The sequence below is a fragment of the Ptychodera flava genome, chromosome 15 (assembly GCF_041260155.1).
Source record: "Ptychodera flava strain L36383 chromosome 15, AS_Pfla_20210202, whole genome shotgun sequence".
NCBI lineage: Eukaryota > Metazoa > Hemichordata > Enteropneusta > Ptychoderidae > Ptychodera > Ptychodera flava.
In genome coordinates, this window is record NC_091942.1 from 16,862,178 (window position 1) to 16,934,266 (window position 72,089).

The 72,089-nt window shown below is 38.0% G+C and overlaps 3 protein-coding genes and 2 long non-coding RNA genes across 5 annotated transcripts; 1 reads left to right on the top strand and 4 right to left on the bottom strand.

Annotated features, from left to right (window-relative positions):
• Positions 1-2,439: 2,439 nt before the first annotated feature.
• LOC139151354 (PHD finger-like domain-containing protein 5A) lies at positions 2,440-7,813 on the bottom strand. Its single transcript, XM_070724062.1, has 3 exons — positions 7,668-7,813; positions 6,699-6,889; positions 2,440-3,915 (listed from the first exon to the last, which is right to left on the bottom strand). Exons 1-3 carry the CDS (start codon positions 7,717-7,719, stop codon positions 3,826-3,828), a joined length of 333 nt encoding a protein of 110 aa, XP_070580163.1. The 5' UTR covers positions 7,720-7,813; the 3' UTR covers positions 2,440-3,825.
• A 6,701-nt stretch (positions 7,814-14,514) lies between these two features.
• On the bottom strand, positions 14,515-27,360 carry LOC139151362 (PHD finger-like domain-containing protein 5A). The gene is made up of 3 exons (XM_070724068.1): positions 27,270-27,360; positions 24,012-24,202; positions 14,515-15,780 (listed from the first exon to the last, which is right to left on the bottom strand). Exons 1-3 carry the CDS (start codon positions 27,319-27,321, stop codon positions 15,691-15,693), a joined length of 333 nt encoding a protein of 110 aa, XP_070580169.1. The 5' UTR covers positions 27,322-27,360; the 3' UTR covers positions 14,515-15,690.
• A 424-nt stretch (positions 27,361-27,784) lies between these two features.
• LOC139152363 (uncharacterized) lies at positions 27,785-45,693 on the top strand. Its single transcript, XR_011556609.1, has 3 exons — positions 27,785-27,984; positions 44,153-44,723; positions 44,909-45,693. It is a non-coding gene; the product is annotated as an uncharacterized lncRNA (long non-coding RNA).
• A 5,848-nt stretch (positions 45,694-51,541) lies between these two features.
• On the bottom strand, positions 51,542-54,957 carry LOC139151355 (uncharacterized). Its single transcript, XR_011556408.1, has 3 exons — positions 54,770-54,957; positions 54,111-54,212; positions 51,542-53,669 (listed from the first exon to the last, which is right to left on the bottom strand). It is a non-coding gene; the product is annotated as an uncharacterized lncRNA (long non-coding RNA).
• Positions 54,958-58,635: 3,678 nt separating this feature from the next.
• On the bottom strand, positions 58,636-59,328 carry LOC139152258 (uncharacterized). Its single transcript, XM_070725400.1, has one exon. The coding sequence runs from the start codon at positions 59,326-59,328 to the stop codon at positions 58,636-58,638; it is 693 nt and encodes a 230-aa protein (XP_070581501.1).
• Positions 59,329-72,089: the final 12,761 nt, after the last annotated feature.

Consider the following 72,089-nt stretch of genomic DNA (forward strand, 5'->3'; position numbering starts at 1 on the left):
TGTGACACATTCAACTTGTATAGTCACTTGCCGATAAGCACATTCTAAAATCAGTTTTCGGCACTTGTACAAAATAAACGTGAGTTGTAGATTTAAAATATGGGAGTCTTTTAATGGTACAGACCCGGTCGAAAATGTTAGGGAATTAAGTAAATAAATCAGGCAAACTTTGCAAATTTATCGATGACATAGCGAGAAAACACAACTGTGTTAAGTTTTTGTACAGGGAAAGGCGCGGAAAATGGAACATGTGCAATATCCTGTATTTCAAAGTTGTGTCTCGCTTACCGTCTGTGGTAACTCTGATCGAAGAACTTTCCCGTGGTAACACTGATTAAATAGCTGACGACGTTTGATGTCGATGCAAGGTTTACTACGATTCATAAACATTAACGTGTGTGACTCGGTTTAATCGAGTCACTTGGTACAAACGATAGAACAAAAATGAAAAAAAAAGATGATGCAAAATGTTGAATGAACATAAGAGATATATGAAAATACTGGCCTTATTGCACTTACCTTCGTTTGGCAGCACTTCATCGGATACTGCTGAGCGTAACGCGTGGAACAAGACCAAAATAACACATACTATAGTTTTCAGTTTTATATCTACACACATGTTGGTAGCATCAGGTCGAGGGTGCACAAGTAAACCAAAACCGCTGTTTTATACTTTTTGTGTTGGTGGATATATGAGCCAATCAACACGTTAATCGTACCGGAGGAATTTGAAAACGAACTGATAGTCAGTCCACTTTGTGAGTCCACGAAGTCTGCACATCAGGGGAGACCTCGTAGGCTCTGAACTGTGCAGTATCTCGGTGGATTGCTCACATGTAATCAATTAGAAGGGATGTCAATGGTCTTATTCTCTTGTATAAGTCGCTTACCCTTTGTCGGCACTTTATATCGTTAAGATCAAATGATGCGTTACTTTGTCGGCAGGGACCCACCCTTACGTATCTTTAGCCTAGAGCCGTAAATCCCGGGGGGAGGGTGGGGGTGTGTGCTGCATGTGCGTTTCCCTGCTGTTCGGTCAGTATGGTCGCGGCACTGTTAGAGCGCCATCACAGCCTAAAGTGTATCATTCGATGTGGCAGTCGTCTTCGCAATTTGTTTTCCAGTCGATTTGTTGTGAACAATTCTGAACGTCTTTTACCTCCATCAGGGCATGTGGATTCCATTTAATCAAACCTATTATCGGATGTTTTCACCAAGGTAACTAAAACCAAGGTGAAACTTCAACGCTATATGACGAGCCAAAAAAAGTCTTTAAATAGGGTTGCAGATTCATGTAGACCAGCAAGCATTGGCATCTGATTTAAAGTTCATTATGCATGTGAATACTTTATTCATTTACCTTTGTGAGGCACTCACCTAGCAGATGGCTGGAGCTAGTTAAGCAATAATCTCATTTCACCAATGTAATATCTTGTAATGGTCAAAATGGTGCACGTAATTGCAAACAAGGTACAATGCAAATTCACTGGCATTGACATGGGGTTTTTTGCTCTGGAGTTACACTTCAGATAACAATGTCCTTTTTAAAAATTATTTAAAGGTAAACTCAAGCCATCTTATGATGGAGAGCTCACTTGTAGTAGTTTCAACTTCTGTAGTTCACAGATGAAATAAACACAGGAAGGACATAGAAAAATTGCAAGGCCTGTACATTGAGACAGAACAGGTTTTTCTGACAACGGTTGGACAAACCTTCAAATCCAAAGCTTTTGTTGCTTGAATACAACTGGACAAGTCCATGGACATTATTTAAAAATTATACTTAATCCTCACACCTTGCATGTTTGCTTTATTAACACATCCAGATCAAATATAGAGGGAACATATGCTTTCTGTTTCTTTCTTGCCAACATATCTGGGTAAGAATGATGAAGGCATTTTGGTATTTGGATAATTCTAGAATCTCAACTTAGAGTTGGATATGTTAGTGTATACATGTATACATCTACATATATACAAACTAATGACACATAAATGACATACTGGCACAGCATACATATACATACATAAGTATGTACATGAATATAAACCGTACATACATACATAGATACATAGATACATGCATATACACATACAATGTACATACGTATATTACATAACTACATACATGCATATATACATACCTACGTACATACATAAGTACGTATATGCATGATACGTATGTATATACATACGTTCGTACATACATACATACATACACATATGTACATGCACATATGTACCGTACATACCAACGTCTAATATAATTATGCAAGTTCAAACTGTCATACTCATACATGCAAGTCATACATTGCACCCTGAGCAACTACAGACCTGTGTGTACTAACTTTCATATCAGTTTGCTCTCAAAAACAAATTATTATTTCCATTTCCCCATCACAAATTTACTCTTTGGCATCACATCAACAACTCTTCTGATGACAGAAAAACACATTGTTTATTTCCCCTTCAAACTACAGTACGTCTTTCAAAAATTATCACTGAACAATATGCAGTAAATACCGTCACTGACAATTTCGCTGTTGAAGTGTTGAAATTACATGTGCACAGAATCCCCTTTATTAATCTCTAACTTCTAAACTTGATGTACTCTGCTTGTGCAAGGGAAAAAACTATTACAAAAATACATGTCCATAATTTGTAATGATAAACAGATCCTGTCCCCATCACCATGCTCAATTTCATCTTTGATAACATATCCCCGCTTCAGTCTTAGCTCAATCTGTTCTATTTTTCTATGAGCTAGAATACCTTTCGACTTTCAAAACATTGGGGGGGGGGGGGGGGGAGAGAGATTCAGGTCAAACAAAATGAGTTCAATTTGCTATGCAATGATTCCAAGTTCAACTACACATGCTCTCTTATGAAAAAATGAAACATTAGCTTTCTAAATGATCCAAGAATACACATCTTTTATTTCCAAATTTTTCTGCTGATGTGCAGTATGCTTGGAAGGTTATATCTGATTGGTCGATTGTCATTATTCACAGCAACTTAGGGAGTCTTTTTGTATTATTTATTATGATGGTAAGATTCAGTCACCGAATTGGATATCAGCTTCTGACATGCTGCACATCAGCCACAATTTTTTGGTGGACCATTGACCTTGCACAGGGAAAACGAGAATTAGGAATGCTCCATTGAGCTGAAAGCATGGTTCCCGGTCACCAGGTGGCCAAGTTGTATAGATACACAAAAGCTTGATTCCACACCCAAGGAAAACTGAATGCATGGTGATTTCAATGGAAAGTCTACAGGAATGACAGCTCAATCCAAAGCTTATAGCATCAGACTTCTGCGTGTGAAATGGTTATTCTTGCCAGCATTGTTTGGCATGGTTCACCACCGATATCCCTTGAATTCAATGCAAAAGTTCATTTTTAAGATGAACATTACATGTTTCTGTGCCAAAAACAAATTACGGTGATAAATGCTTAACATCCAAAGTCCCAGCAATATCACATTGTGTAAATAAAAACATTGTTGGACATACTGGGAGAAGTATGTATGCTAAATCCCTGGGATTGAATATGTCCTTTTTAATCCTTTCCAAACCATGGTTTGGCCAAAACCATTCTTGTCAATGGGGATTGTGGATCTGTACACACACGCACTGGCAGAGCTGACATTTGTTGAGCGCGGCGGCTCCATCATACAAAGAACTGCACACCATCTGCCACTCTATTTGCTTTCTGCCGCAAACACTACAGCATAAAAATTGTAGAGGACTAGAGGAATTGATAAAAAAACGTAAAAATCAGAATGTAAGCTGAAATGTACAACAGGAATTCACAAGCTGTGACATCATCTCTTCTTGAATCCGTACTTCTTCCTCTCATAGAACAGATCTGTTTTTGCACTGCCGAGGTTGACAATCTTTGGGCATCCATCTCTCTGTATTGGAAGTTGAGAAAGGAATACAATTCCATTATTAAAATGCTGAAAAAGTCTTACGATCAGTTCCTCAGCATGTACTGGGTTTTTTAAAGAATGACTGTATCGTCTTGAGACATACGTGCATTATTGTAACCTTCAGGCAGGATTTGAATAATTCAAAGTTCAAAGTTCAGTTTATTTCAGTACAGGGCCTCAGCCCATCGTACATCTTAGTTACAGAATAGACACAAAAGATTTGGACACTGGTGCTATGTAAAAGTGTGCTTTGTGTGAACATGGCAATTCAAATGATGAAGAGCATCAGTTTTACTGATTATGAGAATCTGTCAATGGGAGAAAAGACCATTGCCTGGGTAATAGGAACAAATGAGCATGTGTCATTCATGCTTGAGGCATGGGCAATGCAACGTACACTGTCTTAATGGAGCCACCTGTCTAAAACAGCAGCTTTACCATCGTTTAGAAAAAGTGGCGAAGATCAAATTTGAGACATCAAATTCTTGTGGAGTAAATACTGTATTTGTGAAATCGAATATTTAATTTTTCCCCACGGAGCTAACAAAGGGATTGTTACAACTTTGAAATTTCAAGCAATTTGTTCCTCTAGCACCAGCATTTGTATGGTTATTCCTGATTTTCATCTTTGATTTTAACAGAGAACAAATGGAAATTTCTTTGCGGCAAGTTTTGGGGAAAGTTTTATTCTCAAAAGGAAACTGATTTTGAAAAAAGTCTGCCCAACATCCATGGCTTCTGAAAATCTCAATCTTTCTGTTTGGGAGAAGTAAGCATATAAGCTTCATATGAGGACACAATGAAATGAACTGATGAAGAATGCTTCCTCTTCCAAATTTAGGGCACAATTCAGGGATGTAGAAAAATGTCTTGATTTCTTAACTAATCATTTTCACAGCTGACAAATTTTAGATGATTGCTGATTGTTTTTGCTGGCTGCCAGGTTTTTTCTACATTCCTGTTATGGTACTGCAGGCATTACTGGGATAAGAATTCTATCTCTCATATTTAACTGGGTTGCCCTTGAGATTAAACAGTAGTTAAATGTGTATTAATGTATTCTGGAGCTTTTGCTTTCACTCTGCTAGACAACTACAGTTCATAATATATTTTTATGAGCTGGCACAGTAAAGCCCCAATAGCTGTGAATTTTATGCATTATTTTTAAATTAAATTCATGATTTTATTTTTAAACCAAAGTTGGATTGTTAAATGTGCTAACTGAAGGACATGTAGAAGCATAACTGCTTGCTGATTTGGACCTACCTACACGTTTTAACAGGCTGAAAATTAAAATGATGCCTCAATGGAAAAGTACAAAAAACACAGTATTTCCTGGATATGCACATTGCGATCATCCAACACACAAGCATGATGCCATTTACTTGAATGCCAACATTTTATTGTTGTATTGTTTATTTTCTTTGTCACATGATTAGTTTTTGAAAATGGCAGGAAATCTAAAATGTTAAAATGTTTGAATTTACATGCCACTTTTGAGAATGTTAAACACTTTTTCAGTCTTTAATAGGTCTTATTCAAAGAAAACTCTTGGGAAACTGAGGATATTTTGAGATCGGGTTTTTACACATTTGCAGCTATTGGAGCATTAAACAGTCTTCTATAAGTCCTATTTGTCTTTATATATCATCTTCTCAGCGCAAATTAACAGTTTGAATATATGTAAAATGTATTTCACGTATCTAGATTACGCAAGTTATTTATTGGCAGCCGTTTTATATATTAACTTTTATTACAAATACATTTTGAGATGTCATGGGGTCAAACAAGATTGTGATCAAAATTCAACATGATTAAAAAAAAGCAATGACATATCAGAATAAAAAAAACTTGTATAAACCATCTGCATTACATTGGCACCATATCAGATCAAAGGCAGCTGCACGGCAATTTTACACTATCTACACTTGGCGCACGAGTTATCGGAACACTAAATTAGGTAATTACCCAGCAACTTGGCTGAGTACTTTGCAATTTGACCTGGCATTTACCTAAACAAGAGTCTGTTTTATGGTCTGAAGACTGATAAGATATCCACCACACTCAGCAGGCAGCTCCTCCACTGAGTAAACTGATATGCCTACACTGCAAAAAACATTTTTGACTGGCAGCTGCATGTAGTTGATGGGAGAGTTTTGAAGGGCCGGAAGAAAATGTTGTATAAGTGTAACTGAAACATGATTTGCTGCTGTCATTTTGTGTCCTGTTTTTGTAGATATGCATGTTATTACCAGTTTTTTAATCACAATTACATACATTGAAGAAACACTGACTGTCAGAGCAACCATCCAATCATATGATAAAAACGGACTGTTCCATCAACGTCGGTGGTGGGCTCATGGAAGGTGGTAAATTTGACGAGTTTTGTAACTCTAGATTTACAAGGGATGCTGCGATGTTTCAATTCCAAATAACATACAGAGGCAAAACCTGTCAGGTTCAGGCCCAGGACACAAAATGAGTACAATAGATTGTGTTACATCATAATATTTATTCCCCCTTTTCACAATTTTCCCATGAACTAGATGCCAGTTGAAAATGGGTTGTTCCTGTGTAGGCATATCAGTTTACTTAGTGGGAGCTGCCTGCTGAGTTTAGTGGATATCTTATTAGTCTTCAGACCATAAAACAGACTCTTGTTTAGGTAAATGCCAGGTCAAATTGCAAAGTGCTCAGCTAAGTTGCTGGGTGATTACCTAATTTGGTGTTCCGATAAGTCATGCCCTTACTGTAACAGTACTTACATCTTTTTCCTGTATTGTACATTCTTTACAATAGTAAGCATCTGAAACCCCTGGCCCTCCACATATCACACATCTTCCTTGATATGAGCCATAGTTGCATTCATCACAGATTCTAACCAAGGTGCAAGGGCGTACATAGGAGTCGCATATCACACATTTCCCATCACACTTTTCACAAAGTCTGCCAATAGCTGAATGAGGTAAAAAGGAACGATATGCAATTTATTAATGCTTGATGTTACTGATTGAACAAGAACGTACATGTATTAAAACATGATTATCAGAGGGTACATGTAAAGTCCCTCCAACCCTAGAAGTTCAAGTTAGAGTGTACTATCCATGCTTCATCACAAGGTATAAAAGGTACTGTTACTTTGGTGAAAAACATTGTGTACATTACTATTTTGGAGCATTTGCACTGCAGTACACTGCCAACGACATTTGTTTCAAGTATCAATGTTTCATCCAAGATGGCATCAACATGGGGGATTTTTCCAGTTTATCAGAAAATTTAGAGGGGATTTGACCAGTTTTCATGAGTTCTTGACAATGAAATAACTGATATTTGGCATATTTGACAAACTCTCTGTCTCGGCTGGAATATCAACTCTCAAGATTGAAACACGGAGGAACATTCTGCAATGGCCAACCAATATTTGGATAGAACATAATTGATATACAATACAAAGAGATACACGGGCTCTGGCCTGGGGTCATTGAGAAGTTGGTGCGCTATGGTGCACACTAGTACCATGGAGGTTGAGGTGTACAACGCTACGCACATGGCGTGCATTGGCCATTGATTGGTAAAACAATTGAAACATGAAATGGCGACGCAAACAAATCCTTTACTGCCCTTATACGATTCTAGTCAGCCTCATTTTCATTATCACACTCTAACCTAGGGCTTGGAAGTTAAGGAAGTGTGAGACACAACTTGTACTGCTTAACAATTCTTAAAATACTTACCTACGCCGGGCTGCTTCCGACAAAAGATCAAATCTGGGTGATGCTTGGCCATTTTGAAAAACGTACCCCTCAATGTTAACGCCCTCTATGGTAATAATGAGCAGATACGGGCAAACGCTGAGGGCGTTCCACAGAAGTGGTGGAACTTACAGCAGAGGGTTAGTCTTCGTGTTTGTGGTGCTGTTATCCCATTATTCCTTATGCGAACAAAAAGCAATGTCCATATTTTATCTATGAGTACATTCTTACAGTAAAGTAACGTTGTTATGATCTCAAGGAAACCTCATCATAATGGAAATAAACTCAAACTGATTTCCTTGAAAACCTGAGATTCACTTGGACTATATGCTATCAACAACTGTTTTCTTCTGTTTTTGTCGTAATATGATCCTGAATATGATATTATATGATGTCATTGATAATTGGTCAATCATCGAACTTTCAGCAGCCTCTGCTGTTTCACGGGTCAAGGGCGTTCATTAAATTCTATGATTTGTTGACATAACAGTAGTACATAAGTATTCACGGAAAATGTATTGATAAGCGCTGCGACCATGGACAGAAATATAAAAATTATTGTCGTCCTTTAATTCACTTTTTACGATGGCCTAAATGTGGCAACGTGTGACAAGAATAGGCGTGGCATAGCTTTGTATTTTTTACATTGATTTTGTTATTTTTGTGGAAGTAGTAAAGTCACATTTTCCAGAATCTCGATCGAAATTTTATTGAAAATAAGCTCAACGAGTTGCCTGTGGTGAGCACAGATCAAGGAATAATAGCCCTTCCTACTTCCTCATACAAATGCAGGAGACGATAATGTAATTCTGATGAAAGAGACAACTGATGCTTAAACAAAGGTGTATCAGTCAATGTGGCAGTCGTCTTCGCAATTAGGGGTGGACCATTTGCAAGTCAGTTTGTTGTGAACAATTCTGAACGTCTTTTATCTCCATCAGGGCATGAGGATTCCCTTTTATCCAAGCTATTAAAGGATGTGTTTGCCAAGGTAACTAAAACAAAGGTGGAACTTCAAAGCTATATGACAAGCCAGCAAAAGTCTTTAGGGACCCTTCAGTAATTACAGGGGGAAGTTCCTCACACACTTATACAATAAAATATGACCCTCCCCGTCCTCCTCTTTAAAATGTGACCCTTCCCCTTGTCTGACATTCTAAAACTTGACCCTTCCCCAACCACTGCAGTATTCTCCCCAGGAATAACTGAAACAGTATCAGCTAATTTACATAACAATTGGTTTAAGTGTTATGTAAGTTTGGGACACAGTACGGAGGGGAGGGCTGGTGTTTTTGCAGGGACAGTCGCAATTAAGGCTTTTTATAAAGTATGTATTGTCTTAATGTTTGGTGTAACTACAGTGCTAGACAGATGTCAACTCTAAAAGTGGCTTATCATAATGCATTGCGTATAATTTTTGATCTTAAACAAGATGCGAGTATCAGTCACAATTTTGTTTCAAGAAATATTTTGAATTTTGCTTCATTGCAACGAAAGTTACTATGAACTTTTGCAAAAGATTAACAGAAAGCAAGAATTCTGTAATATACAGTTGTGTTAATTCTGATTTTTACTTTAATTCAACTTTCTGGCAGCATTGTAGGAATGTATTGTATTAGTATTTTCAGTAGTTTTTTTCATTCTTTTATAAAATTTATTTCTCGCTGTAATGTCTACATTTTAATGTTATTCTTAGTATGGGCGATGGCCTGAAATAAAGATGAACATAATAATAATAATAATAATAATAATAATAATAATAATATCGAAGACGGGATCGATAGATCGAGCCGAAAATCGATCTGGCAGACTACCCAGCTAACGAGCGCCTGTGCCCGAAAGTATGTCACTCGAGCGACAGCGCGTTCTCGCGCTGATGTCGTTCCCCGGGTGTCGTACCAAGACACGTCCCTATTTCCGATCGTTTCTTCCACAGAACTGTCATTTAAAGTTCAGATTCAAGTTCGTTTAGTTGTTTTGCTGTTGTGAAAAGTATTTATATTATCGTCGTGCCGTTTTAGAAGATTTTTGAGGACCTAAGGCTGCGTTCAAAAACATGGTGGGGGTGGCTGGAGGAATCGCACCTCAATACCCTCAAACATTTTCAAGTCCCCCCCGTCTATAAGATCGAACATTTTCAAGTCCCCTCCAAATTACCATATAGCCGTATATTTATTAGTAATGCACGTGGAATAAAAATAAACATGTATTGCATAGTTGGACTGCACGCAGATGTTCAACACTTCAGCAGGTTGTAGAGCGATATACACCTAGGGCAATTTCTTAAATTGATCCATTTTAAATGCATGAGTGGACTTTTTGAATTTATCAGTCTAAGCTGACTTGAGTTTATCCAACTCTGGCAAAGTCAATTGCACCAGCTGAAAAGCACACAAAATCATGATGACAATCATGAGAGATTATGAAATTGTGTATTCCTGGCTCCATTTTACCAAATTGTGAAAACTGAGCACAGTGACCTACCGAAAATACATTTTTTTTCAAAAGTACAAGACATACACAACTTAGATGCTACTTATAAATAAATGTTTTACAAAATTGACAATACTGGAAGGTTAAAATATTCCATCAAATTAATGTTTTAATCTCAGAAATTTTGGGTGTAATAATGGCAAATTTGGTAAAAAATAAATGATTCCATTTAGTCACACATTTTTCATTTGAATTAGAGTCTTTACTGTTCAAAGTTTTACTTTTGTGTTATTGTACGATGAGATGTGAAAATTTCATACATTGCATGAACTTGAAATGAATGGTTTTATATAATGATTTTAAGTGATTTTAGAAAATTGACTTTTCATCCTACATTTGTATAAGATCAAGCATTGTGACCCTATTTCTTTCCTTTAATATTTGATTGTTCTGATATGCCAGAATTCAAAAATCCATGGTAACTGTTTATGTGTTGCTCTCTGGCCGGATCTTGTGAACATGTATGTTTCACTGTCAACTGAGTGTCCTATAACCGAAACTCTTCTTAAACTATATCAGAATCAGAGCTATCAATGTCACTGCCAGAATAAAAAAAGGATTCTCAGAGTTTTTGAAATGACGCCCCCTCAGTTACAAACTCACAAGATGTTAATATCCAAATTTCCCCTTCTGACTTGCTATAATTTTGAAATTACCCGTCAAAGGGATTGGACAGAAATTACAGGTGGATTACAATATTTTTGCACAAGCATGTGTGTACAATATTTTGATATTTGAATTTAATTGATGATCAGCTGTTGACAATGTTGATTCACTATACATGGAACGGTCTATGAGAAAACTATGTAATACTTTTTCAATACTAAACTATATCTATGTATTTATAGATATTTGATAAGTGACATAAATGTCCTTAATTGGAATAGGGTTGTTACAACTGGTATGTGGACAAAAAATTTGACTTTAGAATTTAATAAAAAATGTTCATCCACTATACATGGGAGTCTATGATAAATTGTGAATAATTTTTTTTCCTATGAAAAACTTGCTATACTTGTGCACATACATATGTTGAATTATTAACATAATTGTACTTGATTAGAATATGATGGTTAAAGGTGCATATTATCATCATAGTGTATACGAAATCTGATTTTTTTGAATTTCACTGAAAATGTTCATCCACTATACATGGGAGTCTATGAGGAAACTATGAGTAATTTTTTGTCCAATACAAAAATGGGTAAATCTGTGTATTTATGTACTCTCGACAAATGGATATGCCGCAAGAAATTGAATTTTAGAATTTCAACGAAATGTTGATTCACTATAGATGGTAGTCTATGAGGAAACTATGAATAATTTTTTCCAATACAAAACTATCTAAATCTGTGTATTTATAGACATTTGATAATTCATTTTAAGTACTTAGTTAGACTAGGATGGTTAAAGGTTGATATGTGTGCAAGAAATTGGATTTTGGAATTTCACCGAAATGTTGATTCACTATACATTGGAGTCTATGAGAAAACTATGAATAATTTTTTACAATGCTACATTAATTTGTACTTTTATAGGTGTTGACAATTGATATAAATGTACTTGATTCAAATAGGGTATTTGAAAGTTCAGATGTTGACAACAATATTGATATTGGAATTTCACCTAAAAGTATAATTTCACTTTTCATGGTACTAGTAGTCTACAATTTCCCTGACAAAACTTGCTATATCTCTAATATGTAAGTAATAGTAATTGTTCGTTGCCCTAAGTGAGCTCAATGTACAGTACGACAAGTCGCAGAATTGTCAAGGCAAGATGTTCATGTGACAGATAATTATACTTTTGTTCAGATTTACAGTTAAATGACTTCAGAGAATTAGGTCATGCAGCGAATCGTTTTTATCTCCAAGAATATTTCTGAACACTGAAACTGCTTTTTGACGGGACGGATACTTATGAAAATTACGTGACCCCCCCCCCACCCCTCTGAGCTGTTTGAACAATACATGACCCCGCACCCTTTGCAGTTTTCAAATTTTAGGTGACCCCCCTGGATTTTGCCGGCCCATCCCGGCCATAATAATTGAATGCTCCCTTAGGATGGATGGATGCAGTGTCGGTTTACACTTTTGAGCTGCACAGATATCCAAAATGTACAGATACTTTCCCGAAATTTGACATATTTTCTAACAAGAGTAGAACAAAAACCAAGTATTGAAGTTACCCTTGAAATGTTTGATTCGCAAGTTTGCCAAAGTAAGATTATACTTACAGAAATAGTCGCCGTAGTCTTCAGTTCAAAAAATTATGTTCTTCAACACGTTTCTTATGATCGGTGATGTCACATTTTATTATTTTTATAAACATAGATTAATGCACCACATTGTTAATTTCCGATTAATTCAACGATTTCAAACCGTAATTATTTTTTCTGGTCGAATTGAGAGGGTTTTTAGTAGTTCTGTAGAAGAAAATATCGAAAATAGCAGACTATCTTGGCAATGCAATGACGTCTACGCTGTTAGCTACAATAATTGTACAGCCCGCTCCTCGCGCCCCGGGTAAACCTAATTCGGAACGTAATAACGTCAGTTGCAGCGGCATCATGGATTGCCTGTACCTTTGTCATAACTGTAGAATTACACCTGTTATTGCTACAAGCATCGCGGGCTTCATGAAACGTTGCGTTGTTTCTCGGTGTACAGGTCTCGCCGTTATATTCAGTTACGTATAATCTGTTGTTTGCATGTCAACACATTGGCCTGTTTACAACCTCCTGTGCACACTAATCGTGACCGTAATTTACACAGACATAAACATTCGATCCCGCCCGTGAATGTCAAGGTGAACCGGATTAACTTGGTTCGGGTCCCGGTATCAAGTCCCTGGCCTTTAACTGTTCAGATGTTTAATGTAGGATACCACTGCATCTTTGCTGTGAATCTTGTGGATAATGTATACATATTTAAAAGAATCGGCGTATTTCATTGGTAATTTCCTATTCAGGAAATATCAAACAGACAATCAAAGGTTTGGCCATAAAACAGCTTCTGTCAAAAGTGACCCTCCCCTTAAGATGGGTTATAAAAAGCGACCCTCCCCCTTGAACAGCTTTCTAAAAAGTGACCCTCCCCCAATTCCTTCTGCCCACCCCCCTGTAATTACTGAAGGCTCCTTAAATAGGATTGCAGATTCATCTAGACCAGCATGCATTGGCATCTGATTTAAAATTCCTAGTTTATAGTACCTTTGTGAGGTACTCACCTAGCAGATGGCTGGAGCGAGTTGAGCAATAATCTCATTTCACCAATGTAATATCTTGTAATGGTCAAAATGGTGCACGTAATTGCAAACAAGGTACAATGCAAATTCACTGGCATTGACATGGGGTTTTTTGCTCTGGAGTTACACTTCAGATAACAATGTCCTTTTTAAAAAATTATTTAAAGGTAAGTCTCAAGCCATTTCATGATAGAGCTCACTTACAATAGTTGAAACTTCTGTCGTCCAAAGGTGAAATAAACACAGGAAGGACATAGAAAAATTGCAAGGCCTGTACATTGAGACAGAACAGGTTCTGCTGACAACGGTTGGACAGACCGTCAACTCCAAAGCTTTAATTACTTGAATACAGCTGGACAAGTCCATGGACATTATTTCAAAATTATACCCAATCCTTACACCTTCTATGTTTGCTTTAAAGGGAAAGGTTACCAAGCGATTATGTGTTCAGAAATAAGAAATCTAAGAAAAAATGGTGCGAAATCTGTCTTTGTTAATAATTTTTACTTACTGATAGCGCGATGGCACCCATTTGAAAACCTTTAATTATAAGTAGAAGTGACGTCAGAGCCTAGGACTGCACTGACACTTGTGGGGCTTCCTCGGCTGTAGACTATGGGAAAGCCCTATAAGTGTCAGTGCAGTCCTAGGCTCTTACGTCACTTCACCCTATAACCTATGGTTTTCAAATGGGTTATGTTATTATGCAAGTTCAAACTGTCATACTCATACATGCAAGTCATACATTGCAGCCTGAGTAACTACACACCTGTGAGCATTGACTTTCATATCAGTTTGCTCTGAAAAACAAATTATTATTTCCATTTCCCCATCACAAATTTACTCTTTGGCATCATGTCAACAACTCTTCTATCGACAGAAAGCACATTATGTTTATTTCCCCTTCAAACAACAGTACATCTTCAAAAAAGAACCACAACTGAATAATATGCTGTAAATATGATCACTGACAGCTTCAGTGTTGAAATTACAGCAAAAACGGAGTCAGCGTGTACTCTGTTGTGCTGCCCAACAAAATAAACGCAGTCACTGACTTTTTTACATACAAAACACACAGACATGTAGCAAATGTCATGGAATCTTTTTTATTGAAAAGGAGTGCTGGCATTACCAGGACTTACTTTTTTTGAAAGTGTTTATTCATCGTGGATGTGTTAGACAAATATATCCATGTCTTGAACCAATAAAAATGATACAGATTATAAATTTCAATATCATCAATGATTTATCCAACTCAGAAAGTGAACCGAGGATCTTCCATCTTTGGGAAAAACAATTGACGCTTAAACACTAACAGTATCTATGGAAAAACACTACAGATAGTCGCTTGTGTATGCGGGATGGGGGGGGGGGGGCAGAGGAGTCAGTCAAACAGTCGATGACAGTGTGCTCGATGTCATCGGAATTTCATCTGGACGTTTATAATAGACATACGGTGATGAAGGTTGCATCAAATAACAAGGTATATAATACTGGCAATACGATGGCAGCAATCTGTATTGAGCTGCCTGCTGCGGTGTTTGTTAGGTTGATGTTGTCCCAGTTTCGCTGAACCTACCACCTCGATTGACCAGGGACGTTTGTGTAGATGCAGACGCAGGAAACGTGATACTGCGGCGTATAAGCTCTTTCTGTACAGGATTTACCATATCTTTTGTGATATTCTCAACTCATCATGAGGAACTTTTTATTACAATAATAACACAAATTGAATCTTTCGTTTGATTTGTGGGATTGATTGAACAGGCGGTGTGTCTTTGATGACGTTAGTTTGGGTGTTCTGTCTGAAAGAAACGTCAGTGGCTGTGTTTATTTTGTTGCACTGCACAACAGAGAGTCCATGCTTACTTTGTTTTTGCTGTACATGTTCACAGAATCCTCTTTATCCATCCCTAACTTCTAAACTCTGATGTACTCTGCTTGTACATGGGAAAAAACTATTACAAAAATACATGTCCATAATTTGTAATGATAAACAGATCCTGTCCCCATCACCATGCTCAATTTCATCTTTGATAACATCTCCCCACTTTAGTCTTAGCTCAATCTGTGCTATTGTTCTACAAGCTAGAATATCCCCCCCACCCCCACCGAAAGTAAAGTACCAGACTTACATGTACCCTAGTACAAAAATGAAAACTCAGGGCATAGGTAATTTGCATATCTGCATAGCTCATTACATTTTACAAATCTAAAAATCAGAATGTAAGCTGAAATGTACAACAGGAATTCACAAGCTGTGACATCATCTCTTCTTGAATCCGTACTTCTTCCTCTCATAGAACAGATCTGTTTTCGCACTGCCGAGGTTAACAATCTTTGGGCAACCATCTCTCTGTATGGAAAATTGAGAACAGAACGCAATTCCATTATTAAAATGCTGAAAAAGTCTTATGATCAGTTTCTAAGCATGTACTGGGGTTTCTTAAAGAAAGACTGTATCGTCTTGAGACATACTTGCATGAGGGGGGCCCTCTATGGAGTAGTACAGAAATGAAAATTTTCAATAAAAATGGTACGACACCAAACCGCATTGTTTTCAGCCCATTTTCAATAACATCAGTACACTGTATGAGTGGCACTTAGCAATGTCGCTTCGCTTTATTTTCTGAAATGTAAAATCCGCATTGAGTCACTGTCCATATTGATGCACCCCAGTAGGGCTTGACATCAGTCTACGATTCTTTGGTAGAAAAATACCCAAGCACATGATTGTATACAGATAGTTGAAATGGGTCAAAGACAAAATAGGTGAAATGTCAACTTGAAAGACAACTGCATGTACCAGTAAATTAGATCTATCCTGCTGTTGTATAGTCTGGTATGATTTCTGTGTAATTAAAGGGACAAAGTCAGCTATTTTTCATGAATTTTGTTTGATACGAGACACAACTTATATTGTTTGACATGTTGAAAAATACATATATAGTACCCAGACAAATTAAATGAAACCATCACAAGAATGAATAAATGGTGATGACCATTTATTCTTTCTCACCTTGGTTTCATGTATAGTGTCTAAAACCAGGGTCGAGTATATGCATGGTCATCCATTCATTATCTTTCAATAGTGTCTCGTATCAAACAAAATTCATGAAAAATGGTTGACTTTGTCCCTTTAAAAAACATTTATTGAGAATACTGATCTTTAGTGTTCATTTAACGTTAATGTATGTTATCAGAATATCATTTTTGACAGGACATTTATTTAAAAAGACTTTCCATGATGCAAAATAAATGCATTTTGTCCCTTCACACAGCAAAATTTGTCAATTCATTTCATATGTAAACATGACCAAATTTCATTGTCATGTAATTAGGACAATACCATATGCCATGAAAAGTCCTGGTGAGAACACTGTGTTGGGAAGTTACGTTCAATATGCTATAAAACATTTACGGCTGACTTTCTAAATACTACCAATCAATGGTATGATTCAGATAAAAAATCAAGGAATCTCACACTAGCCTACAAAATCTCCGTCTTTCTGTTTGGGAGAAGTAAGCATATAAGCTTCATATGAGGACACAATGAAATGAACTGATGAAGAATGCTTCCTCTTCCAAATTTAGGGCACAATTCAGGGATGCAGAAAATTTTGGTCACGGTGAAAATAAAAGTATAGGTGTTTATAAGTAGTGTGTGAGCACATCAAGTTCGTGAAAAATGTCTTGATTTTTTTAATACACTAATAATATTCAAAGCTGACAAATTTTAGCTGATTGCAGGTTGTTTTTGCTGGCTGCCAGCTTTTTGCTACATCCCTGATATAGTATTACAGTCATTACCGGGATAAGAATTCTATTCTTCCTTCTTAACTGGGTTGCCCTTGAGATTAATCAGTAGTTAAAGGTAGGGGAATCGATCCCATGGATCAAGTTTGTTCTAGCCTGTAAGAGGATTATGAAGGTGTCTTAGCCTTTTGTTTTCCATTGAAATTGTAATCTAGTAGGTAAATTTCCTGCCAAGACAATCTGATGCCTGAACCATGCCTTCAATGTGTATTAATGTATTCTAAGAACTTTTGCTTTCACTCTCCTGGGCAACTACAGTTCACAGTATGTTTCCAGGAGCTTGCACATTAAACAGCGTTCTAGACGTCCCATTTGATTTTGCATTTCATCTTTTCAGCGTGAATTAACAGTGTGTATATTTTTCAAGTATCCAGATTATAGAAGTTATTTATTGGCAGCTGTTAATATATTTACTGAAATTTCTCATGGTTTTTGAGATGTTATGGGATAAAACAAGATTGTACACAAAATTCAGCATGATTAAAGAAATCAACGACATGAATCAGGAAAAAACCTGTATAAACCATAAACCGTACACCATATCAGATCAAAGGCAGCTGTAGGGCAACCGTACACTGTCTTATCACATGAACTGGCCCGAATCGCCACCTGTGTGACGTAGAACAGGATGGATAAGAAATCCGAATTACCCCTGTTCTAGTCATTAACCGGAACCATTTTCATGCATGGTACCGTTCATACAGCTGTAGGGCAACCGTACACTGTCTTATCACATTGGCTGGCCCGAATCTTCACCTGTGTGACGTAGAACAGGATGGATAAGAAATCCGAATTACCCCTGTTGTACGTCATGAACCAGAACTTTTTTCGTGCATGGTACCGTTCATACATGCAGGTCGCGACACGGACAGATTTTTTGTGATCAATGCCGTGCTAGCTCTCACGTTATTTTTACAAAAAGTTGACCCGATAAATCCAGACATGGAAACATAAAAGGCATATTTGTCCAACGAAATTTCGAGTCGCTAAAACTATAGCTTTTCCCGAGAATCGAATGGAGATACCGTCGATCGTTTTATTTTAATGGCTCAGTAACGTCGCGGCTCCAGTCGAGTCGTGTAGGCTCAATGTGGACGTCGTACCTGGCGATCCCGGTTGGCGATAAAACCGAAACCTACACCTCAACGTAAGTTCAACTGAATAAATGAGTACAGTATAATCTTCGGGAAAGCGACATAGGAGGCACAAGCATAAAGTCATTTGACTAACAACGATAAATTTCCTTCATCGCACAAAAATTCCGTAAATTCTCGCTCGGAATCAAACTTGCAGCGCGGCGTAAGGCTGTAGCGAAGACACAAGCTGTCGAGCTGTGTGCAGCGCTGTGGAATCCGATATACTTCGAAAGTTGACTCAGACAACACTCAAAACAGAGTTTCCGTCAAGTAACAAAATTAGGATGTATCCACGGGCGAGATATGTGTCACTGCAAACATCAAAGTCCGTAGGACGAAAACATTGACGACCGAGATCGGGATTGACGAGTTGACACCGGCAGAGACCGGTGACGGCAGTGTTGTGAGCACAAACATGCAATGAGTGTGTCATCGAACAAAACCTTTCGCAGGGGTTAAAATTTCCGCTGGTCCGAGGTCACGGTCTAGCGAAAATCCACATCGGTCTAGTAACTAAAATTTTTCACTAGACCGCGGTCCAGTGCAAGAATACTTTGTTACTACCTTTCCCTGCACTCTATTTCGGTCGTAAACTGCAATCCGATACAAATTTGTCATAAACTCAGCCATATAGTGAGACTCCCGCTTGCTCTGTACGCGTATGCGTAGCACTATACAACATAGCCACGAAATGTTTACATCATCTTCCTGCACAGTGACGTGTACTGATTAGCAGATCTCTCATTAGCGAGATCTCTCATTACACGAGATCTCATGCATACCGATAAACTAATAGGGGGGTGCCCCTAATTAGGTCATTCCATGACAATGAAAGTAAATCAAGTATATGAGTCACCTCGTGTTCAGGATCACACATGTGTTGTTGGATTGATTATGCAACGAACTCTTGATTCAATTTGGGGATCAAACTCAGCCCATCCACCAACAAAGCGGGCCTGTGTAGAGCATGTTGAGCAACCTGATGGTCCTGAAGTGACATTTAGCCAACCTCCTACTAATACAGGAGAAGCTCAAGTGATTTCACCCACATCAAGTTCGTCTGTTGTGAGTGTTGACATTCACAGTGGTAGTGCTGGTGTCGAGGCCATCGAAGCAGACAGTCATACCGAAACTTCTGCAACTTTACCAGCTGGTGATACTTTGTCAAAGGATCAAAAGTATGACAAGTTCAAGCGTAAACGACGTTTTGTGCCTACCTGGACCCAACAATGGCCTTGGGTCAGCTATGACGGAGAAAAATGTTCTGCTCCTACTGTCGGAAATTCCCCAGTATTGCCGATAAAAGTAGTGCCCTTTTTAAAGGGACAGCGAACTTTAAGTGGACCCTCTGAAGTCACATGAGAAAACTGTCGAACATGCTACTGCACTCGCCGGTATTTCCGAGATGTTGGGTTAAAGAACATGACAGATAAGTCATATCAATCAAAATTTCAACCAAATGTATCAGCTACTCCTTTAGGGAAGGCAGTTATGAAACTGAATGATGGACAAAGAGACAGAATGAGAAAACTTTTCCGTACTGCCTATGCCGTGGCAAAGAGTGGCAAACCGTTCTCGGACTTCATGCTTATGTGTCAACTTCAACAAGTAAATGGTTTGCAACTTGGCGAAAACTATCAGAACATACCGAGCCTTAAGGTGTTTTTGGCATCTATCTACGAAAGTCTCAAAAGTGGTATACGCTCAGAGATAATGAATGTTAATTTTGTCAGTATATTGGGTGATGGTTCGACTGATGTAGCGGTTATCGAGCAGGAAGTTGTATTTCTGAGATACGTCAGTCCTGTTGACGGTATGCCCGTATGCAGAGAAATAGACATTACGTCGCTTGAAACTGCCAATGCTCAAGGTATTATGAATGCCATAGAAGCAGGACTTTCACAGGTTGATTTAAGCCTTGATATGTTACGACCAGATAATGATGAAGTCAACCAAGTTTGATAATGGCCAATTTCGATGGAGCATCAGTCAATTTTGGTGAAAAAAATGGAGTGGTGAAACGAATGAAGGACATCTTCCCAACACTAATATCTCTGCAGTGTATTGCACACAAGTTGGAGCTTGCAGCACTGGATGCTAATAAAGTAACACTGAGCGGCCTCAGCAGTTTTGAGGAGACTTTCAAGGGAATATTTTCATTCTACCACTATTCTCCAAAGAGGAGAAGAGAATTGCAGGCAATATCTGACATGCTAGAGCAAAACCTGTGTCATCTAAGTGGAGTAAGGCAGGTACGATGGCTGTCCAGCAAAGAAGAGCTGTGAAGGCTGTTAGGCATAACTATCAAGCTATAGTAACTCACCTTGAAAACACAGCTACTGATGCCAAGGCAACTGCTGATGCTGGAAGCAAAGCTAAAGGATATCACAAAGCTATCACTGCCATCAAATTTGTCAGACTTCTCCACTTCATGCTGGATTACCTACCTTTGCTAGCACAATTATCCAGGGCATTTCAGGAGGAGAAATTACTCATTATGGAAATTCCAGATGCACTTGAACAGACATTGCTGGCCCTAAATGCTTTAAAGTTGTATCCAGGAAAGAATACTCGTGAGTTCCTTGACAAATTTGACATACAGAAGAAGATGTTTGCAGAGGTCAAACTGCACAGTAGCCCAGGAAGGAATGCTGATGACTTGGCAACAAATTTTACTGATTGCATTGTCGACAGCACAATTACTTACCTGAAATCAAGATTCAGTGTGTTACAGGAGAAACCCCTTTCTCTCCTGATGATCTTCAACTTCCAGAAGTGGCCTGTAGATCATCAGCAATTGGCTGCTTATGGCGTTTCTGAACTGATTGAACTACTTGAGACTTACCTGTATCCACATTTCTCAGAAGATGAGAGAAATGAAATTGTGAGCCAATGGCCAGCTCTGAAAGTGTATTGTAAAGTGTGGCGCACTGCAAAACCAGTTGATGTTTACAGTATGTTGCTACAAACAAAACCAACTTCTCTAAATGCAATGATAAAACTCATTGAATTTGTTATGGCTGTATCCCCTAGCACAGCCAGCTGTGAGAGAGCTTTCTCTAAACAAAATGTCATCAAAACACAACTTCGATCTGTCATGACGCAGGAATCTTTGCGTCACCAATTAATGATAATGACAGAAGGCCCTGAACTGAAAGACTTTGATCCTGACAGAAGTATTGCCCATTGGCTTGACAGTAGTTTGCATAGTAGACATATTCAAGGACATAAATTGAAAGTAAAGCCAAATGATGATGATGCTGATATTGATGATGTTTTCTTCAACCATCTGTCAGCCAAGTAGACATTCACATGTAGGCTGACGGTATGTAAATGCAGCCATTCTGGACCACCCGTGTGGTTTTCTGATAAATAAACTCCCTTACAGTACATGTACGTGTAAGCAGTAAAATCATTGACCTACAAATACGAATAAAATTATGTGTGTGTACAAGAATCATATGCGAACTGAAACCTATGCAGGACTAGTGAATTTTTATGCAGGACTAGTAGATTATATTTTTCACTAGTCCTGGTCTAGCAGACTTTGCCCGGAAATTTTAACCCCTGCCTTTCGCGCTCGCCAAGGTCGTAAACTTGAGTGATATTTTGAAAGCCATGGCATCTGTGAGAATAAGAATTACTGTTTAGATTACTTCAAATATCTATTTATAAATATTCTAAATAACTCTGAATACTATGGCTATCCGTCACTAGCATGGTGAAAGCTACGTCCGCCGATGCCTTGGCATCGGTACAGCGCGAGACAATGATTGACACGTTCAGGTGTTTTTCGCAGAGCCGCACAACTTCTCGCCATCGGCTCAAAGTTGTACAGCTCCGCAAAAACACTCGTATACGATGACGTCAAACAGAGAAAAATACCATGGGATTATATATAGTCAAACCTGTCTTAGCGACCACCTGGATAGAGCGGCCACCCGTCTATAACGGCCACTCCATTGCAATCCCGACGTAATTTCAATGTAATTGTACCTGGATAGAGCGGCCACCTGTCTAACGCGGCCAGCGGCCACCCTTTTTGTGTGTCTTTGGTCAGATGACACTGTGTATTACGGCCAGAAATATCTTGACTGCCCACCAAAGTGCCTTGTCGTACTCAAATTTTGAGTCATTTTAGGGAGTTTACATTGAATAGCCCATTGTATATATGCTTGTCCGACTCCACTGTCATTGTGTGTTCAGGACTAGGTGCTAACACGGTCCCTTTTGTGGAGGTACTGTGGTGCTAAGTAGCTGAAGATGAAATTACAAAAGAGGTGTGGGGAATCCGCCCCAGCAGTACCATACAACAGTCTCCAAAAATGCCCCCACTGACTAAAAAGTATACCGACACAATAGTTTTCACCAGTTTAGGTAAATGAAATATCGAAATATTAAATCTTTCAAGTTTAATCATTCTTCGATCGTAGAGGTACACCACGACGATGTTTTGATCAAAAATGCCGGAACTCTGATCGATACCTATCGAAACAGACAACTACCACTTCTACAAAAGACATGTACTTAGCATATTTCTAGAACCTTACGAAGCAAAATTTAAACTATATTTTCGCAAGAACATTCGGCGCGATCTAACTTTCTACAGTCGGCTTATGTGGGATCTACGGTAGCCATTGTTGTTTATTGAAATGTTGTCGGTGATCTTGCTCACCATTGGTTGAAACTGGGGTACCCGCCCTCTCCAACAACATTTCTCTTCAATCCGTAAACAAAGAATATGGCGGTCGGACACGAGTGCCGTGCCCTGCGTGCCATGCACTCCAGAAGCGTACTGCGGGGGATATTACAGAAGCAAAAGTATTTTCAGTCATGTTTTGGAAAGGTCAAACTTGCTTTTCGAAAGCGAGAAGCGACTACCGCGTTGTTTCTTTCTTAGTGAAACGGTGAACGCAGAAGCCGGGTGCGACCAGCGGCAACTGTGTTCAATTGTGCCGTGTTTCAAACTTTCACACATTGTGGTGACGCTATGACGCTTTGTCGGCCTGAGACAAGAGAAGACGCGAGTCGGTCGGTTACCGTCAAAAGTTTTTGGAGGTGATTGACATTTGAGATAAATTCCAATGCAATATTCATGTATGATCGGTCGAATGTTCAAAAACCAACGGATCGATCTTAGCTACCATCGATCTACCATTGCTATGAAAACAACGCAAAGTAGACTAAGGCAGACAAATCTCATTCTCAGTGACTTTTTGACAAATGAATTTTTTGTAGCATTGTGGTTGTCAGCATTGAATTTTCACGTTTTTCTTTTAAACACACTGTGAGGACATTTGTCAAACTACAGTACATTGTGATTTTTTAACACTGCATCTATTTACATTTTTGGTCATTTTCTTCTTTTGCATGACTGTCAAAAAGTTACACAATAATACATTTCTTTTTTTTTGTACTGTATGAATTGTTTGTCTGAAATGCCTGTTAGAGCATTTCATTTTGTAAATCTGTCCCCTGCCAAACATCTTGATAACAAGTCGACAAGCCATATTTACTGATAACGAATAAATTATCCAACCTGTCTATAAAGGCCACCTGTTTATAAAGGCTACTTTAGCAAAGTCCCTTGACTGGCCACTATATACAGGTTTGACTGTATAATAACAGTACTTACATCTTTTTCCTGCATTGTGCATTCTTTACAATAGTATGCATCTGAAACCCCTGGCCCTCCACATATCACACATCTTCCTTGGTATGAGCCATAGTTGCATTCGTCACAGATTCTAACCAAGGTGCAAGGACGTACATAGGAGTCGCATATCACACATTTCCCATCATCCTTTTCACAAAGTCTGCCAATAGCTGAATGAGGTAAAAAGGAAAGATATGCAATTAATGTTTGTTGTATGAAACAGAACTGTACATGTATTCAAAATATGATTGTCAGAGGGTAAATGTAAAGTCCCTCCACCTCTGGAGGTTCAAGTGAGAGTGTACTTCCAATCCAATGCTCTGTAACAAGGTTCCATACATTAAAGCCCCACTAGTTTTATCTTTCAGCATTATATTTTTTATTTTTACTTTCACGCTAAAATACGTTTGTGAGAATGAACTAATTTAGGTGTGTGGATACACTTATTATTAGCTCAGGGGTTTCGTTACCCACTGGGACTGGCAATTTTGAACAAGGTAAAGACTACACTGCGATTAAATGTTTGCCAAAACATTAAAATCGTAGCTCCATGCGGAAAAGCAAAATAGCATCAATGACACTTTCCTCACATTTGGTTACATGTAGCAAGCCAGAATGAGTGTATACATGATATTTAGTAGCTTCTGTGGGCCTTAGCTTGTGATATTCATAGTCAAGTGAATTTGAACAAATTTTGATGCACCGTCCATTGAAGTACGAAATGGTTGGCAACCGGTGATCACACACACTTATACAATACTATGTAGTTAGTTAATTCAATTTAGTTCGGCTGACTGAATCCGAAATTTCAGTGTCTATTACATCGTTACCAGGACTCTCACTAGCTTACGTCAACATTGCGTTGTTTGAACGATCATCCACACTCATCGACGACGCCCGCGGCCCTGCATAGCTGTCCCGAGGGACTCATCAGCCTGATTAACTTTCTTTACCAATGTATTTCAAAATACTTGGCTGATCATTTAGTTTCCTTTTTCTGAAGTTTTCTGGCTTACACATCGTGAAAAGCAGCGTATATGGTATTCAAATAATCATGCTCATCTATGGAACTATGGACAACTTTTCCACTACGTCTCAGTCACATGTCATTTGCATATTACGAACGGTTGTCAATGTTTTCCGAGGTTACCTATCCGAGGTAACCGGATATGCAACCTGTGCTCACTATACTCCGTTGCATGCCAAGCTCGTTCCAGTTCTAACTTGGGATTTTTACCTTTTAGATCAGTTTTACTCAAAATTTCTCACTCTTTTCTGTAATTTGTAATTCTGTTACATGTCTATTTCAAAGATTGGCTTCCATCACAGTGCCTCTACATTCAAATCACCGGCTGCTGTTGTAAGAAAGTAGTCATGAAATTTTCATGTTGAAAGCCGGTGTTGAAAGGCGGGTTCCGTTGGAAATCGCAATGGAATATGCCAAGATTGACTTAGACCAAAAACGATAGCAGAAATTCAGAGATGTACTGAAAGCCATACATCGTTGCTGGTTTATACTATGAGGGAATGAGGGAAATCGGTCCCCGAACTCGGCGATACGTGCGGCCATTCTGTTTCCCAACTACCTACAGTAGGGTTGACAAGATGAGAGGCCCTCCTATCCTTAACAATGGGGCTGACACGAAAACTGAGAGTGAATGCTCAAAATCGAAGGCTTAAAGTGGGGCTCAGGTAGTGATAAGTTGTACAAATTCACCTTAAGTATGCAACAGTTGTGCACATTTATGTCTGTGAACAAGGTAATGGCGACAAAATCTTGAAGTTTACGAACACACTTTGTCAACAAACGTCAGAGGGGACGCCATCTTGGAAGTCGTCTACTCGCACGCGAACGGCCGTAATGAGAGATCGCGTGAACGGAAATAGTTGCATTTCACAGTGAATGTTGTGAAGACTAGGAAATCAAGATGAGTGCAAAAATTTCCCAAAAACGTCTTTTTTCTTCCGAGAGACTGCTGACGAAATTTTTACTTTGAAATGTCTATGACTTTTGGCTTGTTTACCAAGAAGGGAAGGAATGGCCGCGGGCAAATGTACCTTAGATATTTTTCTACTTGTTCTGTGCTCTAAAAGGGCTCAAATATGCAGCGCAAATTAGCGCCCACGGTTTTCCCAAAGCAGGAAGTAACGTTCGCAATAGTGCCGTACCTGAACAATGTGCTTTTTCACCCGTGTGCAGTTGTCATTGACCGGAACACAAAGGTCAGCGTGAGGACAATCTTCCATTTTCTTTCACTGGACTTAAAACCTACACAATATTCTCACAGAAATAATTTGGAAACTATAAATGCACCTTTCACTGGACTCATTATTGTACAGTTAGTCATCTATGAGCCATTTTAACCATATTGGGTCCGATTTTTGGCCACACTGTCTCATTATTCCTCATTACTTACACAATTCTCAGGGAAAGAATTTGGAAATGTAGATTTTCCAGACGCTGCCAAATTGTGATTATGCTAATTAGCCAAATTATTTTTTTAGATTTGGACTTCATACCAACACTTTCAACAGGTGCCATCAATACTTGGCAACAGATTTCAGTTTTAAAAATCGTCCGGTCACCCTACCTACAGTGTATCTCTATTGCATACCACAGCGGCCATCGCCATGTATCGAACCACAAACGACTGTGGTTTAATTGAATACAGTAACTTTTCTAAGGGATTCGAACTCACAACCTATGGCATCCAGTCACCTGGCGAAGACATCACGGTCGAGAAAGGTCAGTCAGCCAGACCACAGCCCCTCAGCCAGTCCACAAACCCTGGTTATGAGCTAGGCTCGAATCGTGTGAACCCTGCACACTTCCGTATATTCAGGCAAGGGTGATAAGCGGAGGCCCTAGGTGTAATGTATGTTTGCCAACAACCAACGTCAACGACGTTGCCTATATTGTGCGCCCACGGCGCAGGACCTCGCTCTTTAAAAGCATGGGTCAGGCGTCGCATCGTCTTGCCAGGAAATTTACTTACTAGATTAAAATTTCGATGAAAAACAAAAGGCTATGACATCTTCATAATCCTCTTACAGACTCGGATCGAGTCCCTTACCAGCTTACCTTTTAAAGGCGACGCAAACAAAATCGTTTATTGCCGCTGTATGGTTCTCATCAGCCTGATTTTCATCATCGCACTGTAACCTAGGGCTTGGAAGTTTAGGAAAGTGTAAGACACAACATGTGCAGTTGAAAGACTTTAAAATAAAAATACTTGCCTACGCCGGGTTGCTTCCGACAAAAGATCAAGTCTGGATGATGCTTTGCCATTTTGAACGACGTGCCCTCATGACGTGACCTCGACGTTGTAACGCCCTCTGTGGTAACAATGAGCAAAAACAGGTAAACGCTGAGGGCGCTGCACAGAACGACTTTCTTTCAAAATTTACAGTTGTAAACACAGCAGAGGGGATAGTATATGTCTATTAGGCAAGAAAGAAAAAATAAATTGTTCATCGGAATCACCGCTTCTACTTTGCCCGATTTGGATTTTCTTGATTTTGGCAAATTCTACTTGAGGTTGTATAAACGGTGTGTAGAAAGAGTGTCTCTCAAAGATAGAACAAAAATACTGAAAAAAACACGTCAAAATTAACCGCTAAATGAACTATATCTCGCCAACAAAGTTAGCACCTCGTCTGAACAACGTTATCAATACTCATAGAAAACAGCGCACATGCGCAATACACTCCCAAGTTTTTTCACCGCGGGATACTTCTCGTTCGGCATAAGTGAGGTGACGAGATTGTGGTACAGGTCTCCTGAGTAACAATTCATGGGTATTGTTTTGAGGTTATTTTGAGGTTGCGTTTTGTTAGTGGTACATGGTAGATATCAAAAGTACAACTGTATATTATCATCAAAGAAAGCACCCAGCCTCGCCAACGGGAGACAACTTAGTCGCTTCAAGTGAGAGCCTTTTCTTAAAACAAGGTGAGTTCGCTCAAATGAAGTTTGCAAGCATAGAAACTGCACCTTTTCATAAGCCTTGCCCTATTGGAGTTCTGATAACCTTTTGCACTTCCCCATTTCGCTTTCTATAAATATATCCCATACATTTCTATTGCTGGTAAGTTGATTTTTAATGTTAGTCAGAGCCTTTTGTTTGATAACGAGTTTAAACTGTACATTCCTGTAAGAGAGTGCATTCATATGGAATTCTTTCAAATCGTCAACAGGTGTCAAAATGGAATTTTCACACTTAAAAATACCATACATCGCAAGCTATTAAGTACTAGTAATTATTATACACCTACTGCCGTAACCTATGGGAGTTTGACCGTCCAATAACTTTCCGTATTTTGTATAGTACGCGGAGTCCCGAATACGGGAGACGCGCGACGCGCAATTTTCAGGGGTTTGTAGCAATTTTATTTCAACAATCGCGCGCGTTCCACTCAAATCGCGCGTGCCGCATCCCTCAAAACTTACCATAGAATTAGTTCATACGGACGATTAATGGAGGAAGGTGTATAATACAAGGGTTATACACAAAATACGGCCCTGTATGGACTCGGGCTCAGTGAGTGACGTATTGGACTCGCCTTCGGCTCGTCCAATACGTCACTCACTGCACAAGCCCTCGTCCATACAGGGCCGTATTTGTGAATAACCCTATATTATTAACTGACAGTAAACTTGCCTTTCACTGTTATTACATTTAGCAGCAGACATAGCTTGTATAAGGGCATACAGGGTAACGTTCTATTTAGTTACAGCAATAGGGATTTTAGTATCATGACTCATGGTATTTCTCATGGTAACATACATTAAAATAATTTATATTTTTGTTCTTTTTTTTCATATTTTGTTCACCTTGGTGATCCGAAATGAATGAGACTTTGGGGTAAAATGTAATGTTTTGGATAAGAAAAGCAAGCTATGTCAAATTTATGTAAAGTTTAGTTCTGTTGCAACTCTAGAGGGAAAATTATTTTTTCAGTCTGCAACTTATGAACGAACATGAAAATTATCTCTGTATGTTACAAAACAAATCCACTTAAATTGTGAACCAGAAAAGACTAGTTAAATTTTAAGAGGTCAATATTGTGTCCCCTTAGTGGCATTCTGGCTCAATTTAACACAGGAGAACTAAGAACAATTTGAACAATACTAGAATTCGAACACTGTATAGTTGTTTCGAACTATGCTATAGACGGATTTTATTCGTCAATGAACTTAGGACTTTTGTTGTTGTTTATTTAATCGGCGCGATTTTAACTTGACGTTTCAACAAGCTTAGGGCTTGCGTTTGAGGGAATATTTGGGTGTTTTAACATCGAAACCTTTAATCTTTTAACATATTTTCCCAGAGGAAAATGCGTAATGACCATGAGTACAAGTTGAACCAATCACAAGAGAGAAAGACGAACAAAAGAATGATCTTTATAAGATTCTATGAAATTAATAACCATTGAATACAGAAGGCAATGTGCGCTGATAAGTAATGCAAAAAAAATGTTTCTCGTCCTTTGGTGGATTAAAAAAATGATACTATCATGCGAATTTCTTTTTTTTTTCCTGTGTTTTGCTTTTTGAAAAAAATGACCCAACCCCTGTTTTGGTGAATTCAAACATGGCCGCTGGAAAGTAAAATTGCTGCCATGAAAAGAAACAAACATAACCTGAGAAACATTTCTGAACATTTATCAAACTGATCCATAACATAAATTCATATGTAGATGTTATGTTCTGCTTGTTCCATTTTCACGTTGACTGTACATTAGTGCAGATACGTATCCTGGCATTGAAACCCCGGACTTCAAAAAAAGTTGCCAAGCGCATGTTTTCACATGACGCGCGTGATGACGGGAAACAAAACACTTTTTTTTCGCCTAAGTATTGAATTCCTCATTTTGAAGGTCAGGAAGCGAGAGCAACCGATCGCGAATTTACAATGTGACCGAAACAAAAGTAAGAAAATGAGAACGAGTTCCTGTTTCGTGACCAAGGTGATAATAAAGTATATATTGCATATAATTCATTGTGGCAGGTGATCTATTATTAAGAGCATAGGGTTGAAGTAGAGCTGTAAAAGGCTGACAGTGTTAAATCAACTTTTATGCGAGGACAAAATCAACGGAAGAAGGGCTGGTCCGTCGGTGGAGATTTGGTGTCATGCAATCGTACGTTGAGGGGATTGCAATTCCATTTATAATATTTACATGGCGCGGCGATCATAATTGTCAGTCACTGAGAAGAGAAGAGTCAATTTTCATTCAAGCATTCAATATAAGGTCGGTATTACCATGTATAATAGTCCATGAAAACCACAAAGATATGCACAAATGGTCAGCATATTTCAAAACTGGACAGGTTATTACTGCTCACTGACTCTCCCTTCGGGGGAGTAGCTGGCGAGAGGAAGCCGGGATACAGAAATAGAGTGGTGGCTCAAAGTCTTCAACGATAACACTGCTGATTTCTTATATATGCCTGTTACATATTGCCAGGTGTCCCTTCTTCCTCGGTACTTGTAAATATACCATGAAAGTAAAATAAAAACTCGTGTCATCCTCTGTAGATGTGAATATTATGCGTGATCAGAGCCTCTCACACTGCTACGTCAATATAATTATCATTTTATGGCTATGTTAATGACTTCTTGATTATTTTCACTTGGCGAAAGGTAACAAGAGCACATGCCAGGACGTGCATCTCGGCTGAAGCTCCCATTTACGTTCAGCCATGATTTAAATAAAAATGCGATGACTAGGACCTTGGCTAAGTCACTGCATGCAACTCTGGAAAATTACTATTTATTTTACTCTGTTCATCCGCCTTTTCTGTTCAAAACTTTCGGCCATGCGTTTTCTTCCTTTATTTATCTACACATTTTTATCAATGACTGTTCTCTATCACTGATATTAACTTTTCTTGCTTATGTACTTCTACACTTCAACCCTTACTACACCGCCATTAACACTACCACAGCTATCATCATTATCTTCATGACTACTACTACTACTACAACAACAACAACTACTACTGTAACATTCTACAGAGCACAATTATTTTCTGTGTAAAATAGAGAAAGGTGCAATTTACAAGTACTTGATAATGGTTCATCATTATGCATGTTTACCAGACAGATTAGACACCATCTGGAGGGATATTTTGAGTATTCCACATTCCATTAAACCAAACTTTGCTTCATGTTATTGTGATCCCATCATAAAGAAAGAAGGGGATTTACAATGGCGCATTATGCACGGAGCCTATCAAACTAGTTCTTTTTTGTTCCGTGCTGGTTTTCGTTCAGATGCAAACTGTTCTCTCTGTAATGACATTGATTCACTTTTACATACTTTCCTTGAGTGTCCAAACATTCAACCGCTTCTAGGTGTTACTTCCACTGTAACGTCTCGTTTAGTTTTACCTGGACAAGCTGTAAACATTGCATGGTTTTTCATTAATCCTCCTGTTAAAAACTCTGTATTTATTCATAGACGTGCAATGTCTCTGTTTGTTTACATTTCTACAATGGCTAAGTTGTGTATACATTTAGCAAGAAGAAATGTGTTTAGGAACCAGGGTCCTGTTGATCCTTTGGACATATTTAAAACCAAGATTTTCTCCAGATTGAGACTTGAATTTGAGTATCATCGTCTTAATGAAAATTTACATTCTTTTAATATTATTTGGGCTTTTGATGATATTCTTTGTGACACTCATGATGGTCAACTCAATTTTCACATTTAAGAATCTTCCCTGTTTTTTGTGCATCGCTAGGTTGTGTCACCTTTTTGAATTAATTTGTGATAGGTTTAAGATATGTCTTTCTTGTTGACATTTACTTTTGTCATTCATGACGTTTTCTGTTCAATGCCGACCATCACTTTGTAGTGATTTTCTTTTATTTGTATCTTATATTTCCTTTGGTTCCTGGCAATGTAAACATTTCATTTTACAGTTTTAGTATGTAGGGACCTGTGTGAAATAAAGATATTTGAAAAACTACTACTACTACTACTACTACTACTACTACTACTACGCATGTGTACACGTCGTGGTAGTGTGCTCTGAGTTTTGCTACAGTTTTGGAGTCCTTCAGTGTTTTCCGGACTTACATCGGTGTTTCATCTGATTTTGCTCCGGTTGTGGACTGCTGCTGTCAAGTTTTTTGTGTGTTTGAACTCTCGATTGAAGAGATTTTTACGGATTCCCTCAGTGGTTTCCGTGTGCTGTTTTCCTAGGCCAAGATGGCCGCGCCATTCATTGACAATGGACGCTTAGCTACGTTTGCCGGCCTCACGAGGAAACATGGTGTGAAGTGTGAATCCATGGAAGGAGTCTCTGTCGAAAAGTATCTACAAGCTATTTCAACGATTACTGGTCCACAGAATATCATCGCTGCTTCCAGAGTTTACGGTTCAGTTATCGTTTATTTCAATTCCGTTACTTGGGTGGAAAACGTGTGTGTCAATGTTTCGAACTGAACGGTTACTCAATTCAAGTTGAACCTGTTGTAAAACAGCGACAAAAGTCATAGTGTCTGGCGTTCCACCTTTTATTCCGAATCATGTTATTGAAACCGAACTTCTTACATTTGGTAAACTTGTCAGTAAAATCAAAACGATTCCTCTCGGATGCAAGAGCGAACATTTAAAGCATGTAAGATCTTTCCGAAGACAAGCTCTGGTACTGATTGATGCTGACTTTCACGGTAATGGGAAGGACCTTTGACTGTAGAGTACGAAGGTAAAAGGTACAGAATTTATCTTTCAACGGAAGAAATGAAATGTTTCAAGTGCGGTCAAAAGGGACATGTTCAGCGTGACTGTCAACAATCACCCCAAAACGAACCATCTGCTACATTGCAAGAAAAGACAATATCACTGTAATTAACAACGGTCAAATTGAAAGAGGTGTCAAAATTCCGACCAACAACGATGATTCTGCTCAACGTCCGATGGAACCAATCTGTGGTGATTCGTCGACTGTCTCCAATCAGGACAAAGTTGTTCAACAACGTGAAAATGAAAACACAACGATGGATGACAATATTGATGGTCACAACGTCGCGGACATTTCTGGTGTAAACGTTATCGATACTCACAATAGCTCGCAACAGCCCAGTGATGACCATGGTAATGAAGAACAAGAAAGTATGGTTTGTAATAACGAAAATGACATTGTTCAACGTGAACCGTCTTCAAAAGTTGATCCAGAAACTGTCTTGAACACTGACGGAACGAACGACAATGGAATTTCAAAGGTAGATGATGTTGTTACTGATGATGAGAGGGTACGAACCCCTCCATCGCCTTTCCCCCTTCTCCGGACCTGTGTTTTACGCAAGCTTCGGAATCCTCAGTTTCTTCTCCGGCTTGCACTCCATCGCTTGTTCTTTCCGGACTTTCTGATTTCGTTCCGGATTCTCAAGACATTGCAGACAAGACCAATGCATCGATGAACATGGATATGTCTGCAGATGTTTCTCAGAGCATCTCATTCTCACCGCTTTCTACTCAAGCATTGCAAGCCAGTCAACAGAAGACAGTTTGAAAGATTCATCGCAAAGAGAGACTGATGACAATGAATCTGTGCTGTCGGACATTTCAGATTCTTCGTTTTTCCATGATCTATCGACTCAATCGATTGCAGATTCTTGGAAAATACAAAGCACTCAAAGAAGTTATTCAGGATTGTTTTGACTTTCATCCAAATTTGAAAGAGCTTGCGAAAATGTTGCTGGGATATCGCTCTTCACAGCCTGTGAACAGCGCAACGAGAGCTCGCATCTACAAACTGGTACGTAAAATCAAGGACTATATCAGAACTACTGGTAGGTCAACTGCGATTGAGTCTTCTCTTTAATTCATTTTCGTTATGTGGAAGCATCTCTCATTCCTGTTTACATGCATGGCTCTGTCCTGTGTAACGCTGAATGTTCGTGGGTGTCGAGACTCGATGAAACGCTTTCAAGTTTTTGATTTTCTCAAGCATACCAACCCGGCTTCTTGTTACCTTTTACAAGAAACTCACAGTATTCCCAGTGACGAAAAAGTATGGCCTTTGATTTGGAGAGGACGTTGCATTTTGTCACATGGTTCAGCAAACAGTGCAGGTGTTGCAATATTGTTTTCGCCCTCCTCTACAATTGATATCATTCGCACATCAGAACCAATTCCTGGACATTTACTGCACGTGCAAGCAAACGTTGATGGCAGCCTAGTCAACATTATTAATGTGTATGGACATACTACCTCCAATGAACGGTTGTGGTGTTTTACCAAGCTGAAAGATTTACTTTCAAGCTCAGATGTTGACAGTGTAATTATCCTTGGTGGAGACTTTAATTGTACTCTGAATGAAGAATTGGACAGAATCAATTGTAAGGAGTCTGACATGTGTGCAGTTCGCTATTTTACTAATTTAATTCACAAGTACAGGCTTGTTGACAGTTGGCGTCACTATCATGGGGACAGCCGTAATTACACCTGGCACAGAAATGACAAAAAGGCTCGTCTTGACAGGATTTACATCAACAAGTGGATGAAATCACGCATCACAGTGGCTTCAATTCATCATTCTGCGCTCACGTTTTCTGATCATTCATTGGTAAAGTTAAGGGTGACACAGAAAGAAGTCAAACACCGCAACCCAATATGGTGTCTCAATACAAGCATCTTGAAGCATGAACTCTATAAAGATATCATTACGCATTTTTGGTTAAACTGGAGACAGCAACAGAATAAATATTGTGATTTGTGGACATGGTGGGAGATTGGAAAATGGAAAATCAAACTTTTAACTCAGCAGTATTGTGCTTCAAACCAGTACAATCTGAAATGGGATAAATTGCGATTGGAAAAGGAAATTCGAGAACTTGAGAAAAGTTTACACGAAGATAAAAGTCTCTTGGATGAATACCAACAAAAGAAAAGTTCTCTGGCTCAGTTGGTAGACCTGGAGAGCAGAGGTGCAGCAGTACGATCTCGTCATCAATTACTTACTCACAGTGATGTTTCGAACAGCTTCTTTTTTGCACTTGAACGAGAAAGGGGAAGGTCAAAGCCAATTATACACATGAAACGTGCTGACGGATCAATAACGGAAAATCCCGATGAAATTCGTGACATTTTTTACAGTTTCTACAAGGATCTTTATTCTGCTGAACATGTTGACGTTGACGCCCAGTCTGCAATTCTCGACAATTTAGTGCAATTGAACGAGGAAGATCGTGATTACCTTGATGGTGAAATTACTCTTGATGAACTTACTTTTGCTGTTAAGCAACTTTCAACTGACCGTACTCCAGGTATGGATGGTTTGCCCAATGAATTTTACAAAACATTCTGGTCTATTATTGGTCAAGACCTTCATAAAGTTTTCATTGAATGTTTCCGTAATGATCAGCTTCCTATTTCTTGTCGGAGAGCAGTGCTAAGTCTTCACCCGAAAGCTGGAGACAACACTTTAGTCAAGAACTGGAGACCCATTAGCTTGTTATGTAGCGACTATAAAATTGTCACGAAAGCTCTCTCAATTCGTTTACGTAATGTTCTTTCAAAAATAATTCATGTTGATCAGTCCTGCTCTATTCCAAATCGTCACATATTTGATAATGTGAATTTATTGCAAGATAGTATTTTCTATGCCAATGATACAAACTCACCTCTGGGTATTGTTGCTCTAGACCAGGAAAAGGCTTTTGACCGTGTCAGTCATGATTACCTTTTTAAAACTTTGTGTTCTTTTGGTTTTGGCCCCCGCTTTATTAATTACATTAAAACTCTCTACACAGATATTCAGTCAGTAATAAAGATAAATAGTTCCATTACCTCTCCAATTTCAATTAATCGTGGGATTCGTCAAGGTTGCTCTCTTTCTGGTCAACTTTATGTGATTGCCTTAGAACCATTTTTAGATAAAATTAGGAATAGCAGTAACATAAGGGGATTGATTATACCAGAAGCTCCTAGTCCTACATGCCTTTCTGCGTATGCCGACGATGTTGAAGCTTTTATTACTCGAGATGAAGATTTTAGTAACTTAAAGTCCACTCTTAAGTTATATGAAAATGCATCTAATGCAAAAGTTAACCTCAAGAAATCTGAAGGTCTCTGGGCTGGTAGTTGGCGTAATCGTACTGACACGCCATTAAATATCAAATGGAACTCAACAGGGTTAAACTGCTCGGTGTGTATGTTGGTAACTCAAATAATTATTGTCAGAGAAATTGGTCTGAATTAGTGAACATCACTGTTAACAAGGTGAAATTTTGGTCGTCTTTTGCACCTGGCATGTCTTACAGAGGTCGTGTTTTAGTCATTAATCAGCTCATTGCATCAAAATTACTTCACAGATTGACTTGTACAACTCCCGATGTTCAAAACTTTTTCTTACCTTCAAACCCTTTTTCTGAGATTTTTCTGGCAAGGACGTCATTGGATTCCTTCAGAAACACTGTATTTACCTCTCATTCAAGGTGGCCAAGGCCTTATTCATCTTAAAACTCGTTGTATTTCTTTACGTCTCAGTTACATTCAAAGTATTTGTATCAGGATGTTCATCATCCGTCGTATTATTTCACAGATTTTATTTTAGAAGAGTTGGTGGTCTGAATTATGACAAACAGTTACTTCTCACGACTGACATTGATTTTGGTAATACTGCTATTCCTGCTTTTCATCGTGATTTATTACATTGTTGGAATTCTGTTGACAAAATTCGTAAAGGAATCCCACTGAGTGTTCCTGACATTCTTAAAGAGCCTCTTTTTCAAAACCCACTCATTATGCATCCCGTTCATAAGTCTCCTTTTACTGTACCAGCCTTTGTCAACGCTCAAGTTACCACTATAGGTGATCTTTTCAATACTGTGGAAAATCGTTGGTTAACTTCTTCAGATTTGTGTGATAGAGTTGCGATTCATTCACAGCGTATTATTTCTATGTCTTTACAATGCGTTTACAAGGCTATTCCTATTCGTTTGAAATCCGTCATTGAAAATCATTTTTGTAACAACAATCCAAACAATGCGCCAGATACTGTGTATTCTTTTCAGCTGCAACATTCTACAGAGCACAATTATTTTCTGTGTAAAATAGAAAAAGGTGCAATTTACAAGTACTTGATAATGGCTCATCATTATGCATGTTTACCAGACAGATTAGACACCATCTGGAGGGACATTTTGAGCATTCCACATTCCATCAAACCAAACTTTGTTTCATGTTATTGTGATCTCATCATAAAGAAAGAAGGGGATTTACAATGGCGCATTATGCACGGAGCCTATCAAACTAGTTCTTTTTTGTTCCGTGCTGGTTTTCGTTCAGATGCAAACTGTTCTCTCTGTAATGACATTGATTCACTTTTACATACTTTCCTTGAGTGTCCAAACATTCAACCGCTTCTAGGTGTCATTTCCACTATAACATCTCGTTTAGTTTTACCTGGGCAAGCTGTAAACATTGCATGGTTTTTCATTAATCCTCCTGTTAAAAACTCTGTATTTATTCATAGACGTGCAATGTCTCTTTTTATTTACCTATCTACAATGGCTAAGTGTGTATACATTTAGCAAGAAGAAATGTGTTTAGAAACCAGGGTCCTGTTGATCCTTTGGACATATTTAAAAGCAAGATTTTCACCAGATTGAGACTTGAATTTGAATATCATCGTCTCAATGAAAATTTACATTCTTTTAATATTACATGGGCTTTTGATGATATTCTTTGTGACACAAATGATGGTCAACTCAATTTTCACATTTAAGATATTTCCCTGCTTTTGTGCATCGCCAGGTTGTGTCATCTTTGAAATATTATGTGATAGGTTTAAGATATGTCTTTCTTGCTGACATTTACTGTTGTCATTCATGACGTGTTCTGTTCAATGCCGACCAGCACTTTATAGTGATTTTCTTTTATTTGTATCTTATATTTCCTTTGGTTCCTTGAAATGTAAAAATTTCTCTTTACAGTTTTAGTATGTAGGGACCTATGTGAAATAAAGATATTTGAAAAACTAAAAAAACTACTACTACTACTACAACAACAACATCAACTACTACTACTACTACTACTACTACTCATGTTATCAATATCATCATAATTTTAAATTATTTATATTTTATTCACCCACTTTTAAAAATTCATCTTCAGTCCATAGAAAGCAATGAAAGACGCTAAAGCTGTACCCACAGGGTATTGCAAACGACATTTCTCTAGAAGTTATGATGAATAAATGTCGTGTATCAAAAATGTTCTACAATACAATTCTTCCCTGTGTCATTTGTGTTTATTATTTATTTATTCACAATAAAGGATTACCCATTTACAAGCACAAATCGGGGAGATGACCCAATAAGGTTGTAATCTTCCGTGGGGTCCTTTAAACAATAACAGCAAAAAATTAAAGTTAAAGTCTATATAAACAGGACTTAAAAAAATACAACTGCGAAAAAAGCAACATAAAAAGTTATTTTTCTACATTTGCCAGGATAAAAGTTTTTAATTGCCTTTTAAAAACATTAAGATTAGTGCTATCTTATAGTGTCTGGTAATGAATTCCAGTGTTCTGCAGCACGCATAGCAAACGTTCTCTGTCCACTTGCAGTGCGGAATTTCGAAATTAGCAATTTTAAAGTGGAAGGTGCACGTGTGTGATAATCATGAACAGTTCTGAGTGGAACGATTGCTTCTGTAGGATAAGGTGGCGCTAAATTCATGATACATTTATATGTTAAAATACAGGTAAAATAAAAAATACGTTGCTTGATAGATAAAACATCAGCCAGCTCAAAAAGGAGATCAGTTGAAGTCATAAAATCAACGTCAAGAAGAACTCTAAGCGCTCTCTTCTGTAATTTGTACACTCTGTCAATATTCTTGGCAGTCGTATTTCCCCATACAACACAGCAATAGTCTAAGGCTGATTGTATCAAACCGAAGTACAAAGTTTTTCTGAGGTGGAGCGGAATGAATTTGTACAAACGTCGAAATAGGCCTATTCTCTTACTCAATGAAATGCAGACCTTATTAAAATGGTTATCCCAAGACGTTACATTGTCTAAAGTTACTCCCAAGATATTTTTAAAAGGAACACAAGATATTTGATGTTCATTAATCGATATATCGAGAGCGTTCTCCAGTGTCTCAGCATTGTATAGTTTTTGCCGAGAGCCAACCAGCATTACGTTTGTTTTACGTTCGCTGATAACCATGCCATTGACCTTTACCCAATTGGAAATAGGAGTAACTTCATTTTTAAGTGAACGATTTACATGAGGCTCCCGTCGTTAGAAGTGTCTGATCGTCAGCATACATATCAAGATTTGAATTTGTAAAGAGAGTGGCAAGTCATTCATAAAGATTGTGAAAAGAAGAGGACCTAAAATGGATCCTTGTGGAACACCTATACTTATATTTTCCATATCTGAGAGTTTGCCCATGTGGCAAACAATGAGAGCGGTCTGATAAATATGAATTGAACCAATTTCTTACATCTCTATGTAAACCATATGATTTTTGAACTAAGATATATCGTGATCTACAAGATCGAAAGCTTTAGAAAGATCCAGGAACATTATACAAGAGAGGCGTCCTGCGTCTATTGATCACAAATACGGAGAAGGGCAGTTTGGCAAGAATGATTCTTTCTGAATCCTGACTGCTTGTCGTAAGAAGGTCTCTATCAGACAAAAAAATCATATAACTTATTGTGTACATGATTTTTAATCACTTTTGATACAGCTGGTAAGACTGAAATGGGCCTATAATTTGACATCTCGATCACATTACCGTTACCCTTATATATAGGAGTTAGACGGGCACATTTAAAAGTGGATGGAAAGACTGCATTGTCAATACTAGCATTCAACACATTTGAAAGGGATAGGGAAATAATAGAGTCACCATAACGCAATCACTTTGCATTGATATTATCAGTTCCTGTCGATTGAGCATCTAATAACATTTTTGTGACAAAGTCTTCAGACATATGTGGTATACGGAATGAATTTTCAGGGACTTTATCTCTCAGAGTATCAGCTAAAGAAGAAAAATTGATGTTCTTATCTGTTGAAACGTTAAGTGTTTTTGAAATATTCACGAAATGGTGATTGAAGGCATTTGCAATAGCAGAGGGGTCTGTGATCATAGCAGTGTTAACAACTATAGAGATATTTTTATGTTCCACTGGTTTTATTATGTTATTGTAAATATTCCAAACTGCCGTTGGGGTTGAGCCTTTGCTTGAAAGTTCTTGAATAAAATAAGCCGTCTTTGTTTTGTTGATTAGATGGACAACTTTGTTCCTTTCCAGTCTGTAATCGGCAAGTTTGCTGGCATCACGTTTCGAGAGCTTCAAAAGGGTATCCCTTTTACGCATAGCATTTAGTACATCTTTGTTCATCCAACCCGGTTGTCTAAACTGTTTAACACGTTTTTCGACAAATTGGGCGTGTAAGTCAGAAATTCTATTGAAAGTCACGGCCCAATCTCTCATAGCAACATTGACATTACTAGCAAAGTCAATTAGACCCCATGGAGCTGAGATAAGATCGCGTAGAAAAGTTGAAAATGGGCAAAGAAGCGAGTTTTACCACAGTATGATTAGACATACGGACGTAATTACACTTTCTTTTCCTGATGACTATGATTGGATAATGATCTAACATACCAGTTTTTGGGGTGACAACCTTAGAAATATTTTCGTCATTTGAGACATAGATGTGGTCAATGCATGTTTTTGAGACAGGCCTTGTAGGTTCGGTAATGAGTTGATATAAATTCAAGTTACAAAGAGACTGATAGAGGTAGTGTTTTTTGCAGCAGGAGATAGAACGTCGATATTAAAATCGCCTAAAATGTAAAGTTCTTTGCCAGAGACAAAGCCACATTCAAAATCTTCTTCAATCTGAACATCGATACTATGAGGAGTAATTGGTGGTCTGTAAATACCAGGGGTTTCATTAAGTTTGAAGTAGGGGCTAGAATGGAAAAGTACGCGGCTTGCAGCTGCCATGACCACAAAGCGGTCGTAGTCGGGGGAGGGTCCGGGAGGGGGTGTTCCCCCTCCGGCCGAAGGCCGGAAACCCTGAAAAATGAGCTAAAATTCACTTTTTACAGCTTACAGTCACTTGAATTTCTAGTATTTTCAGGAGAATTGTCAGCAGTGTTCCAGGGCAATTTGTGTTCATATCATAAAAGCCATTTTCCTGGGAGATTAGGCCTAAATATGATAATTCATAATTAAAAATGATAAAATATGGTAATGTTGACGATAATTTGAACAAAGAAAACAAGTCTTTAGAGCCTCTATGCTTTTAGGAGGTAAACTATAATAATTCACTATTATTAATGATATAAATTTGATATGTAGATGATATTATACAGTGTTACATCTAGATAGGTTATAGGGGATTCCCCTCTGTCGAAATGTTGGCACCCCCAATTACTTTGTCAAGGGGACCATCCCCCCCTCCACTTCCATGAAATGGTGCCAGTCACACCTTAGAGGTACAAGTAGAACACATGAACTGGTGAAATGCCCCGAAATTTTCTGGTAAAGGGGGAAAATCCCCCTTGTTGATGCCATTGTGGATGAAACACTCATAATGTTATGCTTTAAATTAAAAACCCTGATGTTTGGTATGGAAATCTGTAGATGTAGAACATTGATACCACTGGAGAGGTAAAAATTTATATAACGAATAATGATAAAAAATGACAAACATTACCATATTTCGCAAATAGAATCAAAGATCCTCAAGGTTATTTGACTATATGGGTATGCAAAGTAAGAACCTTGATATAGGATATGAAAATTTGTACGTTCAGAAGCGCACATTTGGATTTAACCTGACGATCGCTTTAGAATTTAGAGGTCTGATCGTATTGTAACCATTCTGGGCGTCGTTCCTATTGGCGTCGATAGACCGAAGAGCAGTACATATCATACGTCCAGCTGGTTATACTCCTTCACAATTACACCTACCGCAGCGCAACGCACATCGGCTTACTAAATTCCAACTGTAATCGGAAAGTTTTTCGTGAGAAAAAAATCAGGCCATTGCCTTTGAAAACAGTTTATTTAAATCCACGTAATTATCCTTCTCTTGTTTCTTGGTCCACTTCAAAACCGAGGATCGTACAGCGAAGCTTGACCTTGCGATCGCTTCCGTCTTCATTTGTTCATCGACCATTTTGAGTTGAGCTAACGACGGCCGACAGGTGTAGTATGCACGTTTTCATTAGCGTATATAAAGGTCACCAAATAGGAATCAGCAATTCAGGTAGCCAATAGAAGCGTCAATTGCAATTCCGATTTTTATTGAGGCAGTATACGCAAGACCGTGCTGCATCGTAGTACAAGGCGATTGTAGTAGTCGCTCGTCTTCTAAATTTTATTTCACATAAAAGCCGTTGAAAAGTTTGATTACACAGCTTGTGAAACTTGTCCATATCATTTCAGAAGGTAAAAAATATTTTAGCTATGAAAGAGTTCAATTTTCAAAAAAAGTAGCCGGCGAAATCGTGAGAGTAACCGGTCAATTTCGCCGGCTGCCGGCTCTTAATGAAACCCCTGCATACCAGCGACTAAAAAAGAAGTGCATTTAAGTGGTTTGATTTCCAGCCACATACTTTCCAAATCATCAGATTCTAAATCATGTCTTCTTGTGTAAACCACATTTGGTGTAATATAGGCCAGTAGACCTCCTCTGAGTTCTCCGTTTCTATCTTTCCTTTCAGTTAAAAACCCAGGAATAGAAAAATCAACAGATGAGTTATAATGGTCAAGAAAAGCTTCGGCTAAAAACATAATATCTATTGAGGTAGTCGAGTCAAAATTCAGATAGTGTGTGATCTGATCAAGTTTGTTAGATAAATGCTGAATGTTCCAGTATCCTATTTCAAACCATTTGGAAGCTTAGTCTTTGGCGTAATTACATTGGGAGCGCCAGCGGCTGTTAGACTGTACCTTTCTTGCCTTGATTCTAATCTCCGCGGTGGCGATAGGTGCAGCGCAGAGCCTTATGTCACGGGAAACCGCATAACCAACAGTAGATTGCAGTACCATGTCTACATACCCTTTGAACATGGCCGTCTTCACCACAAAAACTGCACCTTATTTCTCGTTGTTTCAGTTGTTGAGGATGTCGATGTCCATCAGAGTTGAGCCTATTATAGTAATGGTTACCCTACTTCTTGTTGTGTGCATATTTCGTTGAAAATCCTTTTCTTTGGTTTGGTTTTCTCTTGATATAACAATAGTTGGTCAGGTTGGCATTTGAGACGAATCTGTCGCACCCTGTATAAGTGAGGTGTAACTCCATCACGTAGAAGTAGAGATGTGTCGACTGTACCACCATTGTACCGAAAGTTAATGCCATTGTCCACAAACGTAGAAAAGTCTTCTGTTTCTTACAGGGGAGACATTTCTCGGTTGACGTGGTCAATTTTCGAGAAAAGGCTTGGGTCAGAGTCGTCAATTCTTGGGCAAATACTAAGAACTAAAGGGGCAAGTAATTTATTAGCTTTATCTAAAAGCAAATTGACTAACTTGATAAAAACTCAATGGCAAACAAAGGGATATGATAGTCATCTTGCAATGGTGCATTTTATTTAGGTTTGTTGTTTGTTTTGTTTATTTATTAACGTATCCTATGTAGACTTTGAGCTTAAGATAAAGGTTATGAATAACTTTGTGGAGAGTAGTTTGAAGTAACGAGAGAGCGATAGAAAAAGGGAGAGAGAAAGAAACATGTACAGAGAGACAGACAAACAGACAGACAGATCGACAAATAGAGATAGAACAAAGTCCACACCCTTAGTCTTGCTGTAATAATTTGATACTATGATGCTGATATGGCCGGCCTCGGAAGACATTTAGGGTCACAAGATCGATAACCTCAAATTGAGGTCATACCTCTCACGCCGAGCCCCCATTACGCCATTAATTCTTTAATAACTCTTGCACTTAATTTCCATTTTCCTTTTCAGAAATTTCAAACTCAAACTAGTCATATCATCGATTAATACCCGATGCACAAACTTCTAATATAGGTTTTAATTCAAAAATCTACAGAGCTTTCTCCTTTATATTTATTTCTTGAAAGCTCTCTTTAATTCTTGATTTATTTTGACAGTCAACATGACATACAGTGGAAACGTGACTGATACTCAACAAATACACTATAACCAAGACGTGGTGGTTGTTGTTGGACCTGTCAACCAATTCTTTGGACCACCAGGAGAAAGCAGCGAGACATCGCGTTCCCGACGGATTATCAATTGGTCGATTGCTGGCATTTTTACAGCGGCCGGTGTAGCAACCCTCATCGCGGGAATCGCATTCGTTAGCAACGGAAGTGAGAACGCTGGGGTGACTTGCATCTCTTTCTCTATTCCGCTCATAATAATTGGAAGCATCATGTTTTTTATATTAAGGCGCGAAGATGTTCGTCGCAGTGCGATACTTTTCCCTACCAGTACAACAAAGCATCCTGATAACACAGTCGACCAAGTTTTTGTGAAGTCGCAATCCAGCAGCCCGGATTCACCCAAACAAAGTAATTGTGTGCCAAATCCTGTCAATAAAAGAGAATACAGTCAAGAATTTAGCGAAAAAACTATGACCGACGCTGACTGTACATCTGAACAAGCTAGCGATTACATAAACTTGGCTACGCTATCGAGCACATAGGCGATCACGTCTGGGTAAGTAGGCGTTTTCATATGACGCTGGATACCGCACCAACAATATAACGTACATGGATGGAAGGGGACAGTGGGATGCAGAGTTTTCCGGTTTCGTAGTCTGAAAGTAGAGAGTCGTGTTCGGTAGCCATTAATTTAAACGAGTCGCTGAGTTTTTATTCAAACATTGACTGCTATCTCCACAGGTGCTTGCATCAAGACAAAATGACCCAATGCTAAAGGCGAGAGACTTGTCTTTGATTTCTTGCGAGGCAGTGGTACAATCCTGCCAAGGTACCCAAAGAACATATATAAGAAGATCAAGACTTATCTAGTTGTGATATTACGAGGCTTCAACCGGTGAAAATAACATTACACCGACTTCGCTTTCCACCCAGAAAATAATCCGTAAAACTCTACCGATGTTTATAGTAAATGATAAATGGAAATAACGTAAACATGCACAAGAGCCAATGTAAAAACGTGTATACCTAAGAGAATTTTACAGTCGTTTTATTGTTTCATGCCAAATGATCGCAATTTTCCGTCTATTTTCAAGTACGACGAGTAATGTATTCGGCGCATTTTTGACTTGCAGTTTTGGATATCTTCAGTAAATTGACATCACCTCAATCCAAGTGCAGGGTAGATGCATGTCTCTGTTATCGTCCTCTTTTGTTTCGGTGTTTCGCCGAAATTTAAATCTTCTCTGATTAGGCATAACAATCTTCTGGTCATTTCGACAGCATTTCTTTCCTTAGATTGCTCGAAGACTTCCTCCTTCCCTTTGACTTCATTTTATCATTTAGCAACGTCAACATTTCGTTACCATAGTTTTCGTCCTTCTGTGTTCTAACAGGCATCATATGTTTAGCATGCATAATATGGCTTGTCTCTTCCATCTCATCTCGAACCTGTGAAAGTATTTTTTTGCTTAGTCAGTTTCGTGTGAAAAGACAAAAATGACACGTGCACTTACGTGCGATAGTTTGGGGGCTTTATATATATATATATATATATATATATATATATATATATATATATATATATAATATAATATATATATAATATACATATAAAATAATATCTCATATATATATATATCATATGTATATATATACACGTGTTTTGTGAATATATAAACTGTTTAACACAAGGTGTTAATCAAGAGTTCAACATATGATATGAAGTGTAACAACTTATGCAACAAATTATGCAACGAAGGCATCTCTCATCACACAACTGAAAATATAAACAGTAGTTACCAAGCTGATAAGTGTTATAAATACTTAAACATATTACAATAGCTTTATGTATATTTAACCCGGCGAGAATAAAGCTTGACCTGGCAAGAATAAAGTTTACAAATAAACTCACGAAGTTTGCAAATAAACTGTCTTACGTTCTAATCAATCAGGGATTTTCTAAAGTTGTAGGTGATATTTGAAGTTGCAGAGCAACTGGTCTGTAAAATGTTTTATAGTTACTTAATACTATATCGACATCATTGGGATTATGTAAAGCAGAAAATGAAAGTCATTCTTTTGCCTTTGCTCTGAATTGTTGCCTAGCTCTTAATAGGTTTTTTATAAAAGTGCTGTGTCTAGAAATTACATTAGTTACAAAACCAAACACTAAATCACAAAAAGTGGTTCTATACATCGATGTATGGACAATAAAAAATCACACTATAATAATATTATTGTAATAGTATTATAATAAATTATATTTTATGGTAGCTCCGATGACTTCTGCCAACTGTAATTTTTGCCGTTCTGCTACGACATCGAAAGTATCTCTATACCCCCTTTCTCAACACAGAGTTCGCCTTAGGGAGCATTCGTTTTTTTTACGAGGGGGGGGGGAGTCAGGTGGAACTTGAGCGATAAATGAAATGTAAAAAGCAAACCCCTCCAAATCAAATTTCTAATATTTAATCCGACCCAAATTCATCAATTGCAAAACGTGAACTCCCCCAAAATCATCAGTTTTGATTCATTAACCTTTCGCACCCTATGGCTCTGGAGTGAAAAATTGGGCTCTTCAAATGTGTTTGCAAGAAAAAGAGTGACCCACCCGAATTTTCATGCACAAAAACAGCGACCCTGCCCAGATGTCACAGCCCGTATCAATAATATCTTATTTGACTTATAATTTCCCATTTGACCTTTGAACTTTCAAAGATCCTTTCGCCGTATTTACAAATAATCACTCGGGTGAAATTCCAATATCATATTTATTTTTCAGATCTGCTCTTTCAAACATAAGCTTAATATTCTCAACATGTACATTTATATCAATTGTCAAACTTTTTTAAAGCACAGATTTATCTAGTGTGTATTAAGAAAAATATTCAAAGTTTCCTCAAAGACCACAGTGTATAGAGAATCAACATTTTTTGGTGAAATTCGAAAATCAAATTTGTTGCACACACATGAACTTGCAATCGTCTTAGTCTAATCAAGTACACTAATATCAATAATCAAAAGTACATAAACACAGATTTACCAAGTTTTGTATCGGAAAAAAATTATTCATAGTTCCCTCATAGACCACCATGTATAGTGAATCAACATTTCGATGAAATTCGAAAATCCAATTTCTTGTACAAACAATCACTTGTAACCACCCTAGTCTAATCAAGCAAATTAGTATCAATAATCAAGAGCCAATAAATACACAGATTTAGCTAGTTTTGTATTTAAAAGACATTTTCATAGTTTCCTCATAGACTACAATGGATGATGGATCAAGCAAGATTTAGGTGAAATTTCACAGTCAATTTTATTCTTAACTCCCTATAAACCTTCGTAAAATTTGACCCACCATATTTTTGTCAAAGTCTACAATGTATGGTGGATCCAGCAAGATTTCGGTGAAATTCCATTGTCAATTTTTTCCATAACTCCATACAAACCTTCGTAAAATTTGAACCCCCTCCAATCGTTAATTGTAAAATTTGAACCCCCCCAAAAAATGGTTTCGTAAAAGTTAACACCCTGTGCTCCTTATTTACAGATTGCCTAAAGATCCAAAAATACAAGGAATGTTTTCGTTCCAGTGTTTAGTGGCAGTCGATCAGATGTTATGTCGTGTCTTTATGGTGGTGGTCTACTCAAAATTAAAAGTATTGTCAATTTCCTGATTTTTGCATATGTTGTGGCCTGATCAATTATATTAACAAAAATAAACAGAAAAAGGGGGGTTCCCGTGCTACTTTTTGAGTTAGGGGGTCCTAAAGTACCCCTAACCCATGCTATTTTAAGTGTTAAGGGACCTTTTCTCACATTTTGATACTTTCAGCAAAGAACATGCGCAAATCTTGTCAGGGAATATTGTCATTTTTCTGATTTTTTCATATATTGTGCTCTGAACAATTACGTCAACAAAAATAAACAGAAAAAGGGGGGTCCCCGTGCTACTTATAGTGTTAAGGGCTCTTAAAGCACCCTAACCCCATGCTTTTTCAACTACTGACAGGCCTTTAGTTCGTATGTTTCGCTGGTTTCACTTAAGATCTGGCTCAAAACCTATCAGGGAATATTGTCATTTTTCTGATTTTTGAATATATTGTGCTCTGAACAATTATGTCAACAAAAATAAACAGAAAAAGGGGGTCCCCGTGCTACTTTTTGAGTTAGGGGGTCCTATTTTACCCCTTACCCATACTTTTTCAATTACAAAGGGGCCTTTTTCTCCCATTTTATAATTTCAGCAAGGATCATGCTCAAAACCTGTCAGGGAATATTGTCATTTTTCTGATTTTTGAATATATTGTGCTCTGAACAATTTTGTCAACAAAAATAAACAGAAAAAGGGGGGTTCCCGTGCTACTTTTAGTGTTAAGGGCTCTTAAAGCACCCTAACCCCATGCTTTTTCAACTACTGACAGGCCTTTAGTTTGTATGTTTCGCTGGTTTCACTTAAGATCTGGCTCAAAACCTATCAGGGAATATTGTCATTTTCTGATTTTTGAATATTTTGTGCTCTGAACGATTATGTCAATAAAAATGAACAGAAAAAGGGGTGTCCCCGTGGTACTTTTTGAGTTAGGGGGTCCTATTTTACCCCTAACCCATACTTTTTCAACTACAAAGGGGCGTTTTTTCTCCATTTTGATAATTTCAGCAAGGATCATGCTCAAAACCTGTCAGGGAATATTGTCATTTTTCTGATTTTTGAATATATTGTGCTCTGAACAATTATGTCAACAAAAATAAACAGAAAAAGGGGGGCCCCCGTGCTACTTTTTGAGTTAGGGGGTCCTATTTTACCCTTACCCATACTTTTTCAACTACAAAGGGGCTTTTTCTCCCATTTTGATAATTCAGCAAGGATCATGCTCAAAACCTGTCAGGGAATATTGTCATTTTTCTGATTTTTGAATATATTGTGCTCTTAACAATTATGTCAATAAAAATAAACAGAAAAAGGGGTGTCCCCGTGCTACTTTTTGAGTTAGGGGGTCCTATTTTACCCCTAACCCATGCTTTTTCAACTACAAAGGGGCCTTTTTCTCCCATTTTGATAATTTCAGCAAGGATCATGCTCAAAACCTGTCAGGGAATATTGTCATTTTCTGATTTTTGAATATATTGTGCTCTGAACAATTAGGTCAACAAAAATAAACAGAAAAAGGGGGGTCCCCGTGCTACTTTTTGAGTTAGGGGTTCCTATATTACCCCTTACCCATGCTTTTTCAACTACAAAGGGGCCTTTTTCTCCCATTTTGATAATTTCAGCAAGGATCATGCTCAAAACCTGTCAGGGAATATTGTCATTTCTCTGATTTTTGAATATATTGTGCTCTGGACAATTATGTCAACAAAAATAAACAGAAAAAGAGGGGTCCCCATGCTACTTTTTGAGTTAGGGGGTCCTATATTACCCCTAACCCCATGCTTTTTCAACTACTGACAGGCCTTTTGTTCGTATGTTTCGCTGGTTTCACTTAAGATCTGGCTCAAAACCTATCAGGGAATATTGTCATTTTTCTGATTTTTGAATATATTGTGCTCTGAACAATTATGTCAACAAAAATAAACAGAAAAAGGGGGGTCCCCGTGCTACGTTTTGAGTTAGGGGGTCCTATTTTTCCCCTAACCCCATGCTTTTTCAACTACAAAGGGGCGTTTTTCTCCCATTTTGATAATTTCAGCAAGGATCATGCTCAAAACCTGTCAGGGAATATTGTCATTTTTCTGATTTTTGAATATATTGTGCTCTGAACAATTATGTCAACAAAAATAAACAGAAAAAGAGGGGTCCCCGTGCTACTTTTTGAGTTAGGGGGTCCTATTTTACCCCTAACCCATACTTTTTAAACTACAAAGGGGCCTTTTTCTCCCATTTTGATAATTTCAGCAAGGATCATGCTCAAAACCTGTCAGGGAATATTGTCATTTTTCTGATTTTTGAATATATTGTGCTCTGAACAATTATGTCAACAAAAATAAACAGAAAAAGGGGGGTCCCCGTGCTACTTTTTGAGTTAGGGGGTCCTATTTTACCCCTAACCCATGCTTTTTCAACTACAAAGGGGCCTTTTTCTCCCATTTTGATAATTTCAGCAAGGATCATGCTCAAAACCTGTCAGGGAATATTGTCATTTTTCTGATTTTTGAATATATTGTGCTCTGAACAATTATGTCAACAAAAATAAACAGAAAAAGAGGGGTCCCCGTGCTACTTTTTGAGTTAGGGGGTCCTATTTTACCCTAACCCATACTTTTTCAACTACAAAGGGGCCTTTTTCTCCCATTTTTTATAATTTCAGCAAGGATCATGCTCAAAACCTGTCAGGGAATATTGTCATTTTTCTGATTTTTGAATATATTATGCTCTGAACAATTATGTCAACAAAAATAAACAGAAAAAGGGGGGTCCCCGTGCTACTTTTTGAGTTAGGGGGTCCTATATTACCCCTAACCCAATGCTTTTTCAACTACAAAGGGGGCCTTTTTCTCCCATTTTGATAGTCTCAGCAAGGATCATGCTCAAAACCTGTCAGGGAATATTGTCATTTTTCTGATTTTTGAATATATTGTGCTCTGAACAATTATGTCAACAAAAATAAACAGAAAAAGAGGGGTCCCCATGCTACTTTTTGAGTTAGGGGGTCCTATATTACCCCTAACCCCATGCTTTTTCAACTACTGACAGGCCTTTTGTTCGTATGTTTCGCTGGTTTCACTTAAGATCTGGCTCAAAACCTATCAGGGAATATTGTCATTTTTCTGATTTTTGAATATATTGTGCTCTGAACAATTATGTCAACAAAAATAAACAGAAAAAGGGGGGTCCCCGTGCTACTTTTTGAGTTAGGGGGTCCTATTTTACCCCTAACCCATGCTTTTTCAACTACAAAGGGGCCTTTTTCTCCCATTTTGATAACTTCAGCAAGGATCATGCTCAAAATCTGTCAGGGAATATTGTCATTTTTCTGATTTTTGAATATATTTTGCTCTGAACAATTATGTCAACAAAAATAAACAGAAAAAGGGGGGTCCCCGTGCTACTTTTTGAGTTAGGGGGTCCTATATTACCCCTAACCCATGCTTTTTCAACTACAAAGGGGCCTTTTTCTCCCATTTTGATAATTTCAGCAAGGATCATTCTCAAAACCTGTCAGGGAATATTGTCATTTTTCTGATTTTTGAATATATTGTTTTTTTGATCAATTATGTCAACAAAAACAAGAGGGAAAAATTGTTTAGCAAAGTACATGCTCAAAAATTATCAGAGAATATTGCCATTATTCTGATTTTTGCTTATGTTGTTGCATTGGTTATATGTCAACAAATATTGAGGAAGTTTCAAGTGTTATTTTTTGAGTTACAGGGTGTCCTTTACACAAGTGTAGAAAAAGGAGCATAAGCATGGTTTGACTGATTGATAATGTTGCTTTATTGCTTACTTCATATATACTTACATCATAATATGATATCTTCTTATATAATCAATATTATATGATAAATATTTTATATCAATATAAATATTATGCTGTATTTACTTATTTGCTCTGGAGTGATTAAAAGATGAAGAATGAATCACCAAGCCAACTGTGCATACGCACTAAAAGTATATCAAGATACGATAGATTGTTTAGTAAGGCATAGTTAGATGCCATAATACCAAGCGTAGTGTGTACAATAAATATTCTACAAAATCTTTCAGTATTGTCTCAACAGCTCTGCATGACCTGTAAATGACCTCCAAATGACTGGTTTATCTGCAAATAGATATTCCAATGTGTAAAATGATTTGAAGTTATAGGAAAAATTTGTAATTGGAATACCGGTATGACTACGTTAGTGAACAGAGTGTTGACATGAGTGACATTTCCAAACCAGCTGAGGAAAACATAGGGCCAAAGTCCCTGAAGCTACTATAGACATGGATACAAAATTAATTGCTCATACTTGAGGCTGCTTGCTCAGCCATTCTCGTTTATGGGTGATTTTTAGTGTTTTTCGTTTTGGAAGTTTTGAAAAAATATTCAACATGTTTTGTGTTTTGCCTCGCAAGGCAAATTCCTAACCATGAGAATGGCAGAAAGTATTTGAATCCTAGTACTATAGCTTTCACTGTTTCAGATCTGGTGCAGATTTGGAAGCAGCAGCCTCGAATGCATGATCACTGCATGCACAACACAAGTTGCGGGTGCTGGATAGGTGTCCAGTTCTGCTTCAGGCACAGCACTTGCAAGCCAGATTTCAAATAATCCTGGGTCTTTGAAAACTGAAGTAATGAAACACAATCACTTGGAAACATTGAGCACTCTACTGCGATACATATACAGCAATTTGGCATGTCAGAACTTTTTGTATATGATAATCTTCCAAATTCTAGGGACGTCTACAGTCTTGGCTAGGCTCAGCGGTACTGTGTTTGTATTTGCGTCACTTCCGTATTTGTAAGATCACCGAAAGAGCACTTCAGGTCTTTTGGTGGGTTCTTTCAAATCGCTGTGATTGGGTGAAAAAGTGTTTATTCTAGGGTCAACAATACAGTTTTCAACAGTAATGAATTTATTTCACCTATTATTTATACTTAAGTTTGCTAATGCAATTGAGATGGGTTAGTTATGTCAGAACTTTAACAGTTAAAGTTATAAAATATCTAACACAAGTCAGCATGGAGTTTTCCATAAATTTCAAAGTTATGATGCTAGACATACAGTATTGATTCTGTGAGAGAAAAATTTACAAATATTATTGATAACTTGTTTTGATTTTGTCACCCTTTCTTTTCTATTTTGATTTTTCACTTTCAACAACAATTCAATGCCTTCTTCACCTTTCCTGTGGAATGAAAGCTCTAAATGGCCCATAGCAAGGCCACTGCTTGCAATTTTCTTACACATACATTTACTTATACACCTTTGAGTACAAGAGTATGCAAGGTTTGCATGTTTAGGCTTGTTGCCTTTGCATGCTCTTCAGACTCCCTCACAAACTCCCATGTAAATGTCAACTCATCAAAAGATGGTTGCACCTTTTCAATAAGTTTTTTCAAAGCTTTCACATGTGCTAAAGCATCATGTGCACTGTAACTTTCTCCTACAAATTTTGAAACAAGCGCAACTTGTGAGTACTTTTCACAATCAGGATATGAGGTCTTAAAGACTTTATACGAATCAACAAAGCCAGCAATGTGTGAAGACAATTGATCAACCATATCTGTTGCTAAAGCAGCATTATATAAAACTCTACAATCAAATGACTTGATGTTATGTCCAACCAGAATACAAGGTTCTGGTCCAAGAAAGTCACACAATGTCAACAATGCTTGTTTTACAGGTACTGCACTGACAGGTTTTCCATTCTGTGTTAGGATTCCATATTTCATTGCCAGACCGGTCACTCTTGATGCTGGTTCACTTATTGGAATCCTAAGTATCACATACACATTCAGACACCCCTTTTGGTCCAACAGCTGCAAGCTGTGTTATGTGTGATGTTCTTGCTGAAAAAGAAAAAAAAAACTCATGACAAATGGCAAGATAATTTGTTTATGTTATTTTAGATTACTGTAAATTTCAATGAAAATTTCATTTGCTGAGTCAGACTTTGCCCTGGGAGATGAGTAATAAACTGAAACTGACACTTGAGGCATTGATTGGCTTGTTGGTATGAAGATAATGTCATCTGCCTATTGTCTATAAACCATTGCTGATATTGATAAGCAAGTCATGATCATTAAAACAATGCTGGTAGAAATTTGAATCATGGATGAACTTGTTCTGTTTCCAGTAAAAATTTGCTTCAGTTTAATGATTGATCTGTGTGTGTACAGTTCAATAGCCTTTGTAGCCTCTAAAGGTATTACGATGAAGTAGTGAAATGATTGCAATATCAGATTAGTTTAAACAACACGTATTATCACATTGATAACAACAACACCTACCTTATCCAGTAGTCTCCAGGTCAAAATACACTACAGGTTGATCAGTCAATTCTATTGGTTGTGGAACAGGCTCTGTAGGTATCTCCTGTATATCTTGGGTTTCTGAATAAAAAAATAGAAGCAGATACAGATAAAATACATGGGAATGAATGATTGAGTTTTTACTTCTAATGAAACAGAATATTCACAAAATAGTACAACCTATGGTCCATGGCTCAATGTTTTAGGTATTTGGCAAATCACAAACTTTAAGCAGACATGAACTGAGTAACTAGTTCTACAATTATGCAAATAACAAAATTGCCATCCAGCAAATGATAGAGTACATCAGGTTACTCAATGACTATGTGCACACTTGCAGATGAAATGGTACATGTCATATTGTAAGCATTAGGTTTTTGTGTGTTCATTTACAATATTACCACATCAATAAATGTCAAACTTACTACAGACCTTCATGCACATGTTTCATCAGTTTTAGGCCAGTGAGTTGAAAGGTAAGTCAGTATATGCAGGGAGCCATATCAATAGAAGCATTCAACTATTAGCAATTTAGAGTCATTTTACATTGATTCTAATATCATTCATCTACATCTATCTGAATCCAAACTTTCATTCAAATCAATTATAAACAAGGACTAGTTTAAACAAGTAATTACTTTGAACAAGGTCAATTCCTGTTGTGTATGTGTCACCTTCACGGAGTTCTTGGACACTCTGTCGTAAACACTTGTTTGCCTTCAGCTTGATACGACGTTTTTTGGCACACCGGGTCTGGCTCTTCATCCGTCTCTTTCTTTCTTGATTATCTAGATAGGAAGCACGTGACACACAATACTTCCCTGAAGACATGCCAATCCGTTCATTTATGGCAAAACAATGACAAGTTTACAATGACATCAGTATAAATCTTTTGAAATATTTTTGTTGTGTTGTTAACTGAAGTGGGCTGTCTCAACTCCAGTTTGAAATTATTTATGGTCATAAGATACAATTCCTTGTATTTACCAAAAAACTCACAGAATAGAAGTAATTATACTTCATGTCCAGGGAAAGTGTGAGAATACAACTCCAAAAGCCAACGCTTCAGGGTATATTTGTGATAAGCAGAACCACATAAATAGCTTCCTAAACAGATCCAAATTGATGACACTGTGAAACTTTGAAAGGAAGTAACGGTAGTCTCATTGTCCCTAAAAAATTCTATAAATATGTGCCATGACCATATAAGCAATGTGTAGATTGATGCTAACTCGATCCACATCACATGATCACTGGGCTGGTTTGAAATAATGCTTGTAATTCTGGCATAAATATAACACTTGAGTCGCATTATGACCAGTCCAGTGTTACTGTCAGCTTATGGAAAACTAGCGTTTCTGTGCACTGAATATATCAAGCCATCCGTTCGCTTTGAGGTAAACGCGAGACTTGGCACTCGCGCGCGTGCATGAAAAAACAATGTAAAAAATTCGTACTTACCAATTGCAAGTTTGGTATTTACATCCCAAATATTTTTATTTGGTCCGTGTCTCAGGCCAGGGGGAATAACGTTGACAAAATTACAAATGGAGTTGCAACACCTGACAAGCAGCCAGCTGCCCAGTTTTTACATCCATGCCCAGACCATGACGAGTCTCGCCGATAGTGTCGGTCATCCGTAACGGCATGCTGCATTGCTTGCAGCCAGATAAACCATCTGCAAGGATACTAAGATCAACAATTCGCCTACCATCTCTCCTCGTGGCACTGTAGATTGTTGGCCGCCAAGGATCGTAGACTTCATCATATTCACATATGACTACTTCATATGGGTTCCGGAACCGAGTTGCACGAGTCAACATAGCAATGGTCGTCAGCCGTTGTGGCCGCAGTCGACTCGACAAGAGTATCAGATTTTAAATTTTCATGACTAGAGAGGATTGCCATTTATCCTTGGGGGCCTCAGAAACTCTTCTGGCTCTGTTTTGTGTTGCTTTGGTAGTGAATCTACCTGTGACTTTCAGCCGACTGGCACGACCAAACGACAAAGTTTCACTGACAGCGCGACGTAGTTTGACGGCTAATGGCGGTATGATACGCAGGATCTAGTCCATTTACGGTACCTTCTTAAATCGATCACATCGATGCCAATATCATGAAAATTTACAATATTTTATCGTCACATAATTAATTTGATCATTCATAACAAACCATCATCAAGTTAATACGTTTACCTTCATTTATGCGTAACACAGCCTAAATTTAAGATGTCGCAAATAATCTCGTTTTGCGATATTTAGCTCACTCTGTTACGACATAAATATTGCGCAACACTTGCGCAGACGTCGATTTTCGTACATAGTCCCGTCTCTCTCTCTCTCTCTCTCTCTCTCTCTCTCTCTCCCCCCTCGAGCATAACACTTTTTAAAAATGTTATTTTATTTTGTCCACATGAACACAGTCACTCCATCAGCGACTGTGACATAAATATACCGGTTTACGTTAACCACTCGTTCCATATTTAGATATCAACTACTGTGTATAGTAATTCTTATCGTAATCCCTCCCTTCTGTATATCCGACACTCAAAACTTGAGTTGCTAAACGTCTGTGAACTTATAATAGACTTGGATTGAAGAAATAAACGTTAATATCTGTGTGTGAAATGAACGTGAAGTTGAAGCAATGTACTTTGACAATCTGTCGGGTAGATATTTGGGGTGAACGCGCAAAATCCACGTTGGAAAACAAGCCAGCAACAACCTCGTACACACAAAAGTATTCTGTAGTGACTATATAGTTGGCTATTCGAACTCAAAATGGCGACAATCGTGGTGATATAATTGCGGCTCAAGGTTCTAAGACAAGAAATTGGCCTTTTTAATCTAACGATTTTTCTTGTGGTTAATAGGCACAGAACCCCTCTAAATTGTACATTTTCTGAAAGCCTAGATATAGGGGAACATTTTTGTAACAAGAGTGTCACCATTGTTTACAAAACTATCATGTGACAGGTAATTTGCATAACCTTTCAAAAATCGGTTTTCTCTATATTTTGTCTCAATTCTTCAAAATGCAAGCTGTCACAACGCTCTTCCAAAAAATGTCTAAGATTTTTTATATGTTGCTTAGTTTTTTTGAGCACAATTTGAAAGAAATAAACTAAGATTAAATTCACCGCTCTGGAAGTTTTTCTGGCATAAGAATTATTTAAGAAGGTTTTAAAAATTGTGAGACACACTTAGAACATTCTTAGGACAGCTTGCACTCACACAAATTTCAGCCTTATATCTCAAAGCTTTGAAACATAGGGAAAACCGATTTTTGAGAGGTTATGCAAGTTAGCTGTCAAGTTATAGTTATGTAACAATGGTGGCACTATGGTAACCAAAATGTTTCCCTATATCTAGGCTTTCCGAAAATACATAATCTACAGGGGTTCTTAGCTTATGAATCACTAGAGAATTGTTTCCTTAAAAAGGTCAATTTCTTGTCTTAGCACCTTAATTCACCAAGCATCAAAATCATCGTTACTATGCAAAAGATAATGTTCTGGGTCACTGTCAGAAAGTATCATTATCAAAGATGACAACTGAGGTATTATTTCGACAATAATTAATACGCAACAGCCCGATTAGATAGTACTTCCGGCAGAGTGTTGACCCCTAAAACAATCTGAAAGTATCTATAAGGTATCTAGCTACATTAAAACAACTCTGTTACCAAAAATTAACAATAGTCCCGATCGACGGTGATATCTCATGATGAAACATCAGCTCTCATCCACCGAATCACTTTCTATGAGAAACGATACATAGAATGTAAGAAATTCAGTTTGTGATGGAATTAGGCTACTCTTTTGTTGTTGTCTTCAATTCTGTTTTAACTTTACCGTTATGTTGTCTTCAAGATTGAATACTTTTTTCTTTGTTAATAAGATAAATCTGTGGGTAAACAATCCCATTGAGACTAAACGGTAAAGGCGGCACCTTCATCCAATTCCTGTGCACATGGTTCAATTACTTTTACTTACACTCCCAGTCGTCAAACCGCCCGTGAATGTCTTACATTTTCTTATGCTTTACGTTGTTTATCTGAAGTTATGTAGACATGACGCCCCATGCTGATGGTGACCATAAACTATCAATGTTTCAAAGTTGACGTACAAATGTAAAATGTTATACTAAACCACCAAATCACCACATCAAAGCTGTGAACGTGAAGGGAAGGACTAAAACAAGTTTACCGAGAATTTGAAATAATATCAAATCTACTTGAATCAAATTACATAGTCTCCATGCAAATTCGAATTTGTACAAATTTCACGTTCCGTATTGAATTTACCGCACTTAAAGGGTTTAAAATTAGCACACCCACCCTCTGATACTCAATCATTAAAGTCATAATCCATGTTGTAAATATCGAGATCGTTTATAAAAAAGTGCTTTACATTGTAATAATTTGGACTACTCCTACGACCTGCGCAGATACACATCTAAATAATGAACCCGAGTATGGCGTGGTCAACTTTTGATATCAAATTTTATTGCGTGGATCTCAAGTCGTAGAGATACTCATAATAAGGTTGGGAATCTTGAATGGCCAGTTGGACATAGGTTGGATACAGCGAGATATCTTCTACCCTCGAAGAGCTTTGTGATTCAGGATTTCTTGCGAAGCCAGCGCTACTGCCAACTGTGCCATACCAGACATCGTCCCAACTCCATTCCTCGGGACGGCCAGGCTTCCAGTGAAGCATACTTTCTTTGTACTCAATTCCAACGAAATCACAGAACTTCTTCATGGTGGTTGCCGGGTCACGAAGCAGATCGTCATCGGCGTCGATAACCATTGGTGTTTGACCTTTGACATCCCTGATGTAAAGGTACAACTCTAGCATTTCACGGTACCCGGTCTCGGACAGTATGATTTCAGACAGTCCATCCGCGTTTAGTTTTGACCAACTTCTATATTGAGAGGTTATACTCTTGATTGGGTTACGTATTAGGAATGAATGGCGGTATCCACCAGGAACATAATTCATTTTCCCCGTCGCAACAATATAAATGGCCATTTCCTTGGCAAAGATACCTCCATACCCGGGAAAAGTATCCTCAAGTGTGCTCTTCACCTCACTAAACCTGAGCCCTGGCAAAGGATCTTTGGTATGGCAATGTACCCCGTGGCGTAGGCAGCCGGCCCGATCATCGCCCAATATAGCCGCGTCAGTAAACATTTCATGAATCACTTTGACGCCCTCTAGAGTCCGTATTGATCGATAAGCTTAGAACAGGTGCAGCCAACGAACAATGCACTTTTAAAAAGGTCCTTATTATGATAAGATATATTGTGCATGACAAGTAATGTGAACTGACTAATTTTAAGTCAAGAGGGTAATTAATTAGCTGTTCATAATTTGCCCTCCCACAGAATTTTTTTCGACTTACCCTCCCGAACTCAAACTTCATTTTTATCCACTCCCCACTTATTTTTGCCGGTTTCCCCTCCCCACTGTGAATTTTTGATGCTCCCCTGCCCTGTGGCGAAAAAAAAAACTTGCCGATTTCCCCTGCCCTTGAAACAATTCCCCTGAAAAAGTTTTTCGCCAAGCCCTGTCCCCAGGACAATCAACCGATATCCGCCCTGCCCTACAAAAAAACTGAAATTTGCTCCCCTGCCACCTAAAAACATGTCCCCTGCCCGAGCAAAATTAAAATTTCCCCTGCCCTCAAAAATTGCTCCTGGAATAGCTTTTTCGATGAATAGCTCCGTTGGCTGCACCTGTTAGAACGCATTTGAACAAGATCTTAATGTACTCCACAAACAGGCCCTGGTAATCTTCTCTTCGGAAGGATTCATTTGACAATCTGATTTCAAAGAAAAAAGTCATTAAAAGTCTATTATTCATTATCTATACATGTTTTATCTTACCCAACCATGAGAGGGGTGTGGTCAAAGTGTCAAAAGTTCTGCGCAGGAAGCATTATACTCCCACCTGCTTTTGAATAAATTCCAGCATTCCCATGAAAATCGACAGGCAAAAGCATGCATATTAATAACGCTAAATCTGAAAAAATTGCAATATTGAAATTGTGGTTCCCAAAGTATTCGAATGTCGCCATTTTTAGTACCCTTCCCCAAGATCTAATTGTCTGTCCCTGAATGGGATGAAGTATCATTTGTTGAATAAGTGCGAGATGGAGATTAATAGAATCTCACACCCCCCAGGACCTGGGATCAGATTTCTCACACGAGTTGGGGATATTTTGTCTCACACTCGCCTGCGGCTCTGATCCCAGGTCCTTGGTGTGTGAGATTCTTTTTCTCACATGACCACAAAATGCGTTAAATTCACATTGGACACTTACAACATTATCTAAAATAGTGACAACTCTGTCGTCTGCCACTGTACTCTGACCTGCTTACTTTGTAGTTTCGGTCCGTGTGCTACTCGTCATGCCATTGGATAACATTTTGCGCGTGGAACGAAACAGACTGTTTATCATCCAATCAGAGCTCGTGTAATATTAACTGCAGAGTGTGGGACGATTTCTGAGAGTGTGGGATCGATTTTTCCCACACCGTCGATCCCGCACTCCCAGTGGCTAGGAATGTGAGATACGATCGTCTGACAACAAATCGTTCATGATGTAGGAAGTTAACGACTTACGATTCAGTATGTCATGCCAGAAAAGTTTATTGTAGATGCCAGTAGATGGCAGATGAAATGTCGAGTCGACTAATGCTTTCTTGTTGTGGTTGTGGTTGTTGTTGTTGTTGTTGTTGTTGTTGTTGTTGTTTACTACTATACTTCATAGGTTAGGATTACAGACATGAAAAGTTATTCAGTAGAGCGCACGCGTTGTGCAGATATCAGTTATTCATTAGGAAGTAAAATGATCAAGTAGTTAGTGATCGATATTATTTTTTCAATTAACTAATCACATAAACTGCTAGTCCGCCTCTACTGTGCTAATTTAATTCGCAGAGGTCAAAACCTAACTCTCTGAATAGAAACCACCGATAGATTGCGAGTGGAATGATGGAGATTGCCTCAACGGTGAAATAATCGCGCCAAATATATGAATTCACGATATTTGGCCCCGGTTTGGTTAAACCAACATGTTGATGATGGCCATAGGTGCAACTGTCCGAAATCTACCACTCCATCGAGGGGTTCGTATTATCGAGGTGAACACACTTGGTACTCCATGGCACATTTGCATGCCCCGAGGAGGTCAGTGCTATGGAGTGCAAAAATAAATGGTAAAACGTTCTGCCAACTTTGAAGAACTATCAACGCCACACTACCGAGATATATTGACTGTGAACCTAATATTTCGGCGTTGTGTACAATTTATTGCTGAATCTCAGGCTTCATTCCGTTCATTTGCAATTTTGCAACAAACAGGTGCCAACAAAAACAAAACAAAAGAAATCGCTTCCCGCTTAAAGTTTCAGTCGATCACAGCCACCCGATGAGTGTAGGCGGCTCTGCAGCCTGTACGAAACAAATTTGTAGTGGAAATGTAATATTTTAGATTATCCTGATCAACTCAGTTGTGTATTTAGCTCTACTCTAGTATTGAGCACTCTACTCCAGCTGATCTTGAACTAAACAAGTATATATATATATAATATATAGATAGAGAGAGAGAGAGAGAGAGAGAGAGAGAGAGAGAGAGAGAGAGAGAGAGATAGATAGATAGATAGATAGATATACACACACACACTCAAACTCGCAACAATAGTAGTAAGGGTGAGAAATACGAGTAGTGAGTAAAGTAGAAGGACCCGAAAATTCTGGTAGTCCAAGTTACCCGACATAACCTAACTTTCGTTCGCGGACCCTAATATTTTACAGCGGTAGTGAAAAATATTAAAACCTATGTGATATTTTGCGGAAAAATACAAATTCGTGAGAACTTCAGTGAGATATGCGAACGGTCAACAGTCTACAGGGGAGCCAGTGAAGTCCATAAAAAGCGTAATTAACTTGAACTCTTTCCGCAGCGAATGCTATCATGAAGCCAAAAACCTCTGGTCACTTTCTAACGTCCGGGTTTTCCGAATAATTTTAGGGGAACGTCAGCCAGGTTATCCTGATCGTACAATGCACTCTGTGTTGAATAATGGACTGGAAAAGGGTTGTAACCTCCACAAATGTAATAATCTCCACAAATGTAATATCAACCACAATTGTAATAAAATGCACCCATAAATGTAATATCGCCCATAAATGTAACAAAAATCAACCACAAATGTAATAAAAACACCAACCACAAATGTAATAAATGGTAACCATAAATGTAATAAAAAAATCACCCATAAATGTAATACTTGTCAACCATAAATGTAATAAATCTATTTTCTCGTTGCAATTGAGGAATTAGCCCTTAAATATTGATCTATGTAATAAGGAAAGCAACTCCACACATTTTTCATTTCTTAATTGTTTGTGTTTAGTGTGTTTTGAAAGTGTATTTTACGTTTCCTTGTTTTGTGTACAGAACTGACTGGCCATGGCCAGACACAGCTGTAATCTGAGTGTCAGTGCAGTCTCTACTCCAGAGTGGGGAAGACTGTATAACACTACGATCCTTTAACGCCGTTTTTTCGAAAATTGCCGTGCTTTCTTAATCAATATCCTCAAATTCGTCTTCAGTGGATAAATTGTGTGGAAAAATCGATAGATTGTCTGTATTCCTATGTTGTCCCACTTCAAGTTTGTTCGTTCACTAGGGATGCCAGGATGTCTAATTTTGTTCTACTGTGTTCAAGGTAGTGTTCGTATTGTTTTTTACTAGATTGAAATATATGTTCTCGTCAACATGTTTTGTGTCGTAAGTTTCTGTTATAAGGTTTTATATTTCTCTGTTATTTGTTCTGAGTCATCTGTCGTAAACTTTGTGTGGTATCACTGGTTGACGAGTTATTTTGACGCTTCCTTATTATGTAATTATCAGAGTCTAGAACTGCTGGTCCACTTCCATTATCTAACGGTTTGATCAGTATCTCGCCGTTTTCTGATAGCGTTCTCAAAATATTCTACTCTGTCTTTCGGAAAGGAAACCTAGTTTCAGGAAAGTATGCAATAACGTTACACTAGTCTTATTAAAGTTATTATTTACTCAGGGCATTGATAAACAAATGATCACATATGCAAGTTCAAATTTATTACATTTATGGTTGAGTTTTATTACATTTATGGTTAATTTGTTTATTACATTTGTGGTTGCGGGTTGTTACATTAATGGTTGACTATTTTATTACATTTGTGGTTGATTTTATTACAATTGTGGTTGATATTACATTTGTGGAGATTATTACATTTGTGGAGGTTACAGGGGTCATCTATGGTTTTATGTGAAAATCATTTTGCCAGGCCATTGCTGGGAAATGCAGAGCAGGCCACGGTCCTTCGGCAAGCAGGTGACCCGTTGTCACCGGCAAGTCATTTGTCGAATGCTGAATCAAGGCCTTTAAGAGGGCGGGGGGGGGGGGGTCTTGTCTACATGCTGAAATAGACCGGACACTTTTAGTGAAACTGCAACTTTTTCCAATGTTTCTCCGTATTTGCCGTGTGGACATTGGCTTGACCCGAGAGACGCAAGACTATACTCTGTGTAATCACAGACAATACTCCGTGTCTTTGGTGTAATGTCGACATTATACAAACTCGTTCATTATGCGATTGTAGCGAAATAGTCGAGCGTTGAATTGATTAGACGTTTACGTTACGTTCTAGATGAATCTAAAACAAACGGGATCGCGTTGGCCAGAAACGCCATGGACTGTAGGGTACAGTTCAAGCGTTTAGTCTCCCATGTCTCTGGTATCATGGAGGTATCCATCCTATTACGACGGTATGTATCATCACAGACTTGACAGTGCTAGCTCGAGAATGAAGATTCAAGAGAGTAATATGTGCTCAGGATATAGGGAATATCGTCAGACAACATCATTGTGTTTACACAGTTGAAAACAACAGAATTCTTTATCGTATATTATGGCCGCATTCAAATGAAAGGCGGAGCAGCCGCCGTCTTCCGGCCATGGGATTCAAAATTTCCGCTTCAATTAGTGGCCACTTTTATTATTATTATTATTATTATTATTATTATTATTATATTATTATTATTATTATTACACTTTATTTAAAGAGGATAATCTGATTACAGTAAAGTAATTGTAATTTCCATCAGAGCCCTCATGAAAAGAGAGAGCAAAATACACAAACAAATCATCGAATAAACAAAAATATATGGAATAAACGAACAGAAGATGTCTAAGACGAAGAAAAACAGACTGGTCTAAGTCAGAGCCTTCATTACGATATTTCATGAAAAGATAACCGTGTAGTTTTGATTTAAACGTCGGCAAGGCTTCACAGTCACGGATAGTTGGGGGAATGGAATTCCAGATTTTAGTAGCTCGATATACAAATGATCTTTGACCAATGCCTGTCCTAAACATTGGTGGGTAAAGGTTGCCATTACTAGAACTACGAGTATTTAAACGATCCATTTCTGAGAGAGGTTGGAATAGATCACTAGTATAGCTTGGTGCGAGACCATTTAAAGCTTTGAAAGTCATAACAGCAGTAGAAAAATCAATACGTAAATCTATGGGCAACCAGTGCAAACTAACAAAAACTGTTCGAGAGGGAAAAGTCGTGTCAACTCCGAGAATTACCTTACCAGCCCTTTTCTGGCCACTAGTCTTTAATTTTGATAAAACAATAGAAAGCATGAACATAGCAATTGATTATATTGTTATGCAAATTCGCCTCTACATGTGCTAGCGAAAAGTCCTGCGGGAGAAAACTGAATAGCTATGTTATGTCATAGTCTATGGTTATGTCATGAAGGTAGAAGCCTCCACGGTAATGTCATGTTGTGCTATATTTATTGAACTTTATTAAAGTGTCATGTGTGCGACTAATATAGTTTTGTTGCCACACCCAGCCCAAAGGGCTTACAAGACGCTAAAACAGTAAATAAAGTACAGTGTACATACGCATGAATGACTCGAAATGAAATCCAAGTATAAGAAGCTTCTCGTTGAAGATGCATGTTATAGATATAGGATACCAATTAGAAATTTCAGTTTCTGTGGTACACCAAATGAATCAAATACAGAGCACAAAATTTTGGCTTTGCAGAAGATCTGATTCCTAATAACATTTTAAAGAGTACAGTCAAAAATAAAATGGAGCTCATCTTCTACTACATTTGAACAATCATTTCTAATGTACATATTTCCTCTTTATAATTTGTGTAACGTCCAGTTTCAATTTTCAGAGGTGAGATACCAATTCTTAATTGTGCTAAATTTGCCTTGTTCACGGTTACAGGTTTGTTACTAAATATAGCTGTACGCGCGAGACATCGGACACGCAGCTTGAAATGCGGACAAATTTTATCAATGTTGCATGCGTGGCTGTTTTTGCAGCTTGTACTCTGAGTCGTGAATATGTTTTTTAGTATTCACTGTTACACTAGCAGTCGCCCACTGAGATGTATTTTCGTCGTTCTTGCATGCGTAATTTTCAAAAGCGTAATCTAAAATGCGGACAATATTTATTTTTGCATATTAATGAGAGAACAGTGACGTAAACTGTGAACGGCCCTATTGTGCTAAATTAGCTTTGCATCGAATAAACATTAAACCTGGGTACCATGTTCTGTATAAGTGAGAGTTATTTAAATATGAATTTTTCTATGTTCAGCTTGTCAATAGCCTGTTCAATTGCGAGGCGAATTTTACAGGTGTTTCTCGTACCTTACGGAAGCAGATTGAAGTTCTCGAGTCAACTGATATTTTCCGAGGTTATCGTCGATTATCATCGATTATTTCAATTTCTGAACAAAGTAGGTGTGTCCATAGCACGGGTGGCGGCGGTAACCATCGCCATTCAAAGGACCGCAAAGACAAAGGTGAAATAAAGATGCTAATGACCTTTCACTGTCCCTGTCCATGTAGAAACTAAAGGAAACAAACGATAGTCTGAAAACTCGCTGTATAGGGCTGGAGAAATCAACAGAAAGTCTCAAACAGTACAGTTTATGATATGTTCGGTCGGTTAGGCATGATTTAAGTTGAACTTGTCGGGCTAGTGTTAAAAAATGGGAGAAATTTGGCCTACTTTTTCCTCGGGCGGCTATAGGTAGTTATAGGCAGTGATTATGCTGCGTTCACAAAAGATGGGGGGGGGGGGGGGGCTAGAGGAATTCAGGGGGATTCAATAATTCTTGGGGTGGTAGAGGGGGACTTGAAAGTTTTGCTCTGCCTATAGATTGGGACCGGAAATATTTGGTTCCCAACTTTTGGTCTTCCAATGGTTCTACTGTTAGTAATAATTTAGCAAAATCTAGAACCATTTTGTCGCACTTTATAACTTTTTCCTCAAAAGAATCTAAAAATGTATGCATATGAATGTCATTTAATTTTCGTAAAAACAAGTTTGCCTTGTAACGGAACATAACTGCAACTATTAATATGTTTTTAATATTTCTATGCTAAGTATCAAATACAATTCCTTTCTGTCTCTCTACAGCATGCTGAAACACATCATATTCAGTTCGGCAACAAAGCCTGAATATATATAGATATTGGTGATAACTGAATTAGAGTCCAGACTGCAAGTCCTTTGTCAATGATACAAATGCATGGTACACGTGTACAGGCACGTGTACAGGCAAGCCGAATTCTGAGCAGCTCAACTTGCTTACCGGTCATAGGCTAGTGTATTTGCGGAACGAGTCTCACTCGAACCACTCCCAGCAACCTTGACGCTGCAATCACGGTGGAAAACTACAGTGCAATTAAACAACCTTTTTTTCCATAAGGACTCCTTTAAATTTAAAACTCTAAATTATTTATAAACATGTAGAGATGAAGGCAACAAAAAAGTTCAACTATTTCATGTTATATCGCAAGTGAACTGCAGGAGCCTGTCAGAGCTGGCGTGCACAAAATTTCGAGGGCAATAAATATTGGGAACATTGAAATCTAAAAATATCCAAACTTCAGAAAAGTGATCCTTTTCTTCCTCTGATACAAATATACAGCGAGCCTTGTCGTAACTATCGTCTTTGACATCTTCCATGCCGAAAAGATGTTTCTTTTGCGAAAAAGTATAGCGTGCAAACGACAATTTGCAGAAAATAATTGTTCACAGACAAAAGTAGTCCGGATGGCAAGTGCCTATTAACATAAGGTTATGACATAATGTTTTTGATATTTTCACTGCTGTGCAAATTCCAGATTTACGCACACTCTCCTCTGCAATTAAACCGTGGTACATATACAATAATGAAAATACGACAGCTTAGACTCCCTAACAACGTTATTACATCGTAAAAAAAACCAATTTCTCACACATAGGACACAGCGCTCATGCGCAATGCACTTGTTCGTCTGATACTTCTTGTTTTTTTTAGCATAAGTAAGGTGAAGAGATCGTTGTAAAAGTCGCCTAATACCAGTGCAGTTGTATGTTTTGAGATGGTGGTGATCTCGTCGTCGAGGTAGATTTCAAAACACTGAACGGCTTAACAGAACATCAGAAAGCATCCGACTCGTGTAAACAGAGACAACATTTTCACTTGCGAGCCGTTACTTACGACATGGTGAGTTCGATCATACTAAGTATGTAGACTTAGAAACATCACCTTTTGATAATTCTTCACTGTTTGAGTTCCGATGACCATCTGAACTTCCCTGTTCCACATTCCTCGTCGAAGTATGCCTACTATAAATATCCTAAACACTTTTCATGCTGGTACTTTTATTTTTAATGTTTTTCATAACATTTTTCAAGACGTGTTTGCTTTATGTGTTTCTGGAAGAGCGCATCCGTATCAGATACCAAAAATCGTAAACAAGTGTCAAAATAGAATTTTCATATGATTACGAGATTTCACATCATCAAATTGAGTTGTTTATTTCGTCAATATAATTTTAATGTGACAATGAAACAAGCGTGATTAATGATTTAAAGCACGAAGGTTAAGGCCTGGAGTTTGAAGGAATATTTGTATTTTTTTCAATATCAAAACTTGACAAATTTAACACAATCCTTCCAAAGAGAAAAAAACTGAAAGAGTTGAGAAATCGCAAGTTAAGAGAAAAAATGACTGACAAAAGACTGCTTTTTGATATCATTCCAATCAAAGTAGTACCTGTTGAATATAAAGGCAGCAATACGCCCTGACATAATAATTTTTTTAAATTCCTCATTTTGAGTGTCAGGTAGTGAGAACTACCGATAGCGGTCGCATACTATGACTGAAAGAAAATTGTAAATCAAAATTAGAGTTACTAAGAAAAGGAAAACGAGTTCCCGTTTCGTGACGAAGGTGTTGAAAGTACATGCTGCATGCTACTTACTGTATATTGTAGTGCGTGATCTATTATCAAGACCATAGAATCGAATTAGAGCTGCACAAGGGCTACGGCTGATCGTTACACACCAACTTTACGCAGGGACAGAATTAACGGAGGGAGAGCTGGTCCCTTGGTTGGGAATTATTATCAAACAATCGTATTGTGGAGGGTAAGCGATGACTGTGCGCGTGGATCACAATTTCCAATCACGGAAGAGAGTCAATTTCAATGCAACATTCGATAGACTGTCAGGATTATCAAATCGCAAGTCCCTTGAAAGCACCTAAAGATGCAACATAGGAGTTTTGGAACTGGACAGACAGCAAAAATTGAGATTTAATTCTAGAGCTATTGTCCGGAAGCGCATCTCGGCTGAATCTAATATTTTCACTGCGCCACAATTTAAACCAAAATGTCATGACAAGAACTAAGTTCAAGTTCATGCAACTCAAGGCAACCCTCAAAAATATTTACCATTTATTTTCTGCTGTTCATCTGCGTTTTCTGTGTAAGTCAGCCCTGCTTTAATTAATTTATTTCCTTACACATCTTTTCGTTAGCGATCGTTTTATATTAATATATAACATGTATTGTTTATATACTATACATGTTTTATTACACCGCCATATCTTTATCACACCGCCATAAACACCTCTGTGGCTACCATCATTATATTACTAGAACCATCGGCACTAGTACGATTGTCATTAGCACCACCATGGCAGATAAATCTACGATTTCATTCACCTCACCATGAAGTACGCAAGGTAATTATATATGCTCTCACCACAGCTCTGGAACTTGATCTCAAAGTTTTTCAGAAATCGCACACTAGGACCACATATACAAACTTTCAATCTACGGTTTTAGTTGCAAAATACACTTCATGTTCTCCTTTTTTTGCTCACGTGTTCACACACGTGAGCATATGTCGCAGCGATGTCTGTCTGTCTGTCTGTCTGTCTGTCTGTCTGTCTGTCTGTCTGTGTGTCTGTCTGTCTGTTGGTCCATTTTCTCAAAAACGGCTGAACGTATTTCAGTCAAATTTGGTAGACATCTTCAGAATTCAAATGGCTAGAACTGAAAAGGTTTTGGTGGGCGTGGCTTGCATATTAATGAAGTTATCACAGTTTTAATTTTTCTGATACATGGTAGTCTATGGGAAGCCGGTATCTGTGGTTTGAGGGCGCTATCCCCACGTTACACTCTGGCTAGACGATGCTGAAATTAGACTCGGTTTCGGATTCGGTTTCGGATTCGGTTTCGGATTCTAGAGACTGAAAGAAATTTTATATTTTCAGCCAATTGTTACACTGTGGAATGCTGGATTTTCCTTACTTTCCCTTGACCCTTTTTTCAGCTAAATAATATCTAATCACACTAAACAAAGTGAAAATAAGTATATAGGGATAACTTAGCAATACAAATTTTTTGACAAAATGTCATGTGATCTCGATGACCTTTGACCTTAAATATGAGTATATGTCCATAACTCAGTAACCACAAGTGCTACACCCTTCATATTTGGTATGATGGGAAACCTTATGACATCACATCCTGTACCTTATTAATTATGTGCATATCTAATTCTGAGCCAGCAAATAGAGCTAGAGGTCTGATTTTTGGTATATAGGTATAACTTAGCAATACAATTTTTTTGACAAAATGTCATGTGACCCCAATGACCTTTGACCTCAAATATACATATATGGCCGTAACTAAGTAACCCCAAGTGCTACACCCTTCATATTTGGTATGATGGGAGACCTTATGACACCACATCCTGTACCTCATTAATTATGCGCATATCTAATTCTGAGCCAGCCAATAGAGCTAGAGGTCTGATTTTTGGTATATAGGGAAAACTTAGCAATACAATTTTTTTGACAAAATGTCACGTGACCTCGGTGACCTTTGACCTCAAATATACATATTTGTCCATAACTCAGTAACCACAAGTGCTACAGCCTTCATGTATGGTATGATGGGACAGCTTATGACGCCACATATTGTACCTCATTAATTATGCGCATATCTCATTCTGAGCGAGCCAATAGAGCTAGAGGTCTGATTTTTGGTATATAGGGATAACTTAGCAATACAATTTTTTGACAAAATATCACGTGACCTCGGTGACCTTTGACCTCAAATATACATATTTGTCCATAACTCAGTAACCACAAGTGCTACAGCCTTCATGTATGGTATGATGAAACACCTTATGACGCCACATATTGTACCTCATTAATTATGCGCATATCAAATTTTGAGCGAGCCAATAGAGCTAGAGGTCTGATTTTTGGTATATAGGGATAACTTAGCAATACAATTTTTTTGACAAAATGTCACGTGACCTCGGTGACCTTTGACCTCCAATATACATATTTTTCCATAACTCGGTAACCACAAGTGTTACACCCTTCATGTTTGGTATGATGGGACACGTTATGACGCCACATACTGTACCTCAATAATTATGCGCATATCTCATTCTGAGCGAGCCAATAGAGCTGGATGTCTGATTTTTGGTATATAGGGATAACTATAGGAGAGAAATTTTTTGACCAAATGTCATGTGACCTCGATGACCTTTTACCTAAAATATATGTTTATGTCAATAAATAAGTAACCACAAGTGCTATGTCCTTTGTATTTAGTAGGATGGGAGACCTTATGACAACACACGCTTTACCTCATTAATTATGTACACATCTAATTCTGGGCAAGCGAATAGAGCTAGAGATCTGATTTTTTGGCATATAGGGATTAATTAGGAATATAATTTTTTTTGAAAATGTCATGTGACCTTGATGACCTTTGACCTTGATTATACATATATATGCATATTTCAGTAACCACAAGTTCTATACCCTCCAATTTTGATAGGATATTAGACCTTAAGATGTCACATCTTGTACCTCATTTATAATGCGCATATGTATTTCTTGGCTGGCCAATACTGCTAGAGGTCTGATCTTTTTTCCCGATTTAGAACCGTAACTTAGACATGCCTCATGTGTTTCAAATTGGGAACAACGACATAGACCTATGTGCCCATAGATCTCAACATATACACTCCAATGATACTTCTTAATGACCACATTTTCCTGCCCCATCAAGACTAGTACTCCTATTACAAGTGGGGACTATGTCATTGTAAATGACTTGTTGAGTTAATGGTTGTATCACAGTATTCGATATATCTAATTCTGTATTTTTTCCATTTTATATTCTGAATAATTACATTAAACATATTTCACTGTCTCCAGTACATTTCATTTAAGTATTTCACTTCATGCACTTTATCCCTTTCACACATGTTCAAATATCTGACCAGAGAACAAACACTAAATAGTCCAGGATGGGAGCTACAGTGTCATTGACGCTATTTTTACTTCAGCCAATTCCTAATTTGCATATTAAATGAATTTTCATACTTAGGGATATTCATCTGAATTGACTTAATCAAAATTGATGTAACTTGCTATGTACATTTCAGACACTGTAATACAATATTATTGAAAGTCATTAATCATTTTCTCTTCAGCAAATTCCTAATTTGCATGTTTAATGAACTTTCCTAATTAGAGATATATATCTGAATTG

What these genes read in the sequence shown, in the direction of transcription:
- LOC139151354 (XM_070724062.1), bottom strand. Translation starts at nt 7,719, where the DNA reads ATGGCCAAGCATCACCCAGATTTGATCTTTTGTCGGAAGCAGCCCGGC. An exon ending in TCGGAAGCAGCCCGGCGTAG is followed by an intron (nt 6,890 to 7,667) that starts GTAAGTATTTTA and finishes TACCTCATTCAG; the next exon opens with CTATTGGCAGACTTTGTGAA. An exon ending in GTACAATACAGGAAAAAGAT is followed by an intron (nt 3,916 to 6,698) that starts GTAAGTACTGTT and finishes CTTCCAATACAG; the next exon opens with AGAGATGGATGCCCAAAGAT.
- LOC139151362 (XM_070724068.1), bottom strand. Translation starts at nt 27,321, where the DNA reads ATGGCAAAGCATCATCCAGACTTGATCTTTTGTCGGAAGCAACCCGGC. An exon ending in TCGGAAGCAACCCGGCGTAG is followed by an intron (nt 24,203 to 27,269) that starts GCAAGTATTTTT and finishes TACCTCATTCAG; the next exon opens with CTATTGGCAGACTTTGTGAA. An exon ending in GCACAATGCAGGAAAAAGAT is followed by an intron (nt 15,781 to 24,011) that starts GTAAGTACTGTT and finishes TTTTCCATACAG; the next exon opens with AGAGATGGTTGCCCAAAGAT.
- LOC139152258 (XM_070725400.1), bottom strand. Translation starts at nt 59,328, where the DNA reads ATGTTTACTGACGCGGCTATATTGGGCGATGATCGGGCCGGCTGCCTA.